The sequence below is a fragment of the Myzus persicae genome, unplaced genomic scaffold (assembly GCF_001856785.1).
Source record: "Myzus persicae strain clone G006 unplaced genomic scaffold, MPER_G0061.0, whole genome shotgun sequence".
NCBI lineage: Eukaryota > Metazoa > Arthropoda > Insecta > Hemiptera > Aphididae > Myzus > Myzus persicae.
Genome location: NW_019104475.1, coordinates 1 through 52,245, shown reverse-complemented (window position 1 = coordinate 52,245; position 52,245 = coordinate 1). Strand labels below are relative to the sequence as shown.

At 27.8% G+C, this 52,245-nt stretch overlaps 1 protein-coding gene across 2 annotated transcripts; it reads right to left on the bottom strand.

Moving 5' to 3' along the window:
* Positions 1–3,536: 3,536 nt before the first annotated feature.
* On the bottom strand, positions 3,537–42,823 carry LOC111042415 (CD151 antigen). Of its 2 annotated transcripts, none has more exons than XM_022327007.1 (7): positions 42,670–42,823; positions 8,061–8,147; positions 7,118–7,309; positions 5,494–5,664; positions 5,312–5,407; positions 4,281–4,415; positions 3,537–3,802 (listed from the first exon to the last, which is right to left on the bottom strand). In XM_022327007.1, the coding sequence occupies exons 1-7, from the start codon at positions 42,784–42,786 to the stop codon at positions 3,755–3,757; spliced, it is 846 nt and encodes a 281-aa protein (XP_022182699.1). In that variant the 5' UTR covers positions 42,787–42,823; the 3' UTR covers positions 3,537–3,754. The 2 variants fall into 2 exon arrangements, with proteins under 2 accessions (XP_022182699.1, XP_022182700.1); XM_022327008.1 differs by lacking the exon at positions 42,670–42,823 and adding an exon at positions 40,126–40,332.
* Between the last annotated feature and the right edge of the window lie 9,422 nt (positions 42,824–52,245).

Here is a 52,245-nt window from a genome sequence, read left to right as displayed (position 1 = left end):
AGTAGACGAAGTTACTAAAAAAAACTATATTAAAGAAGAATTTCGTTATTTTTTTGAGTGAAAGTTGAACAACTATATTTTCAACAACAATATGATTGATTATTTAATTAACTGTACTCTTATCGGTTAGGCTGGATCATTTAGTGGTGGTGCAGAATTCAGCACAAGCTTAGAGTCTTCAGTTACGTTTGATTGTTTTTATATCAAATTAAAAATTTGTGAGCATTATTTGATTGTTTTAACAAGACAACCATTAAAAACCTTTCGTTTGGCATATTATCGTTTTCCCAAAGTCATTACTAATGTTGCATCCAATTATAATTTTTTTTGGACAATGCAATTCGTTATTTAATGCACTACGTGGGGCTGATGTAACAGATATACAACTATATCACATGACAATGTGTTCTCTTCATTTTAAAATGGTTTTGTGTTTTTATTTATGGAAATGATAATAATAATATGTAATAACAATCCATAAATTATCATTTATAAATATTTTTGTGTCTGGGAAACTAGATTGTAAGTGTTTGCCTTCAACTAATTATCTTACTTAAACTTGCAAGTGTTTTAATTCCAGATAACCATAATTTATGTTTTGTGATTTTACTTGTAAAATAAACAATAATCTTTTTCTGATCATCATTTTTATTTTCCAATTATATAATTTTGAGATATCCGAATTATTTAGCTATGCTTTTAGTTTTTTCCAAATCCAATCACTACTTCTTTTATTGACTTGTTGGCACTGAATGAAATACCTGACATACCAATTTTATTAGGAAGATAATTTTGTTCGAATATGTTAGTGTTATTTTTAATAATTCTTATTCGGCTATCATGTTTATGTATTTAGTTTCAATACCACTCAAACGGTTTTTAATATAATTTACTTTATCAATTACACTACCTAGCTTACAATTAAAATCATCGATGTTTTCTGAACATATGTTGTTGATTTTTTCACTTAATTTACAGTTGTATCCAATTTTCAATTTTTGTTAAAATAGACACTATCCGTTTGAATAAAAGTATGACTATCTATAGATTCGTCTTGGAGAAGAGTTGGTATTATTTTTCCTAAATGTGAAATTTGATAAAGAGCATACTTGGCCACTAGGGTATACTTTTTGAGTATTATTTACTTTTAAATTGTATTTGAGGCACTGAGGCGCCTCACTTGCCTCATCCCCAAAATCGCCACTCCCGAAAGGGCCTATCAATTTACGTCACTGTTGTCAATATAAATAAATATTCCAAAAAAAAAAAACATTTTTTTAATGTCTTATTAATATATAATTTATTTCAAATTTACATTATAAGTTATAACTAATAAATAATTTACAAATTACAAGAATAACAACATTATTTTAGGTTTAGACATGGTAAAATAGACATAATGTACCAATCTTTAACGATTACAATCTATTGTGTGTTAATTAGGTATTTACCTACGGTTGAAATACATAGTATAGTTTTGCTCCACGATTATGTAAAAATATTTAAATTGCACAAAATTATTAACCGAATAAAAAGTCATAAAATGAGCATTTATATAAAAAAAAACAGCTACTACGCCGGTATATAAAATTATAATTTATAAAAGGTATATTAATTATTACTTAGATACCTATATAAAAACAATAGGTACGACATTCTCCTCGTAAAAATAATTAATACAAATATATCCAAAAACACTGTACATAGGTACGTCATAAATGCAAATTATACATTAGGTATTAAAATAAAATATTATTATGATTTATGATACATATAAATATATTGTAAAATAATAATGATGCTACTAGAGATGTCACTCAAAGTGATAATAAACCTATAATATAATAATATTACGTGATTATAAATTATAATTGATAGGTACTCGTGTATCTTATGTTATTGGGCAAGACGTTGCAACTGGCAAGGCGTGACAACGTTTAGTTAAATTACTTTGTTATCTTCAAAAATCACCAAAATCGTCTACATGATTAGTGTAGGATGTAGCTAGTTAAATTCAGATCACCGTTTAATTAGTGTTTATTATTAATACTTAAATTCCCAAGATGCGAGTAAGTACCTAACATCCTACCTTCTGGCCTGGATAAAAAAACGATTGATTCAAAATCAATTAATTTTTAAATCTTAACTTTATAGCATGGGTGTATAGTGTATACACAGGGGATATGATTATATGTGGTATGGATCCTCTCCACATATATATTCTTCTTTGAAGGTTTATTTAAAATTAATAGTTTATACTTTATACCGATGATAGAAAAAATGAAAATCTTATGTTATCAATTTTTATAAATTGTTTTATTTTATTTTTAATTCACCAAGAAGTTCGTATTATGCCTGAAAACATTTGTGATGTCTCAGAAATCGAGGAAAATAGACTTCATATTAGGTATAGATTCACAATTTTGTAAAAAAAATATAATTTTTGTAATTTACGAATATCAGATAGTTTCTTGATATGAGCCACGAGGGAGTACATTACCCGGCTGGCTGAGATGAATACCCCTCTTCGAAAATGAAAATTTCTGTCTACGCCATTAATGTTTAGGTATCTAGTATATGCCATAGGAAAGTAGATATATGTTATATATATACCTAAGCCGGGGCGTGCAGCTGAATGTACCTAATAAAGTTAATTATAAATCATTATAATATATAACTTTTTGTCTTCAAATAGGTTCAAACAAAACATCAAGAACAAGAAAAATAAAGATATTGGGATGTCGTGGTCCATACAAACGTAGGAATGAACCACCTATATGTCCTATAAAGGTTAAAATACTTAAGTGAAATAAAGAGATTACCTCCGACCTACGTACTGATTAAGGAATGCTAAAACGCATGTTCCTGCTTTGTAGTTCTAAGTGTTCTGACATTGTAAGTGAAGATATGACTTATAACATGTTTATGTGTTTTCACACTTGGAAATTAATTTGTTTTTATATTTTAAATATTTTTAAAATTTGACTTATAAGCATATTATTCAACGGTGCTTTATGCTTGCTAGTAACATGTTGTGTTTTCAGTTATTAGTTATATCACTGTTATCGTGTTATTATTCTCTAACGTTTATTTTAACGGTTATTCATAACATAACCAAAGATATTATGATATTGTATTCCACTTCAAGTGTGTGGTTTAAGGTTTCAATTTTTGTTAAGTAAAGTAAAAAGGTTGATTTTTAAATTAAACTTTTTATAAAACATATGTATATATTTTTCTACCATAATTTTAAACGCTTTAAATAATGTCCAGGAACACATTCTGCATAGGTACCTACCACGAAAATATCTCTTTTTCTGAGCACGCCTATGTTTAGCTCATGTTTAGGTGTAGTACATTTTTCGTATATTTCAAAATACATACTTCAACCACTATCTACCCATTGTTTTTTTTTCGGTTTAAAGTAAATTAATTAACTAAATAATGTATAATATTAAGTATCTATATTTTATTTAAATTAAATTGTTGTCGAATTTTTTTAATTTTGTCTCCAACGGCCATCAATATTATTATAAATATATGGTGTATACACTATACCATAATATTATAATATAAAATATATGAATGTATAATTATGTTGTCGCCAGATTACCGACGACGATAATTTGGTTCATAATGGCAAATGTATTGAAAATAATTTATATGACCTTTTTTTCCCTACTTAAATGGCTATTTTAACATTGTTTTCCAAGACGATGAACTCTTTGCTTTTCTATAAATGTCATCTAATATTCTAAACGATCATCATGAACAATGCACATGAAAATGCCAATCCAAATAACTGAAACAAAAAAAAAATATTTGACTTTAATTTCAAAAACTTTTTGCATTTGCCTTCTTATAAAGAAATAGTAACGCATTATTATAACAATGACATTATTTCTATATGTACGATTTTTTTTCCCCAGTTTAAGAGGACGCTATACACTGACATTTTATTGTCCCCGTCTTACAAATGCGTAATATACCAAATTTAAGATCAGCATATCACGTTTAGCTTTGTTATTTTAAAAGTTATTGTAAATCGATCTATCATGAAACTTGGCAGTAAGAACATTATCTGTTTGTATATGGGTTCTTAGAATACCTCAGGAACCTGTCAAACATACATGTGCCTACTTTGCCCCACATTTCTCTACATGTAACGTGATGAATGAAAAAATATTGTATATTATCTAATAATTAAAATTACTTCATGCCTATGTATATTATTTATATACTATGTAATGTGTTTAAATATTAAAATATTATATACATACTAGGAACAGTGACACGGCTATACCAACGGTCCCGACAGTAGTCGCGTGGTCCTTCATGAAAGCAGTGGTCACATTCAAGCAGCCGGTATTGTATATCTGTAGGCTCGCTTGGAAACTCAGATTGCATGGTTGTTTCTATTAAAAAGTGGTCATGATTACGTTTACAGTTATATTTAATTATGATGAGAGATGATCAAGGGGTGTGTTCGTCCCCTTAACCACTTGAAACAAACTTAAATTTTAAATAATTGATTTTCTATTTGACTGCATAGTGTATACGGTATTAATTGTATAATGAATTATCATTATTATTATTATTATTATTATTATTATTATTATTATTATTATTATTGTATTTGGAGCCATGTTTACCTAGTTCTTATAATTAAATAGTGTGACACGATATTATTTTAAAATTACATTTTTGATAAGAGTAAAAAAATCAGTTATAAAATATTCATGCTGTATATTTAAATATAGTACGCTGGCCTCGATTGATAATCATTGCAGATTTGAACAGTTGTTTATTCTTATTAAATGGGTGGCTACAGACTGCTAACACAAAATAAATTTAAAAACAGATGCCCAAATCGCTTGTTTATAATGTTGTGGAATTTAATATTGTTACTAGACAAAATAACTCTCCCCTCCCCTCACACACACAAACACGCTCTGTGATATTTTGCTTGGGAGACAGGCTGCCTAGGTAATAGGTTATTGTATAGAAGAGGCTTAACTAGAATCCAATATCCATATAATGCCGATACCGTGGGCTTAAAATATTTTGGACTTGAAACCTTAAATACAAATTACAATTTTAGTATAGTATGATTACGTGTCTTACACTCTACAGGGTTATGTTAGTTTAAGTTTTGCAATTTTGTCTTGCATTTTGAATTTAAATCTTGGTAAGGCTACAGTCCCTATACAAGCTATCCACAATCTCTCCTCGAAATGATTACATTAAAAAAAATAAATAATTGTATGGTTAATACATTTACAAAATGCACAATAATACACCTAATACTCACCTTTCCGTTGATCTCTTGACAACAGCTGCTGGGAATGATTCCGCCAATCCTGTGCTGCCTCCAGTCATCGTAGCCAGTGACCCCACAACAGTGTAACTAGAACGAGAAAAAAGAACATAAATGTCGTGTATCAAAACGGCATTCATGAAAACATTGCCGGCTTTTATCCGATCTCGACTTACTCCTTCTTGGAGGTCGTCCCAAGCTCTAGTTATGGCCCGGTCGTCACCATAGAACCTTATGGTCCTGAGCATCTCTTGTTGCATAGTCGTCTGCACCCTTTGCCTGAACACGTAACATAATATCCCTCCAACGAGCATCACGATGAATATAATGAACAGAATTATGAAATACTGTATGACAATAAAACGATGATTAATAAATAATTTCAATAGGTATATTATGTTTAAGGAGGGGGGATTATATTATATAATAGTTATATTTTTCTTCTGCTTCAAATGTTGATGAATGTATGGTTAGGCACCGCTGTAATATGGTGTTATGTTATACCAAAACATTTTTTTGTTTGAATTTGTTTGAATACCTATTTGGACCTTTTGCCTTTTGGTAAATTGTCTGATCTTACTTTTTAAGTCTAAGCGGTACTAACACAGTAACAATACGTTCTTATAAGATTGATGATTATGATTATGATAATATTATGGCGTAATTTGAAGATTAATAATAAGTGATATCATATATAACATAAATATAATTTTAATATAAACCACGGCAGGAAATAAATTTAAATTTACAGTCCACTCCGCAACAATAACAATCCTGCTCTGCCTCTTGGCTATTACAAATTTACAACTATCTACAGCTGCGCCATGTATAGTGTATACACTAATAGGTATTTAATATAAACTATAAAGTGTACATTTGTACCTATACTATTTTTCGTTCATGGTTATTCCAATTTAAGTCGAAACTTTTGTAACGACGCACGTAATCAAACATCATTTTAAAAAAAGTAAAAAAAAAATATTATTAAGATTATCATTTTATAAATAAATGGGTCATTACTTATTAGTTATCACTGTATAACGACTCATTACTCATTAGTCATTAGTATATTAAGAACTCAATAAATCGCAACTCATAATTATGGTTATTATCATTTTTACTTTTAAGCATCTTAATTCTTAACTCACCTACCTAGGTATTTTTTTTTCTTGAACCTAACCTTGAAGGTTAAAATTCGTAAATTCGTTTAAATAATAAATTGTATAACTTTCGGACGCTTTCGGCTTCAGCGAAAATTGGCTCAAAAACAGTATCACTGACTAATATTTTAAAACTACAATCTGTAAATTCCCTGTAACCAGCACACATATTTCCTAATACATAGAACTCGTAATTCGTATATGGGTAATATGAAATACCTATGGTATGAGAAGAAATCGATAATTTCAATAACTCACTAATAAACCAACTAAACAAGAAAACATAGGTAATGTATTACTTGAATTAGGCTTTTAATTGCAACAGAAATTAGCAGTCCGTTTTAAAATCAACAACCTTGATCAATGATCAAAGTTAGGATATGGATACCCCCCTGGCCTCCCTGTAGGTAAAGTGAAATGGCACCTCTATAACTGACCATCTAATAAATAAATATTGTAGTGTTATTATAGTTATTAGTGATAAGTAATAACCAATACAAATTTATAATAACTTATTATTAGGTATATAAATTTTAAATTTCTGAATCTGATTAGTGGTTCCTCATAAATTTAAAATTTAATTATTTTGAAAACGAAAAGTTGTGGACGTCTATTAATTATATTGGATTATTTTTCATACCGTCAGTAGCATACACTTGACTTCTTTGACAGCTCCAGCGCATCCCAAGAATGAAAGAAGTGACAATAAAATGCCTGCTACGATTAATATATACACGGCTCCTGTGAACAAGTTGGTGCCTAAAAGTTCTTTGATGAATGACTTATCGTACAGCGTATACACTGATATGGCCACCAATACAATGCCTCCAATCTGCAAATAAATTTAATTTGAATTTGAATGCATTGTATAATAGACTATAGTCAATCACATTACACACTACATATTATTACATTAATGTATAATTATTATTTAGGTTTTCTAATTTAATGGGGTTGCAGTAGACAGATTGTATTTGAAATTAATAGGCAAAAAGAAAAAATTGTTTTTATCATGCTAATATTTAATTTCAGACTTTAATACAACTAAATAATTTTCATCGATTTTGCTGTAACTCGATTTTTAGAGCAATTCAATTTCAATTTTTTTTTAAATTTACGCTATTAGTTGAATTGACGTGTAGCTGTATAGCGGTAGTATAGCTATGGAATTTATACACTCATTAAGAGTTAAGGTTGTACATCACTCCAAAAAAATATCAGGTACCTAGTATATAATATATAATTACACGATACTATCAAATTATGTGGGTCTTAAATTCTTAACTTAATCTAGTTCAATTAATATTTACTAACTACATAAGAACGTAGTAATCAGAAATTGTATATCAATCAAAATCAACATAAATAGAAATCTTTATTAAAAAGTTTTTCACTATTATAAACATTATCCTCTTTTTGCAATTTAAATTTTTATCAAAAAAATAAAACATATCACCTTTAACTGTGGTCATACTGTATAGTATATCTAATATTAAAACAATACTGTCTGAAAATAACAAATTTATAGTTTGTTCAAAATCATTATGGTAATTTATAACCAAAACGAATAACGCGTAACTTACGAATATGATAAAATTGGACAAAAACATGCTGTACTTGACGATGGTTCCACACCACTCATCTTTGGAACCGAACCCCATTTTGGATTCCTGTTGAATTTAATAAATATAAAATCATTATACAATTATTGATATCTGTTATAGATACAATTATAATATATTTGGCATGTTACAAAGATAAAAATAAGTATAAATGAGTAAATAAGTAGATATTAAATCAAGAGATAAATAGTTAAATTTTTTTTATACTTGTGTAGAAGAAAAATACATTATCACAAAACTTCATTTTAAAATATAAATATTTAAATATTTTTGTAATATATGATATTAATCTAAAATTACTCAAAAATCATAAAAAAAAAGATTTTACTTGAGTATTACAAGGACCTGAGAGAGGAAACAAATATTGTGACCCCTTAATTATATACAATACATTACATACATACGTTGACAATACATTTTAGTTGTCAGTCACTAATTGCAGTGGAACTCATTTGGTATATTAAAAAAAATTATTACTTCGCAGTATTTTAAATGTAGTACTAACCTAATTCTGGTGTTTGAGTAAAACTATGACCAGTAATAAATTAATTATACGATCAATAAAATATATAAACCGTAGATAACCATTATTTTTTAAGCAATTTGATAAAATGTTCACAACTGTTTCGATTAATAACATTCCGTTATGAGGGCAATCACCTCAACACCCCGAGGTAAAAATTAAAAATTGAAAATTGTTTGGCATTATGTTTAATTTCATATTCATAATTTAAATATTAACTCCAAACTATACTTTACAGCTAATTGGGTAAAATGTATTAATTTCTCATAATTTTAAAAAGACTACCTACATTTTAAATTATTTTTCAAAATGGTAAAATAATTGGTCTTAATAAAGAGCTATGATTCATTTTGAAATTCTTAAATATTGTTTGAAGTTAACAATGATGTCCTTTATTGTAATTTTGTTATTTGTTATTACATTGTAAGAATTCGATCTACATATTTTTATGTTTCAAATTACCCATTTCTCGTAAAAAATATTTTTAGTTTTTCATGTTTGTATGGATGGTACTAGATGTAAGTAGGAAAAGTTCCTTCTAAAGACCTAAAGTTTACCTAGCTTGGTAAGTCGGTTTGATACCAATAATTTGGTGAATTTCAGTAGGTACTCTCAAAAGTATTTCTACCCATGAAATGCAGCAAATCCCTCCATCTCAAAAATACATTTTGTTACCACATTATCTACTTATAATAATTATTTTATAGTCTTATATTTTGTGCCTGGTAAGTTAAACTCATATTTTAGGTTAAATGTCAATGATAACTGTGTTATGAAATAAACTCTAGCCATTAACTTATGTATTTTCTAAGGTACATTATACGCATGCCTTTATTAATAAGTTTATAGCAAATAATTCATGTAATATATATCCTTAATCATTAATTCGTGTAACGACACGCTAATCATGGGTAAAGGTATAGTGGTATACTGGCATACAAGTATACAACACTGCACCACAAATCAAGGTACTACACTATAATACCTTTCATACCAGCATCGTCATCGGACGTCGATAAATGATTATTGTTGGAAATGAGGTTGGTTTTCATTAAAAATCTAGCAAAATATAAAACGGCCGACTTGTATGAAAAATCCATGTTCAGCTTATTTCATAACACAGCTTTTACTTGCAGAGTTTCAACTTATAATTTATTTAATATAGGTATCTGAATTTCTATTCATAATACCTAATTCATTAAAATAAATTTAAAACATTAAGTGGTTTGTTTGATTACCTATATGAAATCAATATATTTTAAAGTACATTGTGAAATTATATCTAAACTATATAGATTTATTAATTTTAAATATTCGAGTCTATTCAACTGCCTAATGTGGTAGGACATTTGAGTATAAGTGATAGTTTTGAAATCAAGTAAGAATTCGAGTAATCATTTAAACGAAATAACGAGATTCAAATTAACGAGGGATCTTCGGTGGTGATTTGAGAGTATCCGCTCTGTAGTCTGTATACGATTATGGAACAGATACAAATAACATCAGAGTTAATATTAATAATGTCTGTAATAAATGATATCCAGCCGTCTCTACACTCGAGTAAAGACATAATTTGTGAAATTCCAAGGTTTGTCGGGTCGGCTGATTATTTTGTTTTCCATCAAACAAAGTTATAAGCAAATTAAAAAATGATCTTCGACTACAATGGTATAACGTTCAGGGACATTCCTCAAGAAAGCGGGGTTAGCTATTAACTTAATAGTATTACAGTTCGTGCCGCGCCGCGAATCGACGACTGCAATGACGAATTGACGACAACCACGATGGTCTTCCGCGTCACACGTTTTAACGATATAAAAATTACTAGATCGTTTTCATGGCCCCCTCGAGGTCTTTGGATTTATTGAAATAATGAATATTACATGGGCTATTCTGTAAAATATGGACTAACTATGAATCTAATAATGAAAGAAACACTAACATTTTGCATCGATATTTACGTCGTCAACTTTCCGTTACCAATCTATACGATTTGATGACCCGGAAGTACAACGCGAATTCTCTAGTCGATATATGGAACCGGGAGTGGATACAAGTACCCCCTTAGATACTATATTTCAAAGATACCTTTCTGATTTATAGCTCGATAGTTTGAATTCGGTTCGTTAGTAATTATTGACGAATATCTTATATTGCATACCGAATTATAATTATCAAGTCCATATCCATTTTACTAAGCATTTAATTATAATAGTCTATCTATTATATTTATTCCTTGGTATGTAAAAAAAATAACTAAGTTTTCGTTCAAATTTCGATTACAATACGTCAACATTTTCAGAAAAATTATCTGAATCACATTTTGCTTTAAAACATAAAAATTGTCATTTGAAAAACAAAAGTTATTATCGCCACAGGATAATCCTTAAATGTTGTGAAAAATCTAAGTACACGAAAATATCGTATATTTAACTACACTTAAAAATTCCAAAAATCAGAATCTGAATATTTGCATAATTTAAGCATAAAAATGGGTTAGCATGCTTAAAAAATTACCCTGTATGTATGCCTTGTAAATAATAGCACATATAACTATATATAAGATTGCAGTCTATATAATAAATAATAAGTTAAGATTAAGATAAAATATGTATACAAAGATACATTAATTATGTAGGTACAGTACGTCATGTGTATCTATAATGAACTAAAAAAAAGGTTGATAATGAAGAGTGCCAAATTTTAGCAAGGGCCATTTTAGTAACATTAATTCAAGTCGAAATTCAAATAATTTACAAAAGCTTACATACTGCAGATTATGGTCCAGAAAATAATTAGGTACCTAGGTACTGTTTCACAATTCATACAATGATGATATTGGTAGGTACTTATCAATGGTTAGGTTAATACTTGGAGAATGGTAACTTGCAGTTTACAACCTGTCTGACCTTACCTACTAATAGTTATTATGTTATTATGATTTATTAATCTTGTTTTCTCTTTAAAAAGGTACCTATAATAATCAAAAAAATCGTATAATGCATATATTGTTACATACTAACAAACCCAGCATTAATCTACATACAAATAATTCAATTTAACGGCGCGAACATCAGACGAATTGTTCAAACTCGTTGTACACAACTTGCAAACATTTACGAAACTAATCGACTGCATACAATGTTTATAGAACAATTATTATAAACAATTTACCTATTCGGATGTATGGCAATAATGAATGTATACAATAAGAATTATCTCACACGTACACTAACTGCAATGTACCAATACTAATTACTACAATAGTACCTAACTACCTAAGTATAAATTGTTGCAATCGACTTTAATATTATTATTATTTAACGCTTATTCGCATGGCATCACATATTATTTCGATAATACATTAATAACCGTACAAACACTGTCACCCTCAATATTACCAGTGGAACAGTTTGAAATTGAACGCTTGTAGCAAAGTCGCAATTCATGCAAATCATGTAGTTATAACATCTATCAGTATTCAGTACATTTTACTTTCCCGTAGGTTCAAAGTCTCCAGTTTGGACTAAATCTAGTGTTAAAACTCCCATTGTATGCACCAATAACACATAAATCACTCGCTATTTAGATTTTTGACATCCATCAGACGTCAAATATCGAAAGTGTAATTTCACAGAGAAACATAATCATATTAAATTTAAGAAATGAACATATCACTCCAAATCCGATAACTCTGGAAATTATCTTGAGCAAGACGCTTACCTTGACCAAGACCAAAATAACTTGTGTTAAAAAAAGAAAACTTAAATTAAAATAAACGTAATTTAATATATTATTATTAATATAATTACATTTACATACCTATATTCATCCGTATTTTGTATTAAGTATTTCACGCTACTACGGCTATGGGTACAGTAAAAACAATACAACTAGATATAGTAGGCACATATAATATTAAAACACTATCTATTAAAGTAGAATCAATTAAATAAAATGCGTTTTCGAGTGGCGCCGAAAATGCGCTGATAAAAGTCTTGCGCGTTTGCAATCACCGCTCGAATCCTTGAAACTAGCAAAAGTCCTCGTTCTTTTATATAGTACAGCATTTTCATTGCCACGTTCACTTTTATTGCATTGTGGGTAGACGCATTGTTTATACTTGAACAACCTCACAACGATGATTGGCGAACGTTTACAATATATATAATATTGCGCATTGTGGCGTTGTGCTAATTTCCAACTAATATTAATTACTAATTTATATATTATATAGGTGACATTATACGTATTACATATTTAAAGTTTACATAATATCTTAGATATCATGAGAACCTGTGGTATATTATAGGTTTGTTTAGATATAAGTTAGTTAAAATCTCGTTGGTGGTTTTCTGTTTTTAGTATTTTCACATATAGATAAATTATCTTCGTATTTATATATTATTATATTTTTATGAATTTTTTTTTGACAAAAAACTGTAGTAACGGTATGTATAAAAACTGCATCAGTACCTAACTGTATTATACCTAGAGGATTTTTACGAAATAAGGTTTTGTAGACAAATAATAAATAGAGTTTTCGTGATATTAAACTTGGTTTAATATTTTAATCCTTATTTCATTTGAAAATTTTAAAAATTATACCTTTGAATATAAATCTTTGCATCACGTGATTCGATATGATTAGTATTTTTACTAAATAAAATATTATAAATCATTAGTCTATTCCTATATAAAACAGTATGCAACTGTAGGTATACATTACCAACTAAAGTAGGTAGGATAAGAGTGTAAGACGAATTTCATTAAAATTACTAACTGGAGCCGAACAGAAAATAATTTTTTTTACACGGAATCTTTTGTACCTCACAGTTATGTGAAACGTTAAATTAAAAAAAAAACATTTTACGTGTTTGAAAATCTAAATTGTAAGCCTAAACATTGTTTAAAATACTTTATTTTGTACACTTTTTACTTCATCATCAAATATATATAGTTAATAAAATAAAGCATTATAATTTTTGTGATTTGTTTATAATTTATAACAAATATACCTAATAATTAGATTGATCACATACGTAGTTATTATTACCTACATTATAACATGTGCGACGTACCCATGCATTTAAATATAATATGTTGTCGGCATTATTATTTATTATGTATTTATTATTGTTTACATAATGTTATTACGTACATTATATTATATTTATCCATACTACAAACTATAAAATTATATGGATAATTTGTGCGATGAAATTGATTTAATAATTAGGTAATTTTTTAATCTTGCTCAAAACAAATTCAGCAACTACTTATTGAACAATTCAACAGTAGGTTTAGACGTATAGTATATAATAGCTAATAAATAAGTAATAGGTACCTAAATGGGAAATCGAATTTAATTAGGTATTATTGAACGGCGGTGCTAATGAGTTTTCGCAATTCGAGCCAGTCCCGGGCTTCTGGAGACACCAAAATACACAAGGCCCTAGTCGAGCAACGAGGACCCCAACTCATGGACTGTTTCGAGAACCCGCCACATCGATGCACGGATAATCGGACTATATTAATATTGATTAATTTTATATTTCGAGGACTGAGATCATTAAATATACAGCTAGTGCCTGGTCGAAGCACTTTTACGTACGCACTTACATCATCTATTTGGAAGTTTTGAAAAATATGTCCCACTCCAATATTTAATATACATGGAATTTGTATGACAGCTTTCAACATTTTTACGACGATTGTTCAATTATACGTGTACTTAAAAAACAATGTCACTCTATAGCCACACCTCAAAGCATAATCGCAGTGTTTTCATTTTTTCTCCAATTTGTGCCGTATACTCGTAGCTTATACTTAGTATGTTAATCATGCATGCAGTGTTTACAATACAATAATATTTAACAGGCCGACTATGCCTACTAATTTTGGAAAGTTATTATTGACTAACTACTGTAATGCCACAGTTAGTAGAATTTGTATTTTGATTTTTCAAAACTCGAAATATAAACTTTTTAATCGTTTTCGTGTTTAGTATGTTTAGTCAAATATAAATGAGACGTCTAATGTGAATAATTTCAAAAGTTTAATTATTGGTTTTCATAAAATTATACGAATATTAGGTATATGGATAAGCATGTAGTCTGCAGTCTTTAAGCTTTTTCGGGAGATTTATATTATGCAGATAAAAGATACATATAATAATCATATGTAGGTATACAGATATTTTATAGTTGTCTTATTTTAGTGTGATGGACCTACAAAGACAATATAAGTATTAAGAGGCACCGCAGACATTCTGTACATGTACGTTTTGTGCATTTTTGTTGTGGGTATGATTCGACGACGACTTATAATTTTTCGTTGAACAATAAGAGAGTTAACCTATATATGTCACTGCAACGGTGGACCATTATTATTGTATACTCGTAGATGCCAGATTGTTTTAATATTATAATTTATAGCTGCAGTATGTGCTATAAGTTCAGACTGTTCAGCCGCACAAGTCTTGAATTGTCTGTTCGGTTGACGATGTAGGTGTGTAGTTATTGTGTTATGATTTACATACCTACTACATAAATGCACTCGCATGCATATTATTACCTACGCCTATAGGCTATAATGCAATAATGCAGTATAGCAATATACCAATATATACTAAATAATAAAATGACCTATTAAAATTATACTTGGTTTGGGAAATTTTTAAAAATATATACATCACAACAATACTAATATTTATAATCAATAGTGATAGCTAAGGGAAGAGTTATATAATACGTCGTTTTGAAGATAAAGATTTAATAATAATTAATGCCCTTGGAAGACTTTCGAAATTGGTTTATATAAACACCCTTTTTAAAAGTCTCCCGTGACCCCATCCTGAAAATACGTTTTCGTACGTTTACGAATATTTTTCCAATAGTCAATATATATTAGGTTTGACGGTCGGCCGGATATCACGCACAATCTATATATTGACTGTATATTATATGCGAAGTCACTCGCTCTAACTCGCCTACACTTCGAGTTTAATAATATCGTAACCTATATTGAGTGTAGTGTATTATATGGGCGTAATAATATGTAATATAAAAGCCGAACGACCGCACGAGACGAGAGAGTCCTTGGGACGACAGTGCCCGTCTCTATATAATAAGTAGGTACCTAATAGCTATTGTCGTCGGCGCGGTTCGAAAAACCGAATCAAAATGGAAAAAAAAAATGTATAAAAACGTCGTAAAGTCTAATATTGCTGCCGGGCAAAAACAATCAAATCTTGGTTCACCGAGTCAGCAGGCCACCATCAGGGTCATGCGTTGTGTTAGTAACGCAAGCCTATACAAGTAAAAGTATTTTACTTGTTGCTTCCGGAGGAGCGCCTTAAGTTTTTAAAGTAAGTATCCACAATAAATACTTAAGTACATACTACACGCATTAATGAAACGATAATCTTTAATCGACGCGTGTCCGTGTATTTATAATTGCTCTTTCAACGCTGACAATGCATTTTACAAAGAAACATAATCTACGTATTATATATTAAAAATTATATTTAAGTACCTACCTATAAACAATGGCGACAGCAGTGTAATTTGTGTGGTATAAACGTGTGTATTTACTCCCGTATATTGTTTAATGACATTACATTGACTATTGATGGGTAGGTAGTTAAATAAATAATATTATGTGTTTAGTAAATGATAATATTATAAAGTTTCAATTCCCAATAACGTTTATTGCAACAAAATAACTAAAATCATTTCTTGTGGCCAACATTTGAACTTGAAATGTGTATTTACAGTATCTGTACTGTTCCAAAAGACGATGACGGGTACAAAATAAAATAAATAAACACACATCATTATAAAATCAATAATTGTACCACAATACACAGAAACTAAAATTCAAAAAATATCACTTGTACATTTTTTCCAAGCTAGTCATAAAATTATTCCAGTCGTTGAAATAAACAGTATGGTAACAACTTTTCCAAAATTAGAGAAAATTAATTTTAAAAATGATTGTATAAGCTAGGATTAAATATAGAATCATAAAGGATGGATAAGGGGATTTCTTGAAAAAATGTTAGAAATGTTTAACGAGTCTGTGATGAGGTTATGTCGGACAGATAATATGTCGTATTTCTTCACTATTCGTGACATTCTATAGTAACCACAACAGATGGCCAAGGTTTTTCTTCATGTTCTCGTAAATAAAAAACCCTGTCAAAAATCGAGATATGCATGTTTAAAAAAATATAAATGTTGTGTAATTGTCTTCGTAACTTTCAGCCTTGTAAAAATAAATAATAATATATAAAAAAAAATATCAAGTTATCAAAGTAAATATATTTTGTATCCTTATATACATTTTTTTTAAAAATTTATGTGATAAAGTTGTAATGTTTGTATTAAATAAATAAATTCTAGACAAATGATTTCTAATAAAATACGCTTATATTATAAAACAATTATTATTGATTTTATTAGTAAAAATATTATTTAAATTTAAAATCGGGGAAAGTAGGTAACTACTAACTGTATATATTAAGTAAGTCACTGTAATGTATATGTTAAATTTTAATTCGATGATAAATCATCGAAAACAAAAAAGATTTTTAAATAAGTATATTTTATGATGTATTTATATTGTTTATTACATTTAATAAATAAATATATTATTAATATTATTTATTAAATTGTGTATAAATATATAATGTAATATTATTATATTATGTGTAAAAACTATAAAAATATACGTAAAAGTTTAAGGTCCCCAGTTCCATGCATTTTTAATTACAAAAAAATAACTAAAATCATTATTCTTTATTTTAATATCTAATTTTGTCGCGATTTGAAAATTAAATGTATAGATTAAACAAAATTAGGATTAGGATATAGTTTTTAGCTTTTTCAGTATAACTACTATTGAGGTACCTTATTTTACATTTTAAAGCCTTAGCTATACAAATCGAACATTTTATAAATCATTAACTACAAAATAATTTGCAAAACTTTTGAGATTTTGACTAATTTTTGACACATTTTTGAACATACAATTTTGAATTGTTACAGGAAAAACTTATGTAAGCAGACCAGATTAATTTTCCAAACTTTTAACAAAACATAACATTTTTCATCAACACTTATAAAAAAACCAACTAAAAATATGAGGAAGTTTAGATAGCTATAAATAGCTTAAAATAGCTTAAAATGTAGCGTTGAAAATTATTTAAATAAATATTTAAGTTAGCAAATTGAAAAACAAAAATTGAAAACAAAAGTATATTACATAAAATAAATACGAAATGTATTAGAATTACAAAAGTATGTTAATTATATTTTTATCCCATATTATTCGTGGGGATTTGAGAATTAAAAAAATTGACATACAATTGTTCACTATAATCGTCTCATTACATATGTTTTTTTTTACTTCTGTAAACTATTTATAGGATTTTTAAATTTTAAGTGTTAATAAAAATTGTTATTTTAAAGAAATCACTTTCATCACTTCAATTTTTAATAACAAACAAAAGTTGTGTAAAAAAAAAAAGAAAAATGTACGACAAAAACCACTCATTCAATTACTTATCATAAAACCGCTGGCTACGCCAAAGAAAACTTAATAGAATCCCACGACCGCCAGAGGTTGTCCTTATAGTTAAAAGAAATTTGTTATTTAACTTACAACTCTCTTACATTTTTTATCGTAATGGTAATAAAATAATTTACATGCTATCGTATTTTTTCATATATTATATTTCCGTCTTAAAGCTGTTTTTTTGTTATTTTTACCCAATTCTATTGAACGTTACTGTGAATTTTTCTTCTTCCCTAGATGTTTGAAATAACAAATAATAAGTCTTTAAAAAAATGTGATAGTATATTTTATAGATTTTTGTACATGTAAGGAGTACGTTTTTAATATATAATAGTAAACAAATTATTGCTTTTATTATAATATATTAATACTTATATTATTTCAAATAATATAACTAGTTATTTATTTAAAAGCAAATACCAACTTACTGTTGGCTGATGTGAAAAATTAAAATTAATCTAAATATCTTAAATATTTCATAAATAATTTCATAGTAAAAAAAACTTTCAAATCTTTTGATATTTATGGAATAAAACGTATGGAAAAATGTATGAATCAATCTATATTACCTTTATAAAATTGTTTACTAACTAAAAACAAAAATTGTATTAAAAAAAGAAAAAAATATACGGTGAAGAAAGTGGCTACCCATCGAATTACGTAGCATAAAACCGCTGGCTGAGCCGGAGGAAACTTGAGAGAATCCCACGACCGCCAGAGGTCGTCCTTACGGTGATGAAGATTGTAAAAAATATGTTATTTAACTTACAGTATTTTATTTTCATACGATATAGATATTTTCGTTGTACCTACGCTGTTTTTTAGTTATTTTTACTTTATTATATTAAAAATAACTGGACATTTTTACATTTTACCCCAACTAGATTCTTAAACTTCAAGTAAGTATGTCTTTAAAAAAATGTGATAATATTTCAAGTAGATTTTTGGATTTCAGTAATAAGCTAATAACTACTTAAAACTTAAAAGGAACTTTGTATTTAATTTTCATAGACCTTACTATAAAATATAGGTAGTTATTTAAATCAATCAAAAATTTCTACGGTTATTCATTTTTGAATCATAACTAAATTATAAGAAAATCGTTCGGTGAGAATTTGTTTTGTATGCCTAAAATATATCCAATTTTGTCAAAATTTAAACTACAGATGCTCATAGAAAATATTTACGGACTTACAAAAATGCTGTAAATTTGCTGAAAATATTACATCATCCAATTATTATATTATTAAAATTATATAGCTATTATTATAGTGTGTATTTATATGATATATTATTGCTTTTCACTTNAGGTTGTGATTGTTGTGAATTGTTATGTTCGTGGTTTAAATTGCATAAAACTTATCTAAATTATTTTAAAAAGTGATTATGTAGATTGTAGTCAACTGTTTAATGTATAATAATGTACAGGTAAGTAAAGAATAGTTTTAAATTTTCGGAAAAATATTTTTGAATCAGGTACAAGAAAGTAACTAAACGGTTTTTTTCGTTCAATATTTTATTTCGTCCAAATTTGAATTCTAAATGAAAAAAAATTGCTTGTATATTTTTAGATTTGTTGGTTCAAGTATAAACTACGTATGAGGAACTTTGTGTTGAATGTTTAAAACTTAAATAATGTAAATAGTCAAAATATTACATAACAAAAAGTGTCTTCAAGCACGAAAAATACACAAATCATTGTATGCGTTTATTACATTAATAATTGCTCTGCTCAGAATCTAAAATAAATGATTACACAGTTCGCGAAAGTCGAGGTCAAAAAGTTATTTTCTTCGCTAAATGGATAAGTGAATGAAATGAGTGTTTGGGCTAAGTGGATGCGAAATGTTGACATAAACACATAATATACCTTTTAACTACACTTCTAACAGTGAACTCCCATATTTATAACTATTATAAGTATAACGCATTTAACTTCTGAAGTAGGTATATCTAACGAATATAATAAATTATATATTAAATACTTATATTAATGTTCAGAAAAATGATTAGAAATATGAAATCGAATAAGTAAAAACTAAAAACGTGATAACGATAAATGATAGAGAAAATGTTTTTTTCAAAAATTTTGTTTTGTAATGATTCCAAATTATGTAAGATAATATGATATTATGATATTATTTCGTGAAAAGTAGTGTTTACTGTTTACTATTAAAAGAATCTTTTTGTATATAGGTAGCGTACTATTATTATCATAGTGAGTACAATAGATAGTTACTAATTATAATGTATGTAAATAGGTACACGTTTTAATTTTCAATCGTCGTGTTGTATAAACAAATTATCCTCGAGTAAAAACTAAAAATGTCAATAGTACCTATTTATGAAAAACAGCCGGGCGCCTTAAGCTGGAGTAGTAATGGGCAAAATAATCTTGGTCTTGCAGTCTTAGTCTTGATCTTGCTACAAGACCAAGACCAAGACTAAAACAAGACCCACACTGCAAGAGTCTTGAAGTCTTGCAATATTTATTGTAATTATTTTAAAAAATTTTCCCGGAAAACACGTAATTTTGTGTAGGTCAAATGAAATAATTTATTAGGAATATAAGAAAAACGTAATATTGCATTTGACGTACAACACGTTCCAGGAATTGAGCAAATAACGAATTATTGAATTATTGAAAACAAGATAAGAAATAATTGGATACCACTATAAAGGTTTTGTAACAAATAACGATACAGAAACTTAATGGAATTATTTTTAGCTGCTGAATATGACACAAAATATATTGATGTGCGAGCAGTGAGCACAAACGAAAATAATAATAAAAACACTAGTGACCGGTCACCGATATGGGTGATACGGTATCTTTATAAACCGCAATATTTTTATAGGCCATAAATACTTTTCTCCATTGAATATAATACTAATAACAGTATTTAATTATATATATATAAATGTAAATATTGTACTAATATAGTTATATCTTAGAGATAATAAACAATCAACAAATTCTACAAACTCATATCACAAATAGAGATATCATTTTTTTTTAAATATTGCAAGAGTTTTGCAGCAAGACCAAAACTTGAAGTGTAACACCAGGACCAAGACTGCCATAGTCTTGGTCTTGGCCTTGGTTTGCCCATCACTAAGCTGTAGCGATCGGATTAATGTATTAATGTATAATACTCTCTCACAAAAACTGACTGAACAGCACGTAATAATACTTTTTCGTAGGTTAGATATCGTTCCCACTTCCCACGACAGGCAATTTCAAGTCACTCCACCCACTTGTTTGCAAAATAATTGTCTTTTAATCTGAATATTAAATAATACGCATCTTTGTTGATTCATCACACTCTAAAATAAAATATAATTTATTTTTGTATATAATATTATGGTTCACATTGTAGTTATCCTAATCTTTCTTGCAACTCGCATTGTATATTTCAATAACAATTTTAGATTTAAATTTCTATACTCCGGGTGTTAATCGTTTTACGTACTATATTTGGTATCCTGGGTTATCCACATTATACACCAAAATACAAATAAATAATTTACAAAATAACGTGATGTTGGCCAAAAATGAGCGGATACAAATGGATATTGACATTTTAGATCTCACTTGTAGTAGTTTTATGTACCTGTCCAAAGACAATGGCGTAAACATTTCATCGGTCACTTGTTAAATTAATTTTCAAAGAAATTACACAATGTAATCCATAATATTATTATTATACATATTATTATTCACTTTTCGTATGAAGATTATCCCTAAGTACATAAATATCGTTGATATTAATTTTAATCATTAACATGATAAATTCAATAACGCGTGAAGACTGAAGAGTAAGGTGAATGTTACCGTATTTTGAAGCTAGTAACAAATGCATTACGTCAGAAGCTGTAGCTATCCAAATTCTTGTTCAAGATAATGTATATAGTTCAATGGTTGGTTTCACGTGGACATTTTAGCGAACCAGTTTTATGACATGAACTACATTTTGCGTATTAAAGTAGTTCATATACTTTATAGTATGGGTATCAATTGAAAAAAAAGTTCACAATGGAAATATAAAAGCAAACCAGTTCGTATAAACATCGAACAGCGATCGGCATGCATGAGTGTGGTAATCTAATACAAGTAGTGATCGGACAGCAAATAATTATTGATCCAATTCAAAATGAGTCCATTATAAAGTATCGCATTTTTTACATTCACATTTGTTTTGCGAATATTTCACATTTTTACGACTCTTCATTTAGCATAATGCAACAATTATTATAGCTTCATAATATTAATATAGACAAAGAGAAAAAACAGCCCAAGATGGATTTGTATGATACGTAATCGATAAATTTAGGAGAAGGAAAATTTTTTTTCCGATTTATTTAAATAATACATATTATGTTATCGAGGTTCTGGTGGAAAAAATGTAAAAATTAATAATTAAATATCTTCATAATGATATTTATAATGACATTTTAATTCTTCATATTTATTATATTTATCCACATCTAAACTTTATAAATAAGATAAGATTAAATTTACCTAATATAAAATCAATAATTAATACTGAAAGATTACTTTACCATTTTCAATGGATTCGTATTAAATTCAGCCCACTGAGTATCGCACTATTGTTTATTTTAATTTAGCACGGTTATTATATTATTTTGTTTTCGTATATATGAATAAGTTATGACGAACAAATTGTATTATAATACCTCTACGATGATAGTATTAATAACCATATATTAACAACTTATGCGGATGAGGCATTGTTTACAAATCTGCGAGCCAATACAACTTACTAGCATGATTACGTTCTTAACCGTAACGTCGTTACATCTCTTTTCTTTCTCGTTTAAATGTGACGTATATAATTTATCGTTCGGCGATGTAGGTCTAAGTGTATGTTTAGTGAAGATGTGAATGCCGCATCCATATGTTTAATACCAATGTACGATAGCCTTAACACCGACCACCGCTGCTGCATCAGCGATCCTGCAACCAAGGAATTCGAAGGTCTTGGCCGTGTCGCGCGGTGGTGCGCAACGTACTATACACATAATATAATAATATAGTTTGAATACCTAGGTAGGTTACGGTATTATGGTGTATAATATTATGATATTATTGTCTAGACATAAAACACAACGACGACCACAGCGCGTCATAGTTTTATTTTAATTCGTTACAATTATGACAACTCACAAGTACTATAGGTATAATATTGAATACAAGCAATGTAGCTTACGTATTATATAACTATTTATTGTTCTATTGCGGTAAGTATAGGATCTGGGTAGGTATAGAACTCTTCCTACAAAAGCCTGGAAAAAATCCTACGTCCACTCGATGGTATCTCATTTTAGACTGTATAATATCACGAGACTTACCTTTATTTAACGTTACTAAATAAATAATAAAACTAAACTAACAAAATTAATGTATTTCATTTTCCACATTTATCTTACATTTTTATTTCGAAACAGAACATTTTAAAGTTATTGTACCCAACAATTTTTTTTATGAAAATTTGTATTTAAATTATTGAGTAGGTAGGTAGTAACTACCATAGTATTCTATTCAAGATTAAGATAAAGAAAAAACTAGACATTTTTATTAAATTAAGGTAGGTAGGTGCTATAAATTTATGTCGACAAATATAAACCAAAATATACCCAACAATATGATATACAATTATTCATAAAAAAATTCGAAAAACATATGAACAAAAGTTTCAAAATATACGAAAATAGTTACGAAAATAAGTATACCGATCATTTCTAAGCACAACGTCTTGTTATGAAAAATATTTTATAAGATCACTGAGCGTATCATCAATCATCATTGATCAACCCGAAGAAAATATATGCAAATCAAAAATGCTAATGCTCTAATTATATGAACTATTATTACGTAGTATTCGTTCGTCTCAATATTGTAATATTCTATTGGTATACCACAATTTTATTTACCTAGTACGTAGTCATTTTTATACATATTAAATAACATATTTATTATATACATACATATATATATAAATATATTATAGAACCTCTTGTATTAAATGAAACCAATATTAAACCTAATTATTACTTAGGAATCGAAACAAGCGATATTAAATCATTTATTAACCATTATTCATTATAATGATCTTCATCCTACACCGTTTTTTTTTCGAATTTTGAAATGCATAAAAATGACATACAGCCGTCGTCGCTTTTTTTCGTCTACGTTGTTTTAATAATAGCAATTAATAACGTTTAACACTATATAATTCGCAGTCACGAAAACATCTGCATACCTACAGTGCACGTGGTCTTGGGGTCAGAGGGCGGTGATTTTACACGATTATTAAATATTACGTCGTGGAAGAAAAATATCCCATCGGCCGTTAACAATGAGCGTGTTGGCAATTTCACAGCGTCGAAAATTATAATTGAGATTTTTATTTCCAACATTATCATTTTAAATTTTATTACACAATGGAAGTACCGGCACGGGCACCAATATTATATCTGTGCTATTATCATTTTATATTTATTATTATTATTCTACACCTGTGTATACAACTATTATTAAACAAATCTTGTTGTTATCACACGCGTAACTTCTTCGCCCTTCGGTTATGATTTTTTTTTTTTTTCTTTTTAATTATTTATTGTTATTTGTTTTTTCGTTGTATAATAATATTATATTATCGTCATAATAATACTGCGGTTACCGCGTTCTCTCGCCATCTCCGACGGTGACATATTTGGCGCACAGCCATTCGATGACTTAATAGTTAATATATTGTTATTACCTACCTATTATACACTCGACGAGATTCCCGGCAATTATTGTTAGAGGTTTACCGTTCCGCGTATATTACCATAATAATAGAGGAGGACTGATATCCGCTGATTAGACTTAGGGCTTGTGTAGTTGTGCCTTGTAGTGGCTTATTACCAAAAATGTTAAATAACAAAAGTTAATACTTAATAGGTCTATGGTATGTACACCGACACACCGTTCACCGTGATATAATACGTAAGTGCGTATAATTATGTTTAGTTTCATATGGGTCGGAGTGCTCGGCCAGTACAAACTGCACACGAAACACGAATAATAATTATGATGATGTCGACATTTTCGCTGGGAAGATAAAAACACGTTCAAGTGCTAGTTAAAAAACATTTGTTTATAATGATATAGGTATGTTACCGTTAACTTTCTTTTATATCATAAATACATGTATAATATGATATTGTGTAGGTATATGGAGGTAATGTCATATTGTTTGTAATTCACACACTTGCTGCACAATAAGAGTTTGTTTACGTGTTAAACGAGTGTGCTTTCGACATGTGAAATGCGTATTTAGATATAGGTATATCATGTATATCATTTGATATGCATTTTAATAATACTTAATATTATATAACAATAACACATACTGTATTGTATTGTATTGTAAATTGTACTCGACTAATTATCGTAATTTTGAAATCACATAATATTACATGAATAAGTAAAACCGTGTATCTTGAGTTTTGACCGTTTCTATATGTACACGTAATTTAAAAACGTTTTGGATTTTGGCGAGAGCCTTGGGTCGGGTTCATTCCACTGCACGGACGATCAATAATGAATAATATTAAAATATATTATACCCTAAGACTAAAATATACTTAAGAAAAACACGACACGTAAACTCGGCCTTTAAACAAAGGTAAACTATAAAAGTTTTTTACTTTTACACATGATGTTTTTTGCAGTAAAGTATATACAATGTACCTACTGTACATCTAATATAATTATACTTAGGTACCTAATTAATTGTTATTTTGCGTGAAATGTATACGCTATTTATATTGATTCTATTTTTTAAACGTAATAATATATATATATATATAGACAAAAAACTTTCAAAACCGCTCATTTCAGACGGGTTTTTTCTCTTAGCCACGCCGATTATATTCCATCAGTCGCGCACTTTATATTAATAATACTACGGTGGTCTGACCGTTTAGCCGAGACAGATATTATATTTTATGATATCTCATTATCGCAGCAAATGAATTTCTTCCCGATAATATTTAACAACTACACTAATTGCGCCAGATGTAAACTCATTATTTTTTTTCCCGTTTAATACAGGCTTAGCACTTAGGACTGCCAATAACAACATCCAATATTAAATTGCTAAAGGTAGGTTAAAAATTTTGTTTTTCAAAATTATTTCTCGTAATTATGTGCATCAAAAATATTATTTTAGTTGTTACTTTATTAAACTAATTTCAATAATAAAAATAATAAAAGTAAGGTTAGGTTATTGTATTATTATATCAAAATGTTATTATATAATTATTTATAGATTGGTAAAAATTTGAATGTTACAGTTTTGATATAGGTAATTAAAACGTGTTATTTGGTTGACATCGCATTTAATTGTTTTTTTCCTTAAAAAATGTTGTTTTTCACATATTTCAAGTCTTATTATTTTTATTTTACAACTACAGCAAATTTTGATGAGTGTTTTTTTCCTGAATTTAGCTTATATTCATTACTCAAACCTAAAGCTTGAAGTTTTCTCCGCCAACTCTGGCCTAAATTAATCGGTATCCCTTTTAATTCGACCGATGGCCAGACAAATAATAATGCCGAATGCAGTATTAGAATTGCTTTTTCAAAATCAGCAAATAACATTTTCGGTCTTGATTACTTTTGAGGTTTTCTTTCAATGACTTATGTAAATCTTATATTATATTATTTGGCAGCTTGGGAATTACAGATGCATATTTTTGTGAATAAAAGTTGAACCATAACTGGTCAATGCTAATACGTCATTTGACAATATTCCCTATGAAATAGTTTAGATTAGAGATCGTTTATTGCCTCACGTCTTAAATTATTGTTTAATTTTTGTCTGTTTAATATTTCAACAGAATCGATTTTATGATTATGTTCAGTATGACGTTCCAATATTTAATTTGTATTATTTAACTTAGTGTATATGACTTACATGTTTTTTTGAAACACTTCACCATCATTTTTCAATAATTTATGTAAAAAAAAATTGTAATCGTTTATAAAAATTAATGTTTTATTGTTTTCATTAATCATAACGTCACTCACAATTAAACTCAAATTTTAACTTTTAAGAAATATATATAAACAGACTACAGAGCAACGCACGATTGTTTACGAAACGCTATTGAAAGACGTAATAACCGTACTTGTACATTTCTTTCAAAAGTACCCATATTATAGTCATTACTCATTACCTATCGATTATTGATTGAGATTATCATAGGTATAATTCTGATACCAAACATGGAACGCAATAAGTATAATCGTATGGAAAAACCGGGACACAATTAGTGTGTCACTAATCTCAATTTTTATATCGGGACGCAATTCGTGGCAGCCATCGTTATAATATGTCTATAAATGCACGCATAATCACAAATTGTTCAGAAAAATAAAAAAAGTTATTACATTTTAATTTAATACCTAACATATTATGATGATCGGTTTTTTTTTATAAATAATAAATGACTTTTGGTAGGAAACAATAAAAATGATTGATTTAATAACGATTATGAAACGACTATTTACAAAAGAGTTTCTGAACTTCTCAATATGAAAACATTATTTTCGAGAAAATTTGAGATGTATCTTGTTTCCTCGGACGTAACCATATAATATAGGTATATAAGTATATTATAATAGATTACAGTTACCTTTTTCGGGACTTTTGTCTCGATTGCAAGGACGAGTTTCGAGATGTACAGCGACAATCTTACCTACCTATAAAACACAGCACATAATATTGTATTTGAGCGGCGGTGAAACAATCATCATAATATTACACGATATACGATGACGAAACCGATAAGTACATTATTATACGGTGCCGATGTACATGAACACATATAATATATACATTATACAGCTAGTCGGTCGTGAATCGTGACGTTTACCAACACGAACATAATACAAATATTTGTTATGATATTACGTGTGTTATTATTGCCCATGCGGATTTCGATAACAGCGTGATATTGGGCGATGGTCACGCGAATATCTTCAGTTGTGCCATAGGTCAAACAGGGGAAAAATTAATTAAATTTGACTAGGGGTAGGTACTATTCGTACTAGGATTGTGTAGGGTGTACAGGGCATCGTGAGTGCTCGTGCCAACGTCAATTAATGTTTTTTTTTCCTATTCGTAATTTTTCAAAAATCATTTTTGTAAATGATCATCGCATATTATTGACTGACCGCCATTATATTGTTACAAGTACTGTGTCTTATTAAATCAACACGAAAAGTACAAGCAAGCCTGGGCGAGTTAATGATACTTTTTAATTGAGTTGCGTTAAGTTGATACAAAATATTTTTAAAAAATTAAAGTTAATAGTTATCCTAATTTTTTTTTTTAACTCAGGTAAGTTAAAAGTTATGTTAAAGTTAAAATAATAAAAAGCAAATCATAATGTAGCATCATATATTTAAGGTTGATAGATTACGTACACAGTAATACGCAAATAACAGTTAGAAATGAAATGTAAAATTTTAACTTTTACTTTAAATTATGATGAAATTCATTTAAATATAACTACGGTTTAATAAGTTTTAATTAAATTAATTTTTAAATTTTTAACTCAAACACAAATAACGTGATTATAAAAATGGGATTCCGGTCAAACACCACACATTACCTATCATTTTACCATCGTACTGTCGTAGGTACTCCAACCAAAATCACCTGCACACGAAACACCACAACGTCATACACACTTATATACAATGCAATTAATATAAACGATAAGTTCAAAAGTGGCTTACCCGAGAAATGTTAATAACATATAGCATATTTTATAACTAGTTTAACATTAAAATGGTGTAACTTGATGATTAAATTAAAAAACGTTATTCCTGATAATGTATGTTTTAGGAAATAACAAATTTTGAAAGTTACCCTTCAATTATTATAGAGCATACACTATACATTATAATACAGGTGTACTACATAATACATACATACTACATAATACAGTACAATATATTATGATCACAATATAACATTAATTATTAGGAGATTGTTTTTAATAAAATACATTTAATAGTGATCATGTGGAGTCATGGAAAAAATCAAAGTTTTTAACGATTTGTAGGACTGTTTATTATTTATCATATAATTAAGCGAATTTAAGAGGTCTGATGGAAAGTCGGAGACTTTAAATTTAAAGAAAAAGACTTGGAACATAATTTTTCGTAATAATTCTGGACAGTCAACCATTTCGCATTGATAAGCTTATAATATCATGTAGATATGTAAGCGCTTATAATAATATATATAATATATTATATATATATATATATTAACCCAGCCATTGTGCGTCTATTTGCTAATCGCTAGTTACTCTTTTCTACAGTATCCACTTTACTAAGAAAACAATATTTTGCATACTTTCATTATGAGTGATCAAAAAAAGGAATCTTTTCTGGATTTTCTTAATTTTGTTAATATACCAACCTGGCTATAGGATTCCTAATTATAAATTCAAACTCGAATCACGGATGACGGATTTAAAATAAAACTTTGAAATTTTTAATATCTCAGAATTCCGAACAATTGCACTTAATTAATCATAATGTTCCTAGTGCCTTACGGTAAATTGAGTTTTGTGTTTGTACACGATCTAAAGGATTTAAATAAAATAATACCTAAATATTTTATTTCATGGACAATGGACATAATAACGTATAATAAATGGCCACTAATAGTGTATTATAGGTTATCGGTATTGGAAAATGTATATTATTAATAACTATTATACATAATATTTCATACATATTATTACGTTCCTACGGTGTGTGTCGCATATACATTATATTATATTTTATGTATGGGAAACTCGCGCGCTAGCCAAATCCAATGGTGGACGGTGACGACCTTGACCGCAATTCCATTTCGCGACGTGCAGTGTTACATTATTATATTACATTCGGCGCGAGAAAGTCGATCTCCTGTGCCCCCGCGTATACTCCTCGAGACCCCCTCGTCAACCCCCACCCCCTCCTCCGCCCCACCATAATACACTCCGGGGTCTCGCTGGTCATCAACTGCAGTGTGTATAGTGTATTTGTATACCTACCTATATACAATAATGCGTGTTTGTATCTATGATCTATATCTGCAGCAGAAGCGGGTCCAAGGATCTATGTTACTGTACAGCTGCAAGGGAATTGGCTGTGGACAGTTTTAGATCCATTGTGAAGTAGGTACCTACAATATTCCGAAAACAAAAAAATTATCCGCCGAAATCGCTTACATATTATTTTCTAACTATCGGCAAGTGTATTCGTAGTTATATAACATAGGAGGCAGGTACCTACTGTGCGTATTTAAAATTTAAACTTACAATTTACTTTGTATAGGCCCCGCAGTATATTATAATAATTAAGTGAATATATTATTAATGCATTTAAATTGATTGATTTTCCGTTGTAAATTAGATATATTATAATGATATATTAATATTAATAGATTAGTAATTATATTATTATTATTATTTATTCATATTGTGCTTATAAAATATCTATACGTAGACGATAGATATAGGTGTTTTGTGTACCTATATGATTAGTATGATTTGTATTGATTGATTGAGTGAAATTTAAAAAAATAAGCTTACATGATCATAATGATTATAAAAGTACTTTTAAAGTATGGTCACCCTAGAAATCGCTAACAATCTACCTACCAGTATATTAGTCTGCTAAGTGCTAACCTCATTGTTGTTCAGTAATTACTGAAATATACAAATATACAAATAAATATAAATATCATAATTAAGATAATAAGTAGGTAGGTAGGTACTAATTACTTAATACTTTTTCTATTCTCGAACGAAAGTATCGTTCACGAATGCTGTTAAAGACTTAAAATTACTTTTGACCATATACCTGTAAAATAGTTCAATGCGCGCCTTTGTAGGTATAAAATTTAATTATTATATAGTTCGGATTGAAATACGCGTTCATACATTAAACCGTATAGGGACTTAATATTTTTAGTTGTCCCGTAGAGAATAGAAGTACCTCTCTCTATATAGCCATCATTTAATTAAAATACGAATTACAATCGTCATTAGCACTGACATAATATTATATACATATATACTTACCCATGTAAAATACAATATAATGACGTCCCATAATATTATTCATCGCTTTAATGATAATAAAATGATCATTGTTATTATCATACGCGAATCTTAGACATGTCGCAAAAAAACCCACTAGGTTCAATTGTAAGGTATACGAAAAAGTATATACCTACATAGTACACGAGTGTACCTATACTGTATATTATATACATAGGTACAAAATATATTGCTCAAGGTGGCGTCGGCCGTGCCAATCTGCCGTAGATATCGAAAAAACTAAACCGCCCGCGGACAACGCCGACCAATAAAAATGAAAAAATATAATAGGCAGGTTAAATGTATACATATATTAAGTATACCTTATAAACGTCATCTCGGAGACCTTCAGATGACCGAACGACAGTGTTAAACGTTCGTTTTCTTCCCCTTCCATGTATATTACGTACAGTGGCCGCCGTCAATAAAACGTGATAGAAACGAAAGATTAGACAACCATACGGGTAAACGTCAAGACAGCCGAGTCTCTCTAAATGTTATTAAGAGACGATGACTATGCGTTTCGAAATCTCGATTCTCTGCTGAGGCGACGACGAGTGACGAATGACGACGGACACCTATGGGCCGATGCTCACCAGACACTTGTATACCAACTCACACAGTTTTGTGAGCAACGACCAAAGAGAACTGAGAAGCGTATAAAATAGACGAAAAATAAATAATAACACTAGAACAATAGGTATTTAACGAAAGCCAGATTAACAATTAACACGATTCACACAATCCCTTCCAGACATACGTAATACTTCGAGTCGTACAGCAGCAATTTTATATAGATACAAGTTATATTTATAATTTATAAACACTTAATAATAAAACAATTAAACTATGAAGTATAAGTTATAAACTTATAAGTATTATTTAGTACCTACCAACCTAAGGTACCGGCTGCAGTTGTTGTCTTCAAATTCTAAAAATTAGTATCCAATTTTTACTAAGATGCTGAATATTTCCTCCAGTCAATAATATTTTATTTCTACTTTTGAATAAATTATCTTATAATATTACTCTTTATTAGTCTAGAACGTGGACTTATTTTATGCACTAAAAATTTTAATATTCGCTGAAATAAAATATTATGCACTTGAAAATTATTTTTTTAATAACCATTATTACAGACTTCCGAAAATATTATTTTAGTTATTGTATTCTTACAATGCTTCAAGTTTTTATAATATGTATTTATCGACATTTTTTTATTAGGACGTATCACGTATACGTGACGTTTTTAACAATTTAACACATTTTTAAAAATAATTATTGGGTACAATTTTCATTCAAAAAATTAATATCTTGTAATTTCTTTATAACATTATTAGTATTTCTAGTACCTACTTTTCGTTGTAGGTATTTCTAATTGATACGTCATATACATATAGTATGTGTTATGGAGCTTCTAATAACGTATCTACTGCCTTAGAGAGTCAACAGGAGGTAAGTAGAGGGTTGTGTAGGCGGGTGGGGATACTATGATGTCTAGGGTTGGAAAAAAATTATCAAATATATTTCTTATGAGTACCTAGGTACTTAGCACAGTGCATAATAACATAATTTGATATTGAAAATACTAAGTATTATTAACTCGTGATATATGTACCTTTATAATATGTATTACCACGTACGTGGTACCATTTCAACGGATTTCTAGGAAATTAAAAAATTATCTCGTCTATACGTCACGGATTATAGTCATAATTATTTTTAAAAAACGGATAAACGAAATGATTCATCCGCAAGAATTCCGGTGTTCGGATACTTCGTGTAGAGGTCGGATATGCGACTGTACAAATACGATAACTGATAAATTATTATAATTTTAAATACCTACATGTTCAAAGCATTGTTTTTTTTAAATATAAAAAATTATAATAGATACTTTCCGTTAAAGTATCAAAAATATTTTGGAAAACAATAATATTATAGGTACAGACAATGTTGGTCATATCACCGAATTTAACATGAGGTTTGGTTTATAGCAATAACCTGACACATACGTATTTATAATATTATACAAAATATGAAATCGCATTTCCAACAATACAGACACTAATTATTTGTCCTTAACTCCTTTACGCGTATGAATTTGTGTAAATGACATCGTTTGTACGAAGAATGCATTCGTATTTCTTATTCAGTCGTTATTTAAAATTCAAAAGCACCTAAGTAATAAATAATTTCGTTTCGAGGCCTAAGTTGAAATACTGTATGGTTCATGCAAATCTTTTCTAAATATTAGAGAATATTATTCGTAAATTGTTTTGACTGTTTGGTGAAAAATGAATACATAAATGTGCTAATATAATTATTTAATCTTTATTATTGCATTTTTGTTGATTCCAGTTAACTAACAGATATATTATAAAGTGGAGAAAAATATTATAATACATATATATTATATACCTACAGTGGAATATCCTCTAACGCCTGCCACTAAAAATAGCGGATAGGTACCTACTCAAAATATTAGACTTCTTCGGGAACAAATTACAAACTGTCTACGAACCAAAGTCTTTTTACCGCGGACAACTCCGAAAAGTGGACAGCATTAAAGCGACCGAGAGTATCCTGTATTTAGTGGTTTTTCTATGTACTATACATTCAATTGAATAATATTATTACTTATAGGCTTTCAATTTAAATATAATCACAACAAACAGTGTATTTTTCTAAAACATCGGTTTGTGGTCGGTACTTATATATATTATGTGTACTATGTAAAAAGTTCAATGATTTTTATTATATAGCGTAATATGTTTGTAAAAATATAATTGAAATATTTCTATTACCTACTTCTATATAACTTGCAATAGTCGCAGTTTTCCAATTCATGAAACAGCTAATTTCATATATACATCACTTATATCCGATAAATTGTATAAAATGTAGGTTGGAAGGTATGTACATATACATGAAAATTAAAATTTTAGAACGACTGTGCAATCGGACGTATTGTTGAAGTATTAATGTCAACCGTGTTCTACAATAATAATCATCACTGAAAAAAATGTATTTCATGTCAATCAGTACCTACTACTTACACTTACCAAATAATACTTTCGTAAAAAAAGCTGTCATAGATATAATATTACTATGAAAACTATTATTTCTGCGTCTTACTTGACATATTTTACAATTTATGGTTGATATAGGTACATATGCTTTATTTAATACATATAATTATTGCCAATTGTTAGTGTTTTATACTGACATTACACAACATTTACAAGGAAGCCGTTTAAAAATAATTACTGATCTGTGAATAATACATATATTTGTAATAAATAAATATACCCTAATGGCTAATATTATTACAATACTTAAAAAAACAAAAATAATTAGTCAATTTATTGAACCTAAAAGTAGACGCAAAAATGAATAATTATTATTTAAATAATCACGTTTACAAATATGTAATTTTATTAGGTGTTGAATTAGAAATGATTACTTACTTGTATTTATATTTTCTTGATGCAAACCTTATTTAAAAAATATGGAAGCAAGTTAATGATAACATTATTGTTAGTATCGATAATAATTATTAATGTACTTTTGGCCATAAATTGGTTACCAGTTTCTTAGCAGTGGAGTAATACAGCTGAACTAGCAACTATCTACTAACCTATAAATCCACTTAGAAAAAAAAGGAGTTCTGAAAGTTTCTACCCTATTGCCATTTTAGATATTGGATATTAATTATTTATATAGTTGGATCACTGATACTGGATTCTTAAATTTAATTTACTTAGGTAATTATCTAAGTAAAATAAAGTGATACATTGACAATGGTTTTACCATTGTTTGGTTTTGACCATGGTTTTAAAATTTTCGATTCGTTTAAAAATATGTTATAATTTAAATTATTAAATACACATACAAAAAAATATCTTTTAACATTTATAACTGAACAAGTTAATGTAGGTATATAACGTATATATAATATAATATATAAACAACTAATAAATAATAATTAGAGTTTTCATTTGATCTATGTCGTCGAATATTAATATCAATATGTTTAATTGTATCTCAAACATTCACAAAATAATAAAGTAAATATTAACATGTGATAATAATTAATAAATATTAAGACTGGATATTAAAAAGTTTAAAAGTTAAATTTGAATTTATAAAAAGTTTGTACAAGTTTATGAGTTACACAACAAATAATTTTTCCTCTCTATAATTTTAACTTAAAATAATAATTATTTGATTTCAAAATACTTAGTTAGGTACTTTTTTTACTAATTAAATAGGTTTTTATTTTGCAGGCAAAATATTTGAAAATATTTCTTCGTCGTGCATCGTAAATCGTCATGCGTTTAATATAATTTATCAAAATTACTTTATAATTGTTAATTATTTACATATTGACTTTGAAACAGAGCACGTACATAATTTTATTTTCCCCAGGTTTCAACTGTTTTTAATTATTCTATAATGTTCTAATTTTACCTCAACTTAACGCGTTAGAATAATCGAACGACTTTCCTAGCCTTGATTAATGGCAGCGAAAATTAATTTTCAATATTTATACTATCTCTTACGACTACACTGTATCACGAGTAGTCAGTAATAACTTAATGAGTATAAGCAACATTTAAATACCCTCATCGCTGAACTATGCAACCGAATACAATAAATGATTATTCTATCCCTGCACGTTTTTATAAGTGGACACCATATTACACTTTTCATGCGTACGAGTGATGTTTTATGCGTCATGTCGTTGTCGTTATGTGTAATGTGCATTTACATTAGTATAACTAACTAGCCTACTATTCTACGAAGTATAGACTTCATGCAGGATGAAGGTCTTTGGCTTCTGCGGTCAATTCTGATTTATATTCTAATGACTAATATATAAAACAGTGAAAATATTTCATGGTCCAAAGGACAAGGTAAACATATAATATTATCAAAACGTTCGGCGAACCTTAAACATATACATAGGTTATGCACGGCTATACACATAACCTACTCACATAGTAATGTCCTATACGATTAAGAATAATAATAAAATTCCATGAATAAATTATAATTTTGAATATTATAATAATAATTATGTACAACTGTATATTTGTATGTACAATGTACCACACATGTTTCGTATTACGACTTATATTAATTCACTTTTGAAAATATCATAATTAAATATTTCTTAATCTAGATCAAACATTCTAAATTCACACCTTCTAAATGTTATTTATTCATTGGTTTAATTTTAGTTTCCTATATATTATAAAGCCTTAAATGCACAACGAGTGATTATATAAAATGCATAACTCATAAGTGTTTAAATGTTTAAACTATTGTTGATGTATTAGGAACTCTGCGTTTTGTCAGAAGCTTTATTTTTTAATAGTTTACATTTTAGAAAAGTTATTAATAATTATAAATAACTAATTTATAAAAAAAAACTAATAATTTACTTAAAAATAAGAATATTAATAAAAGCTTCGGACAAAGCACAAAGTAATATTGTTCTCTATAACTATTATAATAGCAAATGATACCTTAATTTTAATAATGTTATCATATTTGGTGAAACTCGGAAAGAGATTTTTAGTGGTTCACTGTTGATTCATTAAATGTTAAGTAATTGTTTATTGACCTAATCTAATCTTTAGTAGATTATTACTTATTAATTATTAGTATGACACAGTGGCGTAGCCAGGGGGGAGGCTGAGGGGGCTGCAGCCCCCTCCAAAATGTTAATAAAATTAAAAAATTATTTTAACGGTCTATGGTATTCGATCAAAAACTAAACCACCGCTGTGTAAAAAATTGATCAGCCCCCCTCGAAAAAAAATCCTGGCTACGCCACTGGTATGACAAGTATAAAGAAATAATAAACGTTAATAAAAATACATTAGACGTCTGTACCATTGTAGTAAGTAATTATCTTTACAGAACATAGTATTTTACTAACGTCGGTGAACTTATTATTAAATTAAGACGTATAATATATTATAAAACATGTAAAAATTACATTATTGATTTTTTCAATATTTGTAAAATATTAATTAAATAATAGGTAGGTATTATATATATATTTTTTATTTTTTATTATTCTTGAATGAAAGACTGAATAAGTAGGTATACATTATATTGGTTATGATTTTAGAGTTATTAAACAATATTTTATTATTAACCTCTTAAATACAAAGTAAATTAAATGTTATAGGCATTCAAGACATCAATATTGAATAAATTAATAAATAAGCAATTACTGTAAAATTAATTTATATCGTAGTATCAAAATAATGTTAAATTGATTTGTCAATTAGACTTATCATTTTTAAATTTGTATATGATACTTGCGTATCCAAATTATAATGAATTATAATTTTTATGTAAAGCAAACACGAGTAGATAATACGAATAAGACATAATCATGAAAATAATTATTATACCTACCTACGATTATCCAACAGGTAAAAAAGTATAGGAATTCATGTATTAAAAACTATGCATGTTATAAATATTATTACAATATATGACATTTAAACACAGCACCAGGTGTGTCTCATACTCTCGTGCATTGTAATAAAGTGTAGCCTACCTACAATGTCATGTTATCAGATGTTAATGAAAAGTAAAAGTGATCGTTAAAATAAATTGTAAGTACTCGTTACAAATGTTATGGTGTAGATGGACAAATTTTAGTGTTCAATGCAATAATTTACAATTTAATAGGTACTTATAATTAAAAACAATCTAATCATCGATCATCGATTTAGCATGTGTTATTATAATTTTCTTTTAGCTTGTATATAAAATACTTGTTCTACCTATAACAAACAAATTAAATGTCATAAAAAGAATTATTATTATGATTCCAAATATATTTTATAAATTCTTAAGAATTAAGAAACATTAAATCATAGGTAGGTACTTCATAATAGTTATGTAACACATATTATTTTAAAATTAAAAAATGTTTTTTCTTGACAAGGTGTGATAACTACGAAGGTTTAACAATATTTAATTATATTTTATAGAAGTTATTGAAGTATACGAATAGATTTTATGATAAAAATACATTTGCATTTAATACTAATAATAAGAAGTTGTATTTAAAATTTAAAATTGTCATTATATCTATTTTAATTTTATAAATTAAATAAGTCTGTTATTCATAAAAAAAATCCGATACAATTGCAGCACTTTTGTTTGTTCTATGTTATTCACTTTAAAAACAATTATAAGAAACACATTCAATAGACATTTTGAAAAGAACTAGTTAAGAACCAGTTAGGTGATTGTAAAAAGTTTCTGGATTACATTTTTCAAACACTTCGGAAAGCTTATAAAATAATCATAATAATCATAAAAAAATCTACGAACTCGGTACAACTAGATACACGATATTTTAGACTTGGAACATTCTTTTTTTCTAAAATTATTTTTGTTAAATTGTAGACAATTAAAAATTGTTAAAAATAATAACCAAATCACAAATATTTGTATAGTTGATAGTGTTGGTTAGTATATAACACTGTCATTTTTTTTTTCAAATACAATTTTTAATAATATGGATATTACATATGGAATTAAATTAGTTGTTTGCATTTATGATATGACAGAATATAATTATAATTTATAAGTGTAGGTAATTTAACAACAATTGAATTTCTAGAGAAAACCTACACGTATATTTTTAATTAATTCATATCTCATACTTGATATTTGATTGTTAAATATTTCTTACAGAATATTGTATGGTTCGTGTGAATTTATTTATATACTATTGTTATTTGTTTGATATTTCATCGCTAACATAATTTACGTTATTGTTAAATAGTTTTTTCAAGACAATCAAATAGGCGCCTATATGAATAAGTTAAAAAATATTTAATAAAATGTGCATTATACAATATAGTATATACAAACAAGTACACCTATTATACAAAGTTTGCATATCTTCAGCAGATATACAAATCAAAAATAATTGCAATACTACCTATTTGTGTTTGTTTTATATAATATTATTATTTTTTGTTTTTTATGTGAGATATAAAATTTGTACAGAATAGCTCAATAAGCATATTATGTGAAGTGGATAAGAAAAAAAAAATTACTAAAATATTAAATGTTCTAAATTGTTTTCAAGCTTATTTAATATTATAATATACATATATAATAGGCTATACTGAGAATCATAACAGTCAAATGTGTATATAAACCAAAGACACAAGTTATTTCAGAACACATACATATAATACGTATTAAATTAAGGTCAATACTTAGCTAAGAATATGGGTGCGCTCTACAGGTCTTTAATGCCCGAGTAAATGGACCTCTGGACCGCTGGTAAGCTAATTCTATATCGCTACTAATCGATGCTAGTATTATAGAACTATTGGACATTATGGAACCTAACCATTGACGTTGATTTCTGTAGTATAGAAACACCTACTCGAAAAGACCTATTGCAGCTGTGTATCTACTTTAAAAAAATCTTAAAAATCTTTACGTGTACAAGATATATAGACGCATTTAAATTATATTATTCTAATTATGATTTTAATTTAAAATTGTAATTGAATTTTTTTTTAAAAATATGATCGGGAAAACCTAAGTTATTGAGGGCAAGACTTATCCTAAACAAGTTTTTTAATTCATTAGACAAACTAAGTACCTATAGTTAAGTTAAAAGTTTTACTTTGCTTTAACACAAATATAATTCATGCAGTTATGTACCTATGTATATGATGTATATACCTTGTGTGAAAAAAAAACGCCTTGTGATGTTACAGCATGCGGAAAGTCTCTTGGTGTTGGTTTATTATCCTGCGCGCACCAAAGAAAAACACGAAAAGCGACGGTGGCTGAACGAGAGCGAAATGACGACGAAGGTTTGACGAGCGCAAGAAAACGCGCGTGCGGTCATGTCGGATGGACGACTGGCGCGTCGTCAGTTGAGGCGAACACCTGGCATTCGCCGCCTCCGCCGTCGCCACACACACTCTCCCCTTCACTCCGTCTCACACCGCTGTCACCGCCGCCGACAAGGATATTCGAAAAGCTGACCGTCGCCAAACGAAAAATGGAAATTCATTTTCAGTTAAAAATTCAATTTTTAGATTTTGTGGAATTATTACAATACTATTAAGTAATCGGAGACGATAAACATCTAAAAGCATAGCCCATAATAGTTCCATGTAACCCTTCAATAAGTATTTTTTTTTACCTATCAACGTCTCGAAGGTACTGCAAATTTATTCTCTGTAATCTTTATCTACAAGTATGACCCGATAATTTATTATTATTCGGATAGTGAAACATGGGTTCTTTTATTTATAGTTAATACTATAATATTTACAAAAACATTCAGTAGTAGATCTAAAAACGGAAAAATAGGGGGCCAGACACAAAATAATATACTACTGCACTATAATTGTATTACAATACATAATACATATAAATAAATAATAGTCACAAACACAATTTTTTCAAGTTGTAGCGCATTTAAACCATAGATATAACATGCTGTAGGTATTAAAGAAATGGCCATATGTTATATTTTTAATAGTAAAAAGTATAAAGTATGTTTAGAAAAAAGTATAAAATTATATTTGAAATAGGTGCACATTAATTGTGATTTTATATTTTAAATTACAAAATTCGAAAACAAGCTAATAGCCATAAATGCATTTAAAATTGCCAGTCAAAAATTAAATAAAAGGATACATATTATGTTTTTACCTAACCTAATAATAAACTAGGAAATGGTACCTATGTATCATTAAATGATATTCATAATCTATGAGGCTATATTTAAGTATTATTATAATTTATAAGCACCTCGTACCAACTACCAGAATCACAATTGGTTATAATCACCAGTTTGGTGATACGGATGATCCATAGTACCTTTATTTTGTATGCAGTATAACTTTAAGTTTTGTTATTATTAAATGTTTTTAATTAAATATCGAACACGTATAAGACTATCACTCGATATGAATACTCAATTAGAGCATGGCTCAAATGGAGTGAGTGTTTGGACCTGAGAAACCCCCCAGGTTGGACCATTGATAATCACTACCTGCCAATAGAAATATAGAATAATATGACATAAATATAAAGCCTATTTTTTAATACTGTAAACGATGGCTAGTTATTTATACTGTATAGAATAATATATTATTCGTTGATTATTCACAACTCCGTTGTAGGCAGGGCTGGATTAAACGGAGGCTTTAGTTTCTCCAGTCAACAGATGTTTGGGGGGAGGGGGGGGGGAAGAAACAGAAAGCTAGAATACTATAAAAAAATTTAAGACTTGAAAAATAATGAGATTATTTATTTTTATAATTATTTTAATATTATTGCTTTCTTTAAATTAATTTTTGAATTTGAGATACATGAACTACAGTGGTACTTTCAACTTGAAATAAACACGTTTTAAGTACCTACATAGTTATAACTTTATAAGTACATGTTGTCAACATTTATTTTCCTTAACTACTTAGACATTGGGTTTTAAATAATTTTACTGCTAGGAGCATAAAAAAAGATTTGCCCCGGGCATCCGAAAGTCTAAATCCGGTCCTGGCTGTAGGTATCGTTTCGTGAAGTTGTGTTCACAATATAATTAATATAATACTTTATAACTTATAATACTTAACCGTGCATTTTACCATGTGTATTGCGGAGTATTGGTATACGTTACCGCACATAATATGAACTAACTGTATTATTACTTATTAGCCATTAATTCTATACAAGTCTACAAAACCGTATCGTGTTATTATACGGATAATGGACTACCTACCTAGTTGAATTGTTGAAGATGATCGTAACTTTTGAGCATCAATATTATACGGTGCTTCGCAAGTATTTAATTGTACACGACATGCCTATTGCCTAATATAATAATTTATAAATTATAACTTATAAGTACTTATTTATTTTGACCTGGCTTTGATACCTGTAGGTATTTTATACTCGAATCCAATAATTTTTCAAAAAACAGTAATGTTAAGATTTCACTTTCTGATCTGTCGACTTCAGCTGAGAAATTTCGATAGTAAGTGACTAAATTATATAGTATATACATCATAATGACATTAATTGTGGTTACTAAAATTAATAAACGTGATAATTAATAATTAAACAAATAAATAGGCAAATAACTAATTGACATAGTATATAGTATTTAGTATTTAAAGATTATGATCAATTGGTATTTTTGATATTGTATAAGAATGAGCAAATAAGTGGACTATAAAAATGATGTGAGGATTTATTTATTGTACTTACACAACGTTCATCGTCATCGGAAACCTTTACTTCATTATTGTTTTCTTCCGGTTGCTCTTCGATCTCCAATTTCAGGGTGTTTTCGACGTTTTTTTCTTTTTCTCCTTTTGCACTCATATTACCATCCAATAGCCCGACTTCCCTCTAAAGTACTCTAAAGTTTTTACGAATAATTACGATATTATCTTTACGGTCATTATAATATATTATTATCCTATGTTTAAAATAGTTGAAATAGTTTAATATTTGTATAAATTATAAGTGATTAAAAATGTAACTTTCTTTTTACTAACAATATTGTAATATTTTGTATCATTTAAATCTATTGTAATTATTTTGTTACATGAACTAGACTAAACAATACCTACATCAAGTACTGAAGTACCTATCTAGTACCTATCTACATATGCATTTTTTTCTTATACATCAAACTACCTATATAACTTTAAATAAGTTTAAAATATATATTAATTTATATTTATATTTTATATTTTATTTGTAACTAAATAATAATTTGATAATTGATAGATATATTTATAATCAACCTTGTAGGCAATTTTTTTATGGACAACTATGTGTATTTGCCAGCTACTGGCTACAGCATTTGTTTTATACATATAAATTTTGAATGTAAACAGTTAATTATTTGTAATATTATGTTGATTACTAGTATTAGGCGATAAGGGGCTGTGCTCCACATTTTATACTCTGAGCGGAGCGATGAATGTATTGATTTTTCAATGATGTGTGCTTTATTTTTTTTTTGTGTTTGTGTACTAAAAATTAGTAGGTAGTCGAAATAATGATTCTGATTTTTAACTTCACTATCATTTCTGGTAGAAAAGTGAAATTAGTTGGTGCATTCGGGAGGTCAAAATTAAAAAGTCACACTAATTTTCAGAAGCGTCGAGAAAAACTAAAAGACAATTAAAGAAAAACGCAAATCAGCTTTTGACAAAATCAATTTAGTTTTTTTTGGTGTAACTCAAAACCATATATTATACCTTAACATTTTATCAATTTTTTATAAACGATACATTTTTCAAAATATTTTGATCTGTTATTTAGCAGTTTATAGGCATGATACATTTTTGATATTTTTCAATTTTTTTAAATTATTATCGATAAATAATTTTTCCCTTGGTCGAAAACTTGAAAATATAATTCAAGGACCGTATAAGTTATTATAATAACAGCTTAGAAATATTAAAATATATTTTCAACAATTTTTTATAATCATTCAAAGTACAAAATCATCAAAATCTCAACAATCAAAATTGGATTTTGAAATTAAAGACTATTAATAAGATAATGCATTTTTATAGCTAAGGATTGAAAATTTAAACCAAGATTTCTCATAAATAGTTTATACGGTAAAAAAAAATCTAATAAATATACAGACAGAGTTTTTTAATAGATATTTTAAGTTCAAATTTGAATGTGATAAAAGACACAAAATAAAAAATTCACACATCCGTGTAAAACCAATTTGTTCAATTCTCCGCTCAGAATCTAAAATAACAAAAACCAGCTAGTTATACTTGCCTAGTATAATCGTTATTATCTAATTAAATATTTATAAATGTGAATTAGATATAGTAGTATTATATTTGATATACTAGAACTACCAAATTCCGTTATTTGTTTTACTACAATTATTGCAATTCATACAAATGATTATTACACATTTTTCATGATAATGTATTACATATTGAAGTGCTATTTTAATAAGCAGTCACACTCATAATTCAATAAACTCGTTGTATTTATCGTTAGGTGCAGCGTTGCAGTTACAAATCACAAGGTAACTATACTACCTATAGTTTTGAAATCTTATTTGGTACCCCATTTAACAATGAAATAGTCTTAGAATGGTGAGTAGGTACCCTTGAAGCAAATATGTCTTGCTGGAACAAACTAAATTTGAACGTAGAAAACCTTACAAAACAATAATCTGTATCCTTTCTCTATGGAGTATTGTTGAAAATTAGAGCCGACATTAATAAAAATTTAAAACAGTCGACAGTTACTAATGCATTTTTTATGCTCTGTTCGATCGTTTTTACTTATCATTAGTAAGATTTCCTATTTTCAATACCAATATCATAAAATATTGAAGTTTATCATCTTATACATTTTTCAATAACTTGTTTATATTAAAACGTTAACACACGAAATAATGATTATTTAAAAAATTTACCTAAATTACAATTTATTATGGTTAACTATGCTATTTAATATTTAAAATAATTTATCATACAATTTAAAAATGTATTAAATTTAAAATTACGACATAATTATCTTATTAACTATACCTATACTTTACATGTAACTTATTATTTGGACGGTTTTTGTGAGAAGGTGGTCAAGTCAGATTTTATCATTTTTTGGGTTATAGGTGCATTTTGTAGGGAATTTTACGCCGCGTCTAATGGTAGAACTGTAATTCCTGCTATATGAATAGTTTTTATGTAATATCCATGTGCGTAAACGGACAAGTCTAAATCTAAAATATTTTTTCGTGAGAAACTGGACAAGTCAATGTTTATAATATACCGTAATACCGTTTTATCGTGTTTTGTGTTGTTTGGTTATTATTTTGTTTTAATATTTTGATTTTATACAATAGTTATTAACAATTTTGTCAAGAGCCAACAAAATTATGGCAATGTCCAGTAAGTATTTAGTAAACTATGAAAATGGTGTATTAGTGTATTACCTACCTATGTATTTTATTTAGTAAAACCTGATTTGAATCTTAATATGTTTTAATTTAATTGATTTAAAGCATATTATATTTGAAACAAAATGCACTATATTAAGAATGATTATAGCATAATATACATACACAATATACATTCTATAAATTATATATTATAATATTAGGTTATATTACATAAATATGTTTAATTACAATTTACAATATAGATGTCCATTGCACACAAAATAAAATAATTAAGCAAAATAAGAAAAAACTGGTTTGCAGAAACCTACTCAACGATTTTATGAAATCTAAAAAGGAACATAATCTGGATACAAAATCCCGTATATCAGTAAGTAAATTGATTAAGTTATTATTGGATTATAAATTAGTATAAATACCTACTAATAGTCATATAGTATTTAGCATAAATAGGTAATAATTTTATATTTCTATCAACTATTTGTTAGATATTGTTTAATGTTAAGTAACTTAACTCTAAATACTATTAGATAATATTAAACATGCTGTTGATTTAGTTAAAATATCTTTTATTCCAAACGTAGGTATAGAATAAATGAATAATGAAACTTGTTAAGTCTAAATGAATATGTAATTATTACTTATTATACTTCATACTCAATAATAAATACTGTTTCAGTAGATATGTAGAATTTTATTGAAAATATTTTAGCTTAATTTAAATATATTGTATAGTTTAAAATTGAATCATTACATATTTTTAATTGATTATTTCATTAACTTTTAAGGAATGGATAGAAGAAACAACAGCTGCTGGTAGTAATATAAAACAAAATTTGGATGTAAGTTCAACTTCTATCATTATTAATTTTAATGTATTATTTGTTTAAAACTGTGTTTTTTCTTTATAAATAACAGCATGGTGTCAAATGTTTAACGACTAAAGAAAATACAATTGAATTGAACGGGGTAGATTATATCATGGAAATCAACAATGAAATAGAAAAGGAATTTGACTCCCCTTTATCGAAAGACATTGATAATAATAATATTATAGTTCAGGTAGGTTAATATTTGAATAAGAGATATATTATACTAAAACATTGTTTTATTCAATTTATTTTTATGTTTTAATATTAAAATAGTTAATGTTAAAGTTAAATAGAAATTATTATTTTGCTACTAATATTAAAAAGTAATTTTGTAATTTATTACAATATTATATGGTATACCTATTTTCTAAACAATTTCAGAAATTATAATTTAACTTCCCATGACTGCTTTAGCCTTAAACTATTATGTATGTATGTAATCAAACATAATTACATAATAAATAATATGTAATATGTTTTTGATTATAAATTATATTTGAAAAATTAAATATTCCAGGATGAAGATTTGTTTGTTGGTGAAATTTACCAAGAGGAAGTGTTTTGTACAGATATGATTCCAGATGAGCAAAGTGTTTGTACAACTAACTCAACCAACATATTTCAAATGCATAATATGCTAGATTCAGATGGAGGAGTGAGTATTGTGATGGGCACACCTGAGTCAAACCATGTTACTGAAGATAACAACATAGAAGATATCGGTGAAAATAGAAAGAAAAAAATAAGCAGAAAAAATGATACTAGGCAGTATAGACAGTATAGAAAGAAAAATAGAAATCAGGGGTTAGGGTATACTACAAATAAAGGGAAACAAGTCTTGGCTCGAACATCAGAATCTCTTTCAAACTGTAGGAATAACTGCAAAGCAAAAGTTGATGATAATTTACGTACACAGTTATTTAATTTATATTGGTCTATGAATGATTATAACAGACGTAGAGCTTATTTATCAAGCTTGATTACTAGCTCTAATAAGAAGGTTGTAAGGAAAAGAAGAGATACACCAGAAAAGCAAAAAAATAGAGAGAAGGTATTCCATTATGCAATACCAAACGATGGAACTAATATACTGGTTTGTAAAGGGTGTTTTTTAAAAATCTTTGGTGAGAAAAAAGGGTTTTTAACAAATATTTGTAATAATTCTTTAACTTCTCCAGCAAATACATGTTCACCTGACAAGAGAGGTAATGCTCAACCTAAAAATAAAAGATCCACTTATGATGTAAAAATGGTAAAAGATCATTTGAATAAATTACCAGTGTATGAGAGTCACTATTGTAGACAAGAGACAAACAAGAAGTACCTTCCTCCATACTTCACACTTCAAAGAGCTTATGCAGATTATGTAAAAACTGTAGATAAACCAGTAAGTCTGACTCTTTATGAGAAATATTTTAAGGCATCTAACCTTAAAGTTAAAAATCCTAAAAAAGATACATGTGCTAATTGTGATAAATTTAAGATTAAACTTGCAAATAATATACAAATAGCTGAAAAAGAAATATTACTCGAAGAAAGAAATCACCATCATTTTGATGCTGAAGAGGCATATCAAACAAAAAGAAACGATATATCTTCTTACTCAAATGAAAAATGTACAATTTCTTTTGACTTACAACAATGTTTGCCTACTCCAAGTTTAGAAAGTTCAGTGGCATTTTATAATATGCAGTTATGGACGTACAACTTAACTGTTCATAACTCTGCTAATTCAAAAGCTTCATGCTATATATGGTATGAATCAATAGCAAAAAGAGGTGCTAATGAAATTAGCTTATGCATTTACCATTACCTGAACAATTTGTCCAAAGAAGTGTCACATATTGTAATGTATAGTGACTGCTGCCCCGGACAGAACAAAAATGGCATTATTATGGCTATGTGTTTATACTTTTTGGAAATTCAAAATACCATAAAAACAATAGATCACAAATTTATGGTTCCGGGACATTCAAGAATGGAATGCGATTCCGACCACGCAAGGATCGAAAAAGCTCGTAAAAAATATCCTTCTACCATAAATCACCCACACGATTGGGCTCAGCTTATTCGTTTTGCTGGAAAAGATAAATTTTGTGTGCTTGAAATGGATCAAACCAAATTTTTTGATTTTAATACTTTACTGAAGAAAAAATATAATATTAAAAAAAAAAATGAAGAGGGAGCACCATTTGTTTTTAAGAATGTTAAATGGTTACGTTACACCAAAGAAAATAAAAATAAAGTAATGTACAAGAATTCGTTAGATGAAGATTTACCATTTATGACTTTAAACATGACTCGAAGAATCCCAAACCCTACATTTACTGTACCTACAGCTTATAGTGGTCCACTACCCATTACTCAAGAAAAAAAAAATGATCTCATGAACTTATTAAGTTTTATCCCAGATGTTTATCATGATTTTTATAAGAGTTTAAAAACATCAAATGATGTATGTGATCCTTTGATTTCAGAAAATGAGAGTGATTAACAATATATTTTAATTAGGTTTATGGTTTTTATTAGTATTAACAGTTGTGCAATAAGGTTTATTATATTTTACTGTTACTTATTTAAAAAAAAATATTATTAAGTATGTAAATAATAAAGTCATAATTTTATTAATAAGGAGGTACCTAGTTAACATAAGTTCCTATGTTTATAATATTTTAATGCGCAATTATTATTCTTATGTTGTTACACAACACAACATATATTTTTATCCTAAATAGTTTTTATAATATGGTTTATTACATTAACTCAAATTAAAACCTATTTCACATTATTCAGGTAACAAAAAAGTTTTGTACGTTTTTTTTTTTTGTTGCTTATAAAAATAAATAGTATGATGTCTATTGTTTGAAGTATATGTGTTATATAATAATTAGGTTTATCGTTTACAATAAGACAATCAATATTCAATATTAATGTTGAAATAAAGTAATTTTGAGACCATAAACAATGAACTACAAAGCAGGTAAGATGGTAAGGATAATATTATATTAATTTATTTAGTGGATTGTGATAAAATGGATAAGTCATATGTGCACTAGTGGACAAGTCAGAAATAGATTGATAATTTAATTTTAGTCCGTGATAAGATGGACAAGTCATTATGTGCACAAAGTGATAAGTCAGTAAAGTGATAAATGCTTCGTGTCATACTAGATAAGTCAACTAAAAAGAACTTAATATAACAAATGTTTAAATTTTGTTTTCAAAATCATAACAACCTGTAGTTTTAAACATAATTTAGTAATATAAAATATAAAATATTATTATGTCATTAATAAATACGTTTTTATCGTCTCCTGAAAAGTAGTAGTTTTTGACTTGACCACCTTCTCACAAAAACCGTCCATTTATTAATGTTTATTTAACTTTAAAGATTGTCAAACAAATTGAATATTTAGGTATGTATTTTAATTAATTTAATATCTACTTAAGAAGAATTTTTAGTGTGGAGTGATGAATTTTACAATGATGTGATTAAAAAAAAAATATATTTGTGTGTGACATGACCTTTAAGATGTCATAAATATTTCCAAATTAATTTGTAGTTATAAGTCCACAAAATTTTCAATTTTAATAATTCAAACTTGAAAATGTACCCATAACAATATTTTTGATCATATAATAAATACCCTTACCCAGTGGCATGGGAGTTGGTGAGAGGGTGTTAGGGGGTTCAAAACTTTGAGAGTAAACATATTTTAGAATTATTTCGAATAATTTATAAAAGTAAATAAAAAAAACAAACTAAATATAACTTTCATAACATATATTTTATTATCAATGTATACTATAATACAATTTATAGGTAACCTTTACAAGGTTTTATTTTTTTTAATATTTAATAATAGATAGACCTAATAGTTGAATATGTTTAAAAATAGGTACCCGATGTTATTAAAAATATTAACGATTCAAATTAATTAAAAATTGTGTAAATCCGATGGATAGGTAAACAAAAATAACTATCGGAATATGAGCAATAAGGCTTATTGAAATAATGTATGATAATATAGTATACTATAGTAGGTAATAATATACTCACTATAAATATAAAATAAATAGATGATTTTTTTTATTTGTTATCAAAACTACATAATGTAGATACTTACCAAAAATATTATGGATATCTACAAATATAGCAGCTCTTCAAAAAACGTCCTATGCTGAGATACGTTGACAAGTAAGTGACTACATAACGTTTTTTAGTAGTTAAATATCTAGTGTTTACGTTTTTTGGTAGCCCAACAACGGTCCGTTCAGACCCGGACGATCAATCCGACCGCAGCGTGACCACCTCTATTCATACTCGTTAAAAGTTCTTTGCCCCCGTCGTTAAAAGCTCCAAATAAATAAATTATAATTTTCCACCAAATAGTCGGCTATTTTTAACACACTCATTTTTTTTAATTGTCATCAATTAATTAGTTTTCCGTGAAGAGTATGCTGGAATGGATATTGCTAAATTACACCGAAAAAAAAATTACTAAAATATTATAGTTAAATAAAATATAGTAAGACAGTAAGTATAACTATTTACTAGTTAAAATTACTAAAATGATAAAATTAATACAACTATTTAAAAATAGTTGTTTTTTATAGTAATATTTACTATATTCTAAATGTATCTTTATTTTTTTATAGTAATTTAAATGTTAAAATGTTTGAATTAACTAAAACAATATAGTTAAAATAGTTACTAATACTAATAGTTAAAATAACTATAAAAATAAGTAAGTATAATTATTTAAAAGGTAAAATAACTAAAATAATATGATTATTGTTACCATATGAATATAGTTCCTTTTTATTTTTTTGTATAGTAATCTCTACTACATTTTATAATATTATTGAATAGGTGGGTAGCTTAAAAGTTTGAACTAACTAAAATAGGTAACATAGTTAAAATTAGCATACTATAAAAAATATAAGTATATAGTACGTACGATAATATTATGTATAATATAATATAAATAATGTAATTTGATAATAATGGATAACAATTATCAGGAACAATTTTCGATTTTCGTATTAAAATATTAAATTCATGTCCTGTAAAAGTGCACTAGTGCAGGTTACGTTAAGCAATTAGTGGACTATATAGCCATATAGGTATATAGTCTATAATATACTTGAAATGTACATGGTCCACGGAAGACATTGGTAAATTCTTACAATTTTGACAATTTCAAACTAACTAACAAGTTGTTGCCTGTTAATCGGTTAAGAATTTTGATCATTACAATCGTTATATTTAATTAGAGGCCTATTATGTTTATGTGGTTACCTAATCAAATTATATTATTTTCACATAATGTGAAATACTGAAAAATATCGAAAATCGTTTATTAACAACCGTGGTAGAAACCCAAACCACCGTCGACAAAGGACACAAAGATGCAACATGCGATTCTGTGAAATTTAATCCAGTGAATAATGAATATCGTGTTCATTGCAATGAATAACGGGCTCGAATAGTCGAATGATGCTTATTACTCAATTGTCGATCTACTACGGATCTTAATAAAGTTTAGTTATTCATTACGATTACGAGATTCGCCAGTGAATGATTAATCTCCAACGGTTATAAAGTGATTTTCAATTTATTTATTCTACACGCAGACAAAAGAGAACAAACATCAAACGGTACGTATATATATATAAACTATTTATAATTTAAAATCTATTTTTTTTATACAGTTAAATTTTTACTTTTAATTATTTCAAATTAATCAATTAAATATGTAATAAAAATATACCTATTATTTAACCTTGACATACATGATCATAGCAATGCATATTTATAAATAATTGAAACATTTGAAATATTTTGAACAAATGAGTAAATAGTTATTATTATCATACTGATTATAAAAATAGGAGGCCCTACAGTACGTTGTGTTAATTACTCAGGATTTTTATTAGGTGCGCCGGGGAAACTAATATTAAAGAGTCGTATTTAATCAAGCTGTCCCAGAAAAAATATAATAGAAGAACAATTGTTAT

Excerpts from the sequence above, each read along its gene's own strand:
- LOC111042415 (XM_022327007.1), bottom strand. The coding sequence starts at position 42,786 with ATGAGTGCAAAAGGAGAAAAAGAAAAAAACGTCGAAAACACCCTGAAA. Across the intron at positions 5,665-7,117 it reads TCAAGTGTATGCTACTGACG|TATTTCATAATTCTGTTCAT; the intron begins GTATGAAAAATA and ends ATTGTCATACAG. Across the intron at positions 4,416-5,311 it reads GTCAAGAGATCAACGGAAAG|AAACAACCATGCAATCTGAG; the intron begins GTGAGTATTAGG and ends ACTTTTTAATAG.